General features: G+C 36.0%; 1 protein-coding gene across 1 annotated transcript; it reads right to left on the minus strand.

Annotated features, from left to right (window-relative positions):
- Positions 1-35,479: 35,479 nt before the first annotated feature.
- Positions 35,480-48,473, minus strand: LOC131065041 (actin-depolymerizing factor). Its single transcript, XM_057999410.1, has 4 exons — positions 48,432-48,473; positions 48,128-48,250; positions 47,785-48,050; positions 35,480-36,127 (listed from the first exon to the last, which is right to left on the minus strand). The coding sequence occupies exons 2-4, from the start codon at positions 48,140-48,142 to the stop codon at positions 35,977-35,979; spliced, it is 432 nt and encodes a 143-aa protein (XP_057855393.1). The 5' UTR covers positions 48,143-48,250; positions 48,432-48,473; the 3' UTR covers positions 35,480-35,976.
- Positions 48,474-72,089: the final 23,616 nt, after the last annotated feature.

The raw sequence follows: 72,089 nt of genomic DNA on the forward strand, positions 1-72,089 counted from the left end.
CACGTCATCTACCCCTCGATCTTGTTGATCAATGTTTCGGGAAGGTAGGGAACACACTAGAGGAGGAACATCCAACACAGCAGATGGAGCTATCACAAGGTCCAAACAAGGGCTATGTTCATGTTCCAAGCCATGTTGTTCTTGTCTAGGAGCTAGGATAAGTGCTTTAGAAAATTCGTTAGATAAATGGTTATCAACATCAACAGATTCATATTCACTATCAGAATGAAAATAAGTAACATTTTCATCATGAATAACACTTTTATCTATATCATCATCAAGATTTATAAAAATAGGATCTTTAACTCGCACAGGATCAAGACCATCATGCATCTTATGCTTAGGAGATTTTGGCTCAATTTCTGGCTGAGGAGAAAATGGAATAATGCTAGCTGAAGGTGTTTTTGGAGATTGCAAAGTTTGAGAAGCAGTTGCCTGAGCTCTAAGATGACGCTTTCGTAGGCGTTCACGTGCAGAACAATTTCGTCTAGTCTTAGTAGGAAGTTGAGAAGATTGAGGAGGAGTTATATTCTCATCCTTATCACTTGGGTGTTTGGGTTGTGGTCTCTTAGGTTGGATAATAGGAGAAGAAGAAGGTCTCTTCTCTCTATAAAAAGAAGGAGGAGGAACTGCTCCATATAAAGGAAGAATATTTGGTTTAGGAAGGAGACCAAGTCCATCATGACGAGGAGGTATAGGTCTACTTTTACAAAGTTTATTAGGCATAGACATAGGCATGGGTTGGGAATCTTCTTGAGGAAAGATATTAGTTTTATCTTTCAAAGGAAGAACTTCCTTCTCAAGAATGATAGGAATATCAAGTTTGGGTGTTCTAGGTTCACTGAGAGATAGGATCATATCTTTTTTCCACTTTTGATAAGATTTGACAAGATGATCACTTCGCGGTGGAAGAGATTGGAATTGTTTAGGCCAAAAATAATCAATAGGAATGCTAGAAGTTCTTTCAGCTGGTTTAAAGAGACTATGATTGACAGTAACAACTTCACCATTATGGGGAAATTTCAAACACTTGTGAATAGGAGAAGCAATAGCTTTCATGGAAGATAGCCAAGGATAGCCTAGCTTCACACGAAATTGTTCGGACGATGGAATAATAGCAAAGTTCACATCAAGGGATTTATTATGGACCTCAATAGGTAATGTAATAGAACCAATTGCAGGAGAAGAAAATGCATCAAATAATTTCATAACCACATTTGTTTCGTCATAGATTACTTGACTCAATTGCAAAGTAAAAAGAAATTCTTCAGTAATGACATTAACCATGCAAGAAGGATCAATAAGCACTCCACGGCAAGGTGTATTCTTGACTTTTGCAACTATATATAAAGGACCATCAGGTGCCCTGATAGTTTCACTAGAATCAAAGGTGATGGAAGGTTCTTTAGGGATTCTCTGCTGCTCTACAAAGTTAATCACATTCAGAGTCATAGACACAAGATCATCAGGTGAGACAGAGGAATCATTAGTATCAATCGCATTAGAGGTATGAGAAGGTAACGGATCAGTAAAAATCTTGAGATTTTGATTAGGAGGAGCTACAGATATGTTGCCTTTATCATTCACACCAGAAACAGAGATAGTATTATTATCAATCAAATCTTGAATTTTACCCTTTAAAGAAAAACATTTTTCAGTATCATGCCTAGGTTGACGATGAAATTGACAAAAAGATTTGTTATCAAAATAGGGTGAATTAATCTTTGTAGGATCTATTTGCCTTATAGGAGGAAGCGTAAGCACATTTTGTTCCAATAACTTGTTCATAATACTATGCAATGATTCATTCAAAGGAGTAAACTTTCTTTCTTTCTTGAAATATTTAGAAATAGGAGGCACACCTGATGCTGCATTCACATTGTTGTTGATGATGTTTTCATTGAATTTAATGGACTCTCTGTTCGGTTTAAACTTCCCAAATGGTTGTTGACTACTATCACCCTTATCACTCGGAGCCATAGGATTTGCTTGTTCCATTTGACTCACAGTCAACTGATAATTGTGAAGAGTTGCACACAACTGTTGGAAAGAAGTAAACTCAGAAAACAGAAGTTTTTCTCTAATAGCTTTTTGTAAATTAGATATAAAGATTCTTTGAATATCATTGTCAGGCACTGGAAAAGAAATTTGAGCATACAAATGCTTATATCTACCAATGAAATCAGTCACTTTTTCTTTAACACCTTGTTTACAATGCATTAAATCAATCAAAGTAACTTTAGGACTTATATTGTTTTGAAATTGTTGAATAAAAGCATTTGCAAGTTGTTGGAAAGAATTAATAGAATAGGAAGGCAACGAGCAATACCATTGTAGAGCCTTGTCTCTTAATGTTCTAGTAAACAGTTTTGCAAGCAACCTTTGGTCATGAGCAAAATCGGTACATATTGTTTGAAAAGTCTTAACATGTGTTAGAGGTTCACCTTTACCATTATAAAGCTCCAAATGCGGAATTTCAACATGTTTAGGGGGAATATCTCGAACAATGTCAAGAGAAACTGGGCTCGCAACATCAAATGTGGGCACACTAAACTTAGATTGATTCATAGAGGCAATTTGTTGCTGTAAAGAAGAGACAGTTTGTGCAAGATTGTTAATGGTCGCTTCAGTTGAAGAGTTCATATTAGACGTGTTAGATTGTGATGGAGGTATTATGTTATTGAAAGAAGGTATTGATTGAGAGTAAGGTGGCGGGACACTATGATAGTTAGTCATAGGAGATGATTGGAAAGGAGGAACACTACAAGGAGGAATGGAATGGTTAAATGAATTGCCCCCTTGAGCCAGGTTCATTTGTGGAGATGTAATAGGAACACTTATTGAAGGAATGAATGAAGAAGTTGGATTAAATGAAGGAAGAGGGTTGATTGAAGAAGAAGGGTTGCCCCCATGACTGGTGATCATAGGAGGAATGTCTTGTATTGAAGTAGTCATTATGTTTGATGTAAAAGTAGGTATACTAGCAATAGAAGTTGTCAAAGGGATAGAATGATTGTCTTGGGTAGGAGGTTGTGTATAACCCAAAGTTTCAGCACAACTCTTCATAGGCATCACATTTGAATCCACAATGTGTGCAATACCATGCAAAATATCAATTCCATTCTTATCACTTTGAAGCATACGTTTTAGACCCTCAATTAAAGGAAGAGCTTGACTATCGGGGTATTCTTGAGACATCCATTGTCGAAAATCGTCAAATTGGTTATCCTATTTCGAAAGTTGTTCTTCAGAAACCTCATGGAGAGCTTCTTCATCATCAGGAGGATTAGAGGAATTACCCGTGTCCTCGTTAAAAAGGCCATTCAAATTAGGTTCCATCTCCTCAATAATTAAACCTTGGAAAGACTTAATTCTAAGGCTTCGTCTAATGGGAATAGTGTAAGTAGGGCTTATTGTTGTAAAACTCATGCACTAGGGAGAGAGAAGATTTTGAATTTAGAGGAAGAAAATTTCAATAAAATCAGTCAATCTCCTAGATTTAAGCTGTTAAATACAATTGGGACAATCTCCCAAAATTTCGGAAAAAATGTCGGGGACCGTGGCGAACGGAGTGCACACAGTCCTCGCAACTTTTTTCGAAATTTTCAGGGATGAAAGTTATGATGATTTTAAAGCTAACCTGAAGAAATTGAGTGATTTTATGATCTGTAGATAGGCCAAATTAAAGTTGCAATCTCAAAATTGAACCCTACCAAGATTGTTGAAAAATGCAAAATTTGAATTTTGAAAAAGAGAGGGAAACTGAAATTTTGAATTTTATGATCTTAGAGGGAATACTAAAAGCAATGCAGGTTTTGAAATTTAAAAATTGACTCAATTTCATACAAAATTCAATTTTGAAAGTGGAAATCAAAGTTGGTGTAATTAAACATCTAATTTCAAAAGTCACAAAATGCAAAAATTTGAATAAAGCACTGAAATTTCGAATGAATGCCAACACACTTTTCAGATTTAGGATAGTAAGAAGCACAATTTTGACATGAATTTCAGTTTCAACAATTCTTGAATGATTAGAAGCCTTAATCCAAGCAACCACTAGACCAACTTTGACTGTAATTTTGAAAGTGTAAGAATTGATGAAATCAGCCAAAATTTCGGATTTTAGCAGAAAAATATAGTAAGATCTAGCTCCCGAAATTTCGGAAAAAATGTCGGGGACAATGGCGCCCGGGGTGCACACGGTCCTCGCAACTTTTTTCCAAATTTTCAGGGATGAGAGATATTATGATTTTGTTGCGGAATCCAAAGTTACAGCCGATTTAGAGGTGTTTACAGCAGGGTGCAAGGAGGATCAGGCCAGGGTGCTGAAAAATGCAGTTTTTGATGTTATGAACAAGTTTCGGGGTCTCCATTCAGGTTCAGTGTTGCGTCGCCATCATGAAGACCCAAATGCAGTTGAAATTGCAAGTGTCACAATTTTAGAACGCTACAGTAGCCTTGAGGGTAAAACCCCATGTGGGATCAACAACTATTGTCTTGGCCAGCCATAAGAATTGTGCTTGACTTATTTTGAACAATCAAACATGCAAGACCAAACAACAAAACATTGTGTCTTTTGTGTCTTCAAGTGTATGCAAAACATTTTTACATCAAACAACACACTTTTTTTTTTTTTTTGGAGTCATTTTGAGTCTAGACACTTGCAAACATTGCATCTTCATCAACACTGTGTCCTCTTGTCACAAAAAATAGTCAAACAGTCAAATTTGGTCACAACAAAAATGACTTCACAGATTGGAAAAAATTGCACAAATTTTGCAGAAACGCGTCTGTGTCTGATATAATAGCGTCTGTGTTGTATAACCGCGTCTGTGAAGGGTAGAAATGTGTCTGTGTCTCCAGAATCAACAGTGCACTTTACAAAAATCTCAGAAGCACGTTTGTGTTAAACAGAACCACGTCTGTGTCAGGAAATCACGTCTGTGAAGTATACAAGCGCGTCTGTGATCAGAATTGAAAAAAAAAACTGTTACAGTTCAGCAAACAAACATAGTCAGTTTCAGAATTCTTGAGCTTCCTAGGTCATTTCTCCAGGGTTCATTTAGCATTTAACCTATCTTTGGGTCTCACAAAGTCCATCATTGCTTTACACCTCACATTACATTCACATTTGTCTAAACTTGAGTCAAAAGGTCACTTGCTTGTCCTCATCATACTTTGTCAACACACTACATACAACAACACTTTGCTAAGTGGTCCTTCATCAAGATCTATCACCTTTGGGTCTCATTTGGTCTTACTTAGAGTCAAGGTCAACTTACCTCATCAAGAGAAACTATCCTCTCTTTGGAAGTCACACCTACTCTACTACATACATACTTGGTCTTACACTTTGGACATTGCAAGTACACTTCAGATTCATTTACATTCCATCCAACCCTTGGTCTTCCATACTTTTTCCATTTTCATCTAGTCTCACACATCTTGGTCAATACCTAGTTCATGGTTGAAACCCATCTCCAAAAATCTAGGAGAGAAACTAAAGAGGCTCAAGAGTCCGCAAACATGAGTTCCTATGAGTATGACAATGATATCTTTTTCAATTCTGATCATAACACATTACCTGACATGGATGCCTATAGAAACATTCCAAATGTTGAGAACATGGACACTACAAACAACAATGATACACACAATGACAATATGGACAACTTTTCAGTACATTCAGCAGATGTGGAAGAATCCATTATGGACCCCCGCTTCAATCGATTGATTGAGGAAATAATGAGGAGAGATAGATAATACTTCTAACAAATGATGGCACAAAGTGGAGCCAAGATACCTCATGATTTTGACATGTCTCAAATAATGGAAAATCGACCTTCGCAAAAAACTCACTCCAACATGGATCAAAGGAGACCTAATAGTGGAGGCAATAGAGGACCACATATGGTACCTGAATCACCATCATCTTTGTTTCAAAAACCAAAGGTCCCATACACACATGGTTAAGCATATGATACTCACCTTCGCAGACCCTTATGGAAGTCTTATGCAGAGAAATATGCTCAATCACATATCAACGCTAAGGATCAACCATCAAAGCAATTGGATATTCAAAGGCATGCTCAAAATTTGGACACAAGGAAACCCCATGTCAAATTTGGGGGTAACACATTAGAACATGACATACCTATAGAGTATGGTATACATGGACAAAATAGATATGGAATTCCTCAACATGAATCTATACCAAGTGGTCCAACCCATCGAGGTAAATTTACTTTGCAAGGTGCTCCAGCTAAAAACACCGCTTCCTCATCAACTAAACCTAAGTATGACCTTGTAGAACAATTAGGGAAGACACCCATGCTCATCTCCATTCTTGAACTCTTGCACATATTCCCCGCACATAAATCCATTCTTGACAAAATCTTAAGAGAAACTACTGTTCCTACTGATCTGAGCGTGGACCAGTTTCAAGCCATGGTGGGATACCTTTCCATTCCACACTCCCTTACATTCATAGAAGCCGATGATGCCTCTGTAAGTCAGCCACATAATGCACCATTACACATTGAAGCCTTCATACACAAACATAGAATCAAACGAGTCCTGATAGATGGAGGAGCAGGTCTAAACATTTGTACATTGAGCACTATTAAACAATTGGGATATTCTGACAAAGCTGTGAATTCTACAAACAAAATTACTATCAAAGCATATGATGATGAAGAGCGTTCATCCAAGGGTACAGTCACCTTACCTCTCAGAGTTGGGCTAGTTACCAAGGATGTGGTTTGTCAAGTCCTAGACTTGGATCTCACATACAATATTTTACTAGGACGACCATGGATTCATGAGATGGGAGCAGTCCCATCTACATATCATCGATGTATCAAGTTCCCACACAATGGAGTTGAAGTAACCATCAAAGCTGACCCTAATCCATTCATATATTGCAACAATTTGCAACCTAGATCAGAAATAACAATCCCAGTCAATCGAGAAGCTATTCCTTCATCAACATATGTGGATCTAGAATCATTGAAAGCTTCTACATCCAAACAATCAAAGCTGAAAGAAAAAAATCAAGATTAAAGATTTGGGATGTGGTGAGTATATCTTTCATATTGATCAACTCCCACTATCTCCTAAGGTATTTAGTCTACACGAACAATCTATAAACAATTTGCAAGGAATTGGGTGTGAACCACCTAGTGTTGTGGCTACTAAGTCTGAATGCAAATCTCCTTTAGTGGTGCAAGAAACTCTTGATATCAATAGTCCTAAGAGTGGTTCCAATGAAGAATCTATTGAGTGTATCACCAGCCCTCTTGAGAACTCACATAGCTCTACCTTTTCATCCACTCATTCCATTTCCAGTCTGCTCCTAGACTTGGATCAACAAGAATCAGAAAAGCCCTTACTCATTGGGGATCAAAAATCAAGCTTTGAAAAGAAAAATCTAAAAGTCAAAAATAGAGAGAAGTCCTATAGTTCAAATCAAAATCAAAAGCTACTGGACTCTGCAAAAATCAAAGTCAAGGATAAAAATCCTATGAAGCAAAAAGAACAAGAGTTGATCTCCCCTAATACCAAAATAACTGGGGGCAAAAGTTCTACAATTTCAAGTAAAAAAGAACACTTGTTGATCCTAAGTCTCCATCATGTTATCCTACTTTCACTTCTTTTCACAATCATAAGCCTTCATAACTCATCCACTTGTTCCATACATCTATTCCCTTCTGGTGATACATCATGGACCTTTAATGGAGCTTCCTCGAAGGACTTTGTTATTAGGGATGCCCAAACTTCTTTAGGTGACATGCATACGGGCCTGTGTAGTCCACACACTAGTAATTCTATCTCAATTCCTTTATTAAGGAAGACAGTCACTCAAGCTACACATCATTCAGTCAAGGAACAATGCAGCTACAATCACAAGGTAAAGCCTCACACATTTGAGGTAGGTGATTTGGTTCTCAGAGAAAATCCTAAAAATCAGCAAGACAAAGAGAAGAAAGGCAAGTTCGAACCAAACTGGCTTGGTCCTTACATCGTTACAGCAACATATAGATCTGGGGCATATCAGCTCTCAACCACAGAGGGTAAACCTTTGGAGGATCCTATCAACAGCATGCACCTTCACAGGTTTTACACATAGCTCTTCAGAATATCCTAATTCAAAAATACAAAAAAATCAAAAATTTCAAAAAATACAAAAAAATTCAAAAAATTCAAAAATACAAAAAAAAAATTATAAAACAAAAAAATCATTACTTGGTGAAAACCTGGCAAATAGGTGCCTTGTGACACTAAAAAACATTGAAAAAATCAAAAAAAGTAAAGAGAAATAATTTTGTCCAACGGTGAAAACCACTTCAGTGGCGCCCTGGGCAAGTACCATGGTGAAAACTAGGTCACTAGCGCCATGTGTAGAGACATTGCTCCTCCCTCCTTTAGGATTCACTTTCATCCTTTCACTTTGCACACACTCACAACCTATTTCGTTCATAATAAACTTACCCATTCCCATCATGGCTTGTTATTGATCTACCCAAGATTGGTTATCCATTCATAATAAACATTCCTTTTCGCCCCTTTTCCATCCATAATAAATCAGCTCCTATCTGTGGCTAAGGCAGATCCTATGTCTCGTAATGGGTGTGGAACTGAGAGAATCACATGTTTCAAGGAGTACAGTTTCTTCCAGCTTCCTTCAGTCTATCCGCGCACAATCTGCAATAAAGCAGCATTTGCATCATAGATCCGCAATAAAGTTTCATCTTCTTCACAATAAAGTATCAGTTTCATAGATTCAGTCAGTTTCAGATGAGACACAGCAGCAACAATGGGCTTCAACAAAATCAAATCTTTCAACAGACTCAGACAACATTATGGTTCAGTGCTATCTATCCTTTTTGTGAAAGTAAACATTGTGACCACAATCAAATAAGACTTATACAAGTGACAAGAGACACTAAACTTGAGGGCTACAGTGGATGTTGGTGTCGAGTCTTGGTTTTCTTTTGATTTCTTCTTTTTTGGTGACATGTCTTTTAGCTTTTATGGGATGTCTCTGACTAGAGATTCTATCTCTAGGATGTCTTTGACTAGAAAGGCGAGGATGGGGTATCGTCACCTATTTTCTTTTGTTGTCTGTGGATTGTCTTCTAGTAATGTTATGACTTGTCCAAGGATGTGAGGACACTATGAGTCTAGTGTGAACTGGGGCATTCCTTGTTTGTGACTGTCTTATCTCCATGCAAACAGGTACAATGACTTTCTGGGTCAAACATATGCCTCGATTGTCACAACCTACTTGCCATAATAAAGCTCAATGATGATAACGCACAAGAAGCTCTTTCACTTTCATATCTTCTATCTTCCATCCCCCTTTCTTGATTGACTTCCATCGTCCTTCTCGAGTCCATGTAGCCTACTATCACATGACTGAGTATAATGACACACCAAAAACATTTGCATTTCATGTAGTTGCACCTGCATTACCACATATAAGCATTTCATACATACATATAGATATCACAACTGCATCACATCCTACACACAACACCTATTAGCACAATTTACATTTGCATTATCATATTCATCTACATTACATACATTCACATTTACATTTGCATACACATATAAAACATAAAAGAACACAAAAATATTGTATTTCATCATATACATATTTGCATCCATATCATAAGCTTCACATAAGAACATCTCATCACATAGGTACACATGCATATAGCTGCCACAAAGATGAATCATCTCATATATATATATAAAGTGTCATGATACAATGATGTCAAAATCATATGGCTACAATCACCCGCAGGTGTCTACATCATCATACAAAAAAGGTACAATACTGATACATAGGGAGCCCTCTACGGCTATGATGAACTCCCTCCCTCAGAGCCGGCTGGCCTCGACGGAGTTTGAGCCCTAGAAGGACCCACCCCAAGATCATCTCTCCTGGCCCTTATGTCCTCTGCAGCCACCCCTTATGTCGCCCTATCCGGATAGAGGAACCCACTAATAACTCCTACCAACACTGTTGGTAGTGCTAATCCTATCCATGTCATGGTATCTCATGCCACATGTCCCACCCTCATCTCCAATCTCAGATCCTAGAACACTCATCTCAGGGCATCCCTGTCTCTATCTCAATCATATGGAATCAGCTCCCCATCAATCGGTATCCTCAGTATCCTGTATACATCCTCTAGGGTGACTGTCATCTCCCCCATCGGCAAATGAAAAGTGCAAGTCTCAGAGTGCCACCTCTCTGCCAGTGCAGTCAGCAATCCCATGTTTGCTCGAAACTTAGGCACATATAGAATATGTCTCAATCCCATAGCCTCAATCGCAGCTCGGTCCTCGGCTGTCAACTCAGGTCACAACCTCTGAGTCGATGGGAATCTCTCCCGTGACTCCAGCATAGGCAAATACTCCTGCAGTCACACAAATCAATCATCTCAGTCCTAGTGACAATCACTATTCATCACAAAGTGTTTCTTCTATCCTAGTGGTACTCCTTGTTGATCACAAAGTACTACATGTTTGGCACTCCCTGTTCATCACAAAGTGCTGCTCACATTTGCACTCACTGTTCATCACAAAGTGCTGCTCATATTTTAGTACTCCTTGTTCATCACAAAGTACTATATCTTGGTACTCACTGTTCATCACAAAGTGCCTTGATCTATCCTATCCTAGGGCCTCTGCTTGAGTGAATCCTCTTGAGAAGTTTCCTAATTGGCAACGTATGTTCTATCACAGAATTATCAATCCTGGCCCTATTTGCTATCCTAGTCTTCCCTAGAGGACCTGCTTGAGTGTATCCTCTCAACAGCTTATCCAATCGACAGCGTATGTTCATCACAAAACTGCCGATTTGAACTAGAAGACACAAATTCACATTTTTGGACACAAACGTGCTTTCATGACATAAATGCTCTTTTAGACTGCATAAACGCGTCTGGCACCAATGCAGACGCGCCTACACGTTTTTGACATTTTTTGGACCCTATTCTAAAATGCATTTATTACTCTACCTAGCATGCATTTATGACAACATTTATTGCAACAAAGTACAAGGAGGTTTTGTGGTACTTATTGGCTCTCCTGCCTTTGCTGGCCTCTGGAATCGATGAATGCGGTCGAATCTGTGAGCCATTGCCATCGCTGCTGACTGCTGCTGCTCTTTTCTCTCTCTGCACTCTAATCTCTTGGAGGTGTAGATGACAATGAGGATGTATTTCCCTCGTGGTCTATCTTATAGACTGCCCTAGCCCTCGTTTCCAGAGTCAGTCTTCATTATCCCGTGACTCTGTCACTTTATCCGGTCAGTCCATTCTAGCCTCTCTTTCTTATCGAGAGATTCTTTCTTATCGAGAGATTGTCTGCAATCTTTTCAGACATTTTCATCCAATCTCTCGAGGGGGCATATCATTCCCATCTTGGGGCAACTCTGTATCAGTTCATCTTATCTTCTTTGAAACAACGCGACAAGCCGCATTGTCTCAAAGAGGGGCAAAATGTAGACACCCAAAATTGTCCAGTCTAATTAAATAAATATTTTATTTATTTAATTATCTAAGCTTAATTCTTCTATTAATTATAAAAATCTTTATTTATTTAATTAATTCATTTATCCTCTTCTAGCCTTATTTCTCATTTAAATAAATACATTTATTTATTTAAATTATCCTTTTCTTAAATTAAATAAATATTTTATTTATTTAATTGATCCCACTTCTTCTATTAATTAAATCTTTATTTATTTAATTAATTCATTAGCCTTTTCTACCCATGACACATGTCATTCATCTCTTAATTCCTACACTACCTACCCCTTTCATTATTATTTCTTTTACCTACCCTCTAATCATAGCCGACCTCCTTTTACACCTCTCAATCTTATCCCTCCATTTCATATTGTGTCTTCTATATAAGGAGATGCTTCCTTCATTATCAAAGCCTGGCTAATCAATCTATGCATCCTCACTATGCATTAAGCCCCCGTTGAATACTTGACTACACTACGCTTTTGAACATAGGTGATCCTACTTGCAACCACATTCCATTCTTTGTTGAGCTCTTGTGCACATAAAATCTGAGAGCAAATATATCAAGCAAGATCAATGGAGATAGGAAGAATGGAGATCCAAACCCTATTGGACATGTGATGGTATAATCTTTGTGATTTCATTTGATTTGCATTGTCTTAGGTAATCTTCATATGTTATGGTGGATCTTTGTTGTTGTTAGGCTAGGGTTTTGTGGTTGAATTCATTTAGCCTTTCAATATCGTTATTATTGTTATCCATTTTCACCATATACAATAGGCATCAAAATGGCCGTAGAATGGAAAATCACAGAATTGAAAGTCTACGGAGATTCACAACTAGTCATCAATCAAATCAACAATGACTATTAGACAAAGGACGACAAGCTGCTACCATAAAAGTGAATGGTGGATTATTTTAAACAATATTTTGTACACATCACCTTCGAGCAAATACCAAGGTTGGATAATAGAGCAACTGATGCAATGGCTACTATCGCTTCACTACTGCAAATTCCAAAGCAACAGAATCGTTACAAGTTTCTGGTAGAGCAATTGTTCTCCCTAGCCTATGACCATTCTGATTCCCATGTTATCTATGCCTTGACCGGTTTGGACTCTCCATTATATGGACCAATATATAACTATCTTAAGAGAAATATCCTACCCATTGACCTATCCTGAAACCAAAAATGCAACTTTATCCGGCAAGCCGCCCATTATACTCTTACTACTGATACTTTGTACCGTCGAGGTCTAGATGGTACTCTTTTTCGTTGCCTTGATCGTAATGAATCTAACTCCACTTTACAAGAGCTTCACATAGGTATTCAAGTGGTCCTACTCTTGCTAAAAAGCTTCTAAGAATGGGATATTACTGGCCGACAATGGAAAAATACTCTTATCACTTTGCAAAAAAGTGTCCTAAATGCCAAATCCATGGCAATCTTATACATGCACCAGCACAAGAATTGCAACCATTCACAATATCCTGGCCCTTTTGCCAGTGGGGACTGGACTTGGTTGGCAAAATTCATCCTTCATCTTCAAATGGACACGAGTTCATTATAACTGCAACAAAATACTTTACCAAGTGGATTGAAGTAGTCCCTATGACCACAATAACTGGGAAACGAATAGCCTCTTTCATCCTTAATTATCTGATCTGCAGATATGGCATTCCAAGCTCCATCATCACAAATAATGGACAACCTTTCAAAAACCAAGATGTGCAAGAACTATGTGAAAAATTTAAAATCCAACATCGTTTTTCTGTACCCTACTACCCACAGGGGAATGGTCAAGCAGAAGCATCCAACAAGACAATATTGAAAATCCTAAAGAAAACAATCAATGATGCAAGCAAAGATTGGCATGTACAACTCAATCCAGCACTTTGGGCATACAGAACTAGCATCCGCACACCAATGGGAGCTACACCATATTCATTGGTATATGGATCAGAAGCAATTTTACCCCTGGAGGTAGAAATTCCATCTCTCAGAGTCTCTTTAAAAGGCCTAATTCTAGATGAAGAGTATCGAGTTAACCAACTACAACAGCTCAAACTTCTAGATGAAAGATGCCAACATGCCTACACTCATCTCAAAGCATATCAGTAATGCATGTGTAGGAGCTACAACCATAAGGTCATTCCTAGAATTTTTAAAATTGGTGACCTAGTACTCAAGGAAAATCCTAGGAATCAACAAGATCGGGAAAAGAAAGGGAAATTTGAACCTAATTGGTTAGGTCCCTATGCCATCATATCAGCCTATGGATCAGGTGCCTATCAGCTAACAACTTCAAAAGGAGATGTGCTCGACAAACCAACTAACAACATCCATCTAAAGAAACACTACACTTGAGTAGTCTAATGCACGGAAAAGTAAAAAAATCCAAAAATATCAAAAAACCAAGAAAAAGAAAATAAAGAGGTGCATTAAAAGCAACTGGTGAAAACCTGGCAAACAGGCGCTATTGTAAGAGGACAGCTCCTCCATCTATATCCATACCATTATATCCACATTAAATCACTATCGGTCGTCGCCCGACATTTTTATCACAATATCCATCTAGGACATACTTAGCGTAGTCACTATCCTGGTTTATCATCATATCCTTTCACCGCATCTCACCATGGCTTAGTAATCCATGTACATATCTGCATTAAGAGGAACACTCAGCTAGGGGCAATATTAATCAGAACTTGCAGCGCACTCAAGACATCAAAAACTTGTCGCAAACTCAGAACATCATATCCAGCAAACAAAACTCAACAATCACAAACACCACACATTGATCACTTAACGAGATTCACAAAATATAATGGATGATTTTCTGAAGTATCAAATATTGCATCTTGCATAAAGTTTTTACTATTTTTGCACTTGAATTTTTTTGAATTATTGGATCCTCTACATATTCTCAAAAGCTTCACGCTAGAGAAAGTCGTGGGGACTCCAATATTTTTTTAGTTTTATGTCTGTGAGGCGATCATTTGTACTGTGTAAATACTTGTCTCGAGATGTGATTCACAGCATATCACTAAAGACATGATTCCACTTTACACATACAAATGGTTTAATCTTGTCTGTTTATATGCAATCCACACTCAGGTCGTCCTGGTTCAATTATACCTTGATGCTTGTACTATCTTGCAAAATCAAAAATCATGTAAATTTTTCTCAGGTCATTATGGTTCAATTATACCATTATGCTTGTATAAATTTTCAACATATCCCAAAACAAATCAATGCTCAATGATGATACCTATAAAGAAGGAAAACAACATGTGGCTATACAGGGATGACGAATGCAGAATGAGGATGCTCAAATCAATTAGTTGCATATCATTTTACAATTAGTTGCATATCATTTTACAATTAGTCACATATCATTTTAAAATCTTGCATCTCACAACATGTCATTATCATACATCTCATTTTCAAGATATATCTCACAACGTATTATTATCATACATCTCATTTTCAAGATATATCTCACAACATCATGCATTATCACATCATATTCATCACATATCACATCACATGCATCTATCTAAGCTTTGCAAACATCATTAAATAATCACAAGCATATAGAAAGCATCATCCATAACACATCACATGAGGATCAAAGAAAATGGTCATATATATATATATATATATCAAAAAATGATCAATGTACAAAATATGTCATGTCTGTGCCAATACAACAAAATACAATAGAGACCATGTCTCTTAGGTATGACTATCTCCTGAAGGAGACAGTCTTGCTGCAGATGTCCCAGCACCTGGATCTTCAGGTGGATCATGTCTAGGAGGCCCTGTCACGCCTCTACTCTCTGTCCTTGATCCATTCTCTCAAGATCGACTAGATCTCAACGCTATGAAACTCTGCACTCAACACTCCCTAGGCACCGCATCATCATAATGACACTGGTAGTACTCTGCCTCCTTGGCTCTCAAAGCCAGCTCTCTCAAGGTGTCTCTCATTGGGCCACCTATTGTCGCTCTCTGCAAACTCACTATGAGCCCCTCTACTCGACCCCGTTGCTCTATCTCAATATCACGCTTTGTGGTCAGCTAAATGATCTGACGCTGATGTGCCAACAACTGTGTCTACAACTGCTGCACTGACAACTGCAGAGATCTGATATGTGCATCCTCTAGATGCGTCGGAATCCGCATCTGCACGGGTACCTATGAAGGGGTAACCCCTGTCCCTCTGCCTACCCTCGGTGCTAGTGGAGGTAAAACATCTGACCTCCTCTGGGCTGGTTGTTTGAAGTCATCATACCCTCCCACTACCACTATCACCTCCCCAACCCTCTCCTCATCCCCAACTCTGATAGCCAAACCTCCTCTCCCTCTATCCATCGCAGCCCGTCGCACTTCTCACTCCACCCGTATCCCTCTATCACCACCATCTCCACCCCTATCTCCTCTCCTCCCCCGATCCAATCTCCCCCTATCCCCTCACCAACCTCGGCCACCTCCTCCACCATCTTCGCCATCGTCAACTCCTCCATCACCACCTCCCTCATCTACCTCCTCACCCACCTCTCCCCGTCTCCCTAACCTCTCAGGTTGATCATCCTCATCATCATTGAAAGTGGGAATCATCTCCACTAGATCCGATATCCTAGCCACTGCACGCGCTACAAAGAGTGTTGCAAACTCGTCAGTCATCCCTGCATCCACTATCTCAGGGGCATAATCCCAAATCTGGCTAGCTAAATGAAAGAACTCCTCCACGGCTATCGCGCTATCAATTGTAGGTCCCCAATCCAGAATGTCCTGTCTCCGTCAAGCATATAGGCATGCTCCCTGTGGAATCCCCTACTGTCGACCATTCTGTCGCAGCACCCAGCTATGCACAAACCTCTCAATAACAAAGGGTGTTCGCCCTATCAGATACCTGGACATATAAACATAAGGCATCTACATCCCATCCTCTACCCATACGTCGCAACATGTATATGGTCGCCAGACGACCGTATCAATATCATTCAAAACTCTCCTCTAGTGCTCTAGCTTGCCCAGCTTACGTTGGACAATTATCCCTTGATATTCGTATGCGTACGCACACCCAACAGGCCTATCTCTATCCGCCAGTGGCCTAGATGCGGGAATATGCTCCCATGCCCATACCTGTAGCAGTGTCACTCCAACTGATAAACTGCTATAACCCAGGTATACTACCTGATGCAAATCCCTGTATAAGTGGGTTAGCTATGCAAAGCGGCAACCCTACGTCACCATGTCCTCTAGAACTAACCCCCATCCCACTACCAGTCCCTTCGACCTATGGTCGGGACATAAGAAACCACCTATAAAACATGTCAGCACTGATGGTAGGGGAGCATAATCCAAATCTAGGAACTCCTACCAGGGGATCTTAATCCGCAAACTGTGTCATCCAGCAAAATCCGGTGAAGTGCCTCTGTACCACCCTCCTCAGTCTGCTCATAGGGTAATAATGCCCCTACCACAGGAATCCACAGAATCCGATAGCAATCCTTAGGCATGACTGTGATCTCACCTATCGCCAAATGAAAGGTGTTCGTATCACTGTGCCACCTCTCAGCTAATGCTGTCAATAAACCTTGATTCACAATAAACCGAGGCATCTCTAACAACAAGGACAGGCCACACCTCTCAATAATATCTCTATCAGTCTATGTCAATCGTGGTATCAATGACCACGGTCTTGGAAATCGCTCTCACGACTGCACCACCCCAATGTGCTCTTATCACACAACAAAACAAGTCTAATATCAGTTTCCTCATCAAAACATAGATATCAAAATCCGATTCATATCAAAACTTGAAACTTTGAAAATCTAATCAAGTTCCACATCATATCAATCCATTTTCATATCAAATCATATCAGCTTGTAACACAACTCAAGTTTCACATTCATTGCAGCTTGTAAAACAACTCAAGTTTCATATCCATATCAGCTTGTAGCACAACTCAAGTTCCAATCATTGTAGCTTGTAAAACAACTCAAGTTCAACATATATATCAACTTAAAACAATTCATATCAAATCAAGTTCATATCCACCATCCCTATCGAAAACCACATCACATCAAAACATCATCAAATCAATATTAACTTGAAACATTGCAAATCAAATCAAGTTATATCAGAACTCCTATTGGACAAACTTATCGAAACAACAACAGCAGGCACGCAGACTGACAATTTGCACCTATCTCGACAGAACTAGCATCAACCTACCAATTTTCTTCATCCAAAAATCACCCTTTACCAAAAATTTTCCCCATGCGCTAAACAATCTTGTCTATGCGCTAAACTGCTTACTATGTGCTACCCTATCCTCGCAAAGTGCTACCCAATCCATCCTATGCGCTAGCCAGCACCTACGCATTATCCTATCATATTTCTGCACCACCTAACCTACCCCAAGTGCTAAAACTACCCTATGTGCTATCCTACTTAGCTCTTGCACTATAACCCTTCCCCGCTGCACTAGGGTATACCTACGTGCTACCTAGGCCTACCTGTGCGACCCCCTAGAAACCCTATGCGCTAGGTATCTCCTACACGCTACCCATTTTTTCCTCTGTGCTACCCTGTGCTCTCGGTGTGCTAACTTAATCCTAAGCACTACCCTAAACTTTTCGGATGCTACCTATTTTATTGAAACCGACACACTATGAAACCTATCGTATGCGCTACGCTTTGACCCTGACATGCTAAACCGACAAATCCACGTTACAAAATTGAAAACATGATCAAAAATGACAAAATAAAAAATCCAAAAGGGGTCAAAAAGGTTGACTTACTGGTGGTCCATACGCGACAGGCCTTCGATACCTCTGAACGCGCTCGAATTGATGAGAAGCATAAGGAACCGACATGTTGACTTCTCTCCAAAAATCACTTTCTCCAAGGTCAACAAGCACAAATGAGACAAAAAGAGATCACTTTTTCCCTTTTATAGGGTAAATCGAAATTAGGGTTACATGGAGGGACGCGTAAATTGTTCACAGTGTCTCCTACAACCCTACCAAATATCAATATCGGGAGATGAATCAAATTACCGCATTCAACATAGTCAAAAAATTTCAATGCAATGAAACTTTTCAAATTTATCTAAATCAAATCAAATTTTCAAAATTTTTGATTCATCTCCCGAGGGGGCATTATCAACATCATTTATCAAATCTGGGGCATGACATGAAAATCTCAAAATGACATAAAAATTGATCATAACTAAATCATGACGACGCATCATTTTCTTTGAATCAACATGTGCACACACGTCACTTCAAAGAGGGGCAAAATGTAGACGTATAAAAATGATTGTATTCCTAAATGAATATTTAATGTTCATTTTATTCCCATTCCTCCATTTAGTTAAATTTAATTTAACTAAATCACTCACGTTCTTCTATTCAATTAAATAAATTATTCAATTTATTTAGTTAAATTCACTAAAGCCCTTTGCATCATTTAATTAAATAAATTATTTTATTAAATCCCTTCTTATTACTTTTAATTAAATTTACATTTAATTAATAGTTTATCCCAAATTGAATAAATCTAATTTATTTCAATTTCTCAAATTGCAACCAAATTGAAATAAAGCAATTTATTTTAATTAATTCTATTTTCCCTCACCCACTTACATTTTCCTACATCTCCCACTTGCATCCTAAACCCTATTCCTAATTTCTTCTAGAATCCATCTAATCCTAATCAATTAACCCAAACCCATTCATTATCCCCTTTCCCTAAATTTGAGGAGGTCACTTCTCAAATTTGGAGTAAAGTCTTCAAAAGGCATTAAAGCCTTCATCCATTCAACAAGCTAACTTGTTGAATACCCCCAAATTTGGAAGGACTCTTACAAATTTGTCCCCAAAGTCTTCAAACCATTAATGGTTAACTAACCCTTAGTGGCATGGTTAGAGACATTTTGACTAACTCAACCCTCTTCTAACCCAGGGGTCTCATCAAGCATTGATTGCTTTGACCATGGTTATCCCTTTAAACTTTGCACAAGATTTTACCCCTTGGATAAAAGCTTTATCCATTGGATAACCCTAACCTAACCTTAACCCTTACCTCCTAAGGTAACCATAAGGTCTTCTCAAGCATTTAATGCTTCTTTCATCTCCTCTCAACCAGTCTTATGTTGACAATTGTCACCATTTCATTGGTAAAAATTGTCAACACGAATTGATAACTTTCAATCCTGACCCTTGATTAACTCCTTCAATCTTGACCATCTGTTGCCCTATTTTCACTATAAATAGAGCTTTCATTCCTCCATTTTAGGATCCATGCAAGCTTTTAGTATCTCATTTATGCTCAAATTTATCAATACATCTAGCTTCTCTTTGTAATAGGAACTAATCTAATAAGCATTTTAGACTATTTCCTTTATCATTAGCTTAAATCATTAACTAGTATATCATGTTAAGGATAGTATTGCTACTAATCTTGTCATCTTATAATCTAGTTTATTGCATTTGTAGAATCATGCATAGATGTTGATTTTCCCAGGTTTTATTGGATGTATTTTAATGTATATATCTAATTCAATCCGATACTTGCATTCTTGGAATTCTATGTGTTCTCAAATTGAATAACATTATAATATATATATTCCTTTGGAGAGGCATGTCCTTGAACGAACATGTCTCTCCTTTAACTATAATAATTTAATCAATATTATAATGTTTCATCAATCAATTATTAATTTAGAATAATATAATAGATTAATATTGAATATTAAATTTTATATGATTAATAATAATATAATAATATTACATAATAATATATTATTATTAATCAACATATATTATATGTATTCTAAATGATCATTCGACTGAAGCTACAAACATTAACACTCCCTCTTAGCTAGGGAGGATGATCAGACAGAATGTGTAGTGATCTCCCATGTCAACACTTATGGCCCTCACCATAGCTACACAAAACATAATTAACACTCCCTCTTAGCTAGGGAAGATAAAATTAATGCAAATGCATTAAGTCTAGATTAATTGTGGAATAGAGAAAATATTATCTCACTATGATATCAGGAAGTATGGTATAAACAAGAATATCAAGGCACATGATATTCACCATAACTCAAAAATATCATCTCATGATATTGGAGTATTTGTATCAACCATATGATGCTCATCACAGGGGAGTATTTGCATCAACCATAGTCTCAAGGTGTGAATTTGCCTCCATTAGTGATTCTATTCACAAGCTCTTGTGTGGATTGCCTCAGTCGGCGATTCTATCCATGAGCTCTTACGTGGATTGCATTAGTCAGCGATTCTATCCATGAGCTCTCATGTGGATTGCCTTAGTTAGCAATTCTATCCACAAGCTCTTATGTGGATTGCCTCAGCCGGCGATTCTATCCATGAGCTCTCACATGGATTGCCTCAGTCGGTAATTCTATCCACAAGCTCTTAAGTGGATTGCCTCAGTCGGCGATTCTATCCATGAGCTCTCACGTGGATTGCCTCAATTGGCTAGTCTATCCACAAGCTCTTACGTGAATTGCCTCAGTCGGCGATTCTATCCACGAGCTCTCATGTGGATTGCCTCTATCGGCGATTCTATCCACTAGCTCAAGTTATTGTAAGATCGTCACCTTCCAATAACCTCAAAAATACAAGTGGAAATCATTTGGAAGTTGTCACTTCCTTATGATTTACACAGGGCCCATAAGGCATTAAATGATTTCATTAGTATAATAATCAATTGAATCAAGTTTTACCTCATAAGTGTTTCACCTTCAATAGTGAAAATCTCTCTCAATCACTATGATCGAAATTGTCACAAGTTGATTGAACCATCTACTCCCTCTGAAGCTCAAGTTCTTGTATCAACCTCTTGTCCTCTTTTGAAATGTCAAACTCCCTCTACATCTGGTCGCAATCATCAATTCATTTATAAGCATCAATTTATTTCTCCCTTTAATTCAATTTTATTATTCTTTCATCCTGAAGGTATATCAGAGAGAGATTACAAATAGCTCATAAACTAAATTATCTCGAACAGAAATACCAATGATAGAAGCATACAAGATTTTACTAGCCAATATTATAGCATAAATTACAAACTCAATAATTCATGTGCCTTAATAAAACATGGAATACTTATCTTAAGTTTAAAACATTTCCTTTCATAAGGTGAGCCCATATAAGAAATATCACGCATGAATCATCTCTCATCATAATTCCCTTTGAATGATGTAGAACATTTTCATAATTTTGATCAACACTTTCATTATGATCTGTCACACACAGTCGTTAATAACTTTTGCAATTTACCAAATTTATCCAATCTCTTCAGTAAGATGTTATAAAATCTAATTACAAACATTTCCTCCAAGTTATAGCCAGATCCAACAGTTAAAACAAAAGTTATGACATTTTTCCCAAAACTGCTAACCTAGGTAGGGTTTCAAGTGACTTGCACCAAATTCGTCATATCTTGCACAAAACTGAATCAAATTTTATGAGATAAATATATTTGAAAACTATAAACACAAATCTTTCCATCCATATATTATAGTCCTCATTTTGAGGCCAACCAAGGGTCGTACAATGGCATATTTCAGACTGAAAATTCTAGAAAAAACTGAATTTTCCAACCCTCTCCAACCTCCAAATAAAACTTCACAGGCCTGAGCTCTGATACCATGTTGATTTTCCTAGGTTTTATTGGATGTATTTTAATGTATATATCTGATTCAATCTAATACTTGCATTCTTGGAATTCTATGTGTTCACAAATTGAATAACATTATACTATATATATTCCTTTGGAGAGGCATGTCCTTGAACGGACGTGTCTCTCCTTTAACTATAATAATTTAATCAATATTATAATGTTTCATCAATCAATTATTAATTTAGAATAATATAATAGATTAATATTGAATATTAAATTTTATATGATTAATAATAACATAATAATATATTATTATTAATCAACATATATTATATGTATTCTAAATGATCATTCGACTAAAGCTACAAACATTAACACTCCCTCTTAGCTAGGGAGGATGATCAGACAGAATGTGTAGTGATCTCCCATGTCAACACTTATGGCCCTCACCATAGCTACACAAAACATAATTAACAATAGATAGGATGAATTTTATAACTAAATCAATCATAAGCATCCCTCGTTCTTGCATTTGTCATCCCTAAGCCACTTTGCTCGGTGATCTGAGAGCAAAGGCATTGGCTTGAGGGACCTTGTGAGATAGAGAACCATGGAACCAACCTTGGGAAGTTGAGTCATTCCTCATGGCTCCATAACTTGCACCAAGAAGTCTCGTGGGTGTGTGAACAAGCCTCTTTGAGACTGCATTTTTGCATTTTGAGTTTCATCACCCTGCTTTTCCCGCACACACCAATGAACTTTCCCTTTGTCATATCTGAATACTGGCTATTGGGAATATCAGCATTGTTGTATCTACAAGTACTAGAATTTTTTTGATCCTCCCCTTGCTTGTTTTAGGTGAAAATGATGAAGGTGGTGAATATAGTGCCTCAGAAAATATGTCCATAAAATTATGTGGATCTTGTGGATGTTGTTGCCATCGAAATATAGCATCTACCTTGGCATCTGTATTGCTTCCAAATGAACCTCGCAATGTAGCAGTGAAAACCACATTTAAATATTCTGAAATTCTTTTAATGAACAAAGTCGCCAATAAAATCAATGCACGGGCATGAGCCAGGTCGGGCTTTGAAGTGGGTCCGACTAAAAAAAATTCATTTCCATTCAACTGACCTTCGAAATGCCTCATGAACCTTAAACATACCTCTGGAATCGATCGACACCATTTTCAGATCATTAAACTGAGTTTTGCAACTTTCAGGTACTTGCAAAGTCAATGCGCAGGGAACTCATGATGCCTTTCTTAAAAATATCAAACGATCTTCGTAGACCCTCAAATCTGAGGCATAGGTACCTTGAAGTACAGATCAAATCTTAGAATTCTCAGTTCGACCGGGAAGCTAACTGGGTACAAATGGTGTGCTCATGAAAATAGCAACTTTAACTGATGTAGCAATGAAAATATGGAACACTGAATAAGGTGGCTCAAGAAACCCTTTTGAAAACTGATCAAATGGAATGGCAGGAGCTTGAAATTTGAGACATAGCTTGTCATTTATACCAGCAGTAGCTCGGGACAAACATTCTGACATGATATTCACCAGGGCAACTTTTACAAATGTGCAAAGCGAGGCTCTGACTAGCTGTCGAAACAGGGACTTGCCAAACAACACAAATTGCAAACGGATTGAGCCTGCTAAACTGAGCAAATGGATTCATAAAGACTTGAAATTTTGCACAGAGGCACACTTTTATGCATAAAATTCAATCCATTTTGAATTTCACCATGAAAATCAACAGGGCAAAAGTTATAGGAGCTCAAAGTAGGCCACTTAATAAAATCTGCATTTGCACCTAAAATACACTTTCAGCTCACCCCTTGAAATGGGTACCTGCTAAATTGACCCAAACTGAAATCTGAAAGTTGCAACACACTACATAGGCCAAATGAAAGGTGTAGGACACATTTCCCAAGCCTTACACTTTGAAAATCAACTGGCTCCATTTTACCCTCTCTCTACATAGGCCATTCAAACTGACACATTTTATGATCATTTGAAAATGCAGAGCAAAATTTTGAAATGGACCTCTCAAATTCACTCAAATTTAATGAGTCTCAACACTATGGACTTGCAAACCAAGGCTAACTTCTCTTGGTCCAAGATAAAAAAAAAAGAGGACTTGCAAAACCTGAAGCTAACTACAACAAGGTAAGATACAAAAATGATCATAAAAGAAGGATCTCCTGAACATGAAGTTGTCCTTGAACTTTGCATCAAGTGACAAACATCAGCACACACAACTCGGACCTCAACTATCAACACTTTGTCTCTTACATCTGCCACAATCTCAAAACAGCTTGCATATCATTCAAACACAACTCTTTTTCTTTTCCCTTGACTAAATTTCACACACTTCCTTTCTCATTCTCTACACTATTCTTCCCAATCTCTCTACACTCAACACCTCATTGCATAGTTAACTTAATCACATTCATTCCTTATATACAAGATAGATCATTAAAGCTTGAACTAAGTCAGCCTAAATCAAAATATACCTTCCGGACCAAAAACACATACATTGATCCACTTTATGAGAAAGAGGGGACAAAAACACATCTTCCAAAGATTAATTCACCTATTCGCAATCACCAAAACATAACTATCAACATATCAACACAATGCATCTAAATAAGCAATTAATAGTCAAAACATATTCTCCAATGCATATAACTCTAATCTGGATCTCCACATGCTATGGCGAGACCCATAACACTTCAAATTACCTTCCACAAATCATATTCAGACCCAAAGATAGGTCTAACATAGAATATCACAACCTGCTATGAAATATACCACTACTTCCGGAGAACACAAAGATATTTCCGGACCACAAAACTAACATAGCCATGATACCAAAACTCTATCCAAGAAATATAACACTATCAAACAATCATCAACAACACTTTCCAGGACCGGACACTTTTAGAGAAACTAATAGAACAACTACAACATCAACACAACAAGATATCTATGCACCATAGAGTTTCCAGACCAACACCTATCTGAAACAACAAGTTTGATGTCAATGACAACCACAATAACACATTCTTCTAACAAACATGCTAATGCAATGGCACAAAAGGTAGTGTAAAATTGTATAGGGTTACAATTTATGACACTATAGTGCAAATGATTAATTATTTGATAAACTTGATTTATTTATTCAACTAATGATTAGAGTGGTTTTAGATGAATCAATTAAATACTATGTATTTATTTTAATTTGGGAATGTTGGGAGAGATTGATTTAATTTCATAATTATGTTTTATTCAATTTAAGTAAGAACATTAGGAGAACGAGATATAAATGGTTAAATTACTTGAATAAATTAAATTAAATTTATTCAACTAATAGTTAGAGGAGCAATTAGACAAATAAGAAAAATTAATGATAGAAGAACAATAAGACAAGTGTGTAGGCTAGATTTGGTGTTGAAAGTGGTGATGCTAGATGTTAGGGTGTGGTCAATTTTAGGTGTCTACATCTTTTCCCTATTTGCAATGATTTGACAACTAAAGAAGCCATGCCATTTCAAAGAAGAATAAAGTGTAATGAATTTTGAAAGGGGTAGAATTAGTAATAGGATGCTCCAATCATTTGGATGAATGAGTTAGGAAATGGGTTAGGGTTGCCCCCTTGAAAGAGTAGGCAAGTTTATAGGACTCAATCTTTCTCTTGAAAGGATAACAAGATCCAGAGAGATAAGGAATGGATAGAAGGGGGATTTGGTTAGAGATATGAATATTGGAATGGGGATGAGATAAAATAGTGGGAAAGGGATATGATAAGGATGAGAATAATGATATAAGAGATTTTAAGGATGATGGATTTTTATGATGAATGGATGTAATGAAAAATTGGATATAGGTATGCTAAACTTATGATGAGAAAAATTTATTTTCTATAACACTTGACATTATGCACCATGGTATAAGGAACAAGGTGGAAATGTGTAAAGTACATGAGGGACTGATATCCAAGGAGACATATAGCTTGATTTGTCACAAAAGTTTGCACCCTTGCCTAATCTATTAACTCAGACAACCTTGTGAAACATGGAGACAACCTCCAAGTGTGGAACCTTGTGCATGTGAGGTTGAATCTCCAAAGAAGGCCAACTTCCTTTCCAATCATGGTGTAATGTTGAATCAATCCAACACTTGTAAAACCTATTCCTAAACCTACTTTACTAATTTAGAAGGTAAAAGGGAGAAAGAGTGAAGAAAAATAAAAGAGGTGATGCACCAAGATTGAAACTGGTCTTCCCTTGCCTATGATTGCACAAAACATCAAAGAAAGATACCCAACATACAGAGATCTCTAACTTAGCCAGTTTCTTGAAGATTCATACGAAGGTTACAAATCTTGAAGTATTAAAATGAAACAACATTCACAATATAACACCTATGAGCTAAATTAGCACAATCATACAATCTGGAAACAAAGAAAAGTGTTCAGATATAGAAGCAGATCAATCTTGCACAAGATATATGAAAGAGACAAGGTAAAATGGGTGGATTTATTAAAATAAAGGCAATGTCAGTTTTATAGTTATAGAAGTGATTTCCATAAGAGAAAAAAGTGGAAGAACCCTAAAAATGTTACAAAATTGCCTTTATAGTGCATGAATAACTTAGGTTGGTTGTTGAATTAACCGACTAGGGTTAGGTTACAACAAGAACATAATACATGGATCAAGTCAAAGATCTAACTGCTTGAATGTTGGAACAAATTTACTCCATTAGAGAAGGACGAAAAGAGGAGTCGTTGCAGTCGATACAGGTAGGAGAAATCAAAATTTGGACAACTCTATCATAAGGATGGCATCTGATTGTGCTTTGTCGGGTCGAGAAAGGATTTTGTATGAAATAAAGAGGCATGGGTGGCCTTGAGAAAAAAATTTAGAGTCTAGACAAAGTAATTGAAGTTGTCATGCATTGGCTAGAAGTAGTTGGAACGGGATCAAATCAGATTGAGTAGTCAACAAGGTCAAAAAATAAAATGTCAACTTGCTAGTCGGCAACTACCCTGTCTAATTGTTTGATTTTAAATGTCATGTCTCATATTTGAATGTTAGTCATCGAATTTGATCCTCACACGTAAATGAACAGTTGAGATCGAGCGAACAATCTTCACAACGAGAAATTAAAATACCATCGTCAATCTGCATCTGCTCTACAAAATGAACAACTGGGATTTCAATAAAAGAGCCCACATAGCACCCCTTTGCCCCCCTTTGCCCCATGTCACCTTTCTCTATCATAAATTATCGTCACGGGGTAGAGTTAAACACTTATTACCTTATTGTTTTACCCCTCTAGCCCATGGGGTCTATTCTTCTTCCTTGTCTCCCCTGGGGGGTAGAGTAGAGCGGAATAACTTCCTTTTATCTAAGTTCCCCCTTATCCCTCATCGCTATTTGCTCTTTGACTCTTCTCTTGCGGGGTAGAGGGATAACTTCATTCAACACTATGTTTTCTCCCCTCCATCCCTCGGTGGTTTCTTGACTTCCAATTTCATCGCGTGGAGATGAGGGGTATACACTTTACAGCACAAAATGTTTTCCCCGCTACACTCTGCCAAAATCTCTACCATTGTGACATCCTTGTGAGGCCGCGAGATACCAAGAATGGCAACCATCAAATGTTACCCCTCCACCCCACAACATATTTGTGGTCTTGGAGAAGACCGTGCAGGGGTGAGGGGTAAGATGAAACTTAAGCCATCTAGTCACCCCTCCATCCAGGCCTGGAATTTGACGGCCACCCCTACCTGTCATATAATTTTTTATGACGGATTAGTAATTTTAATGCCTTTCATTTTACGTTTTTAAAAAAATGTTAAGTGTCAATTTTTTTTTAATTTGTGAATAGTTTAATATAAATTCTTTAAGCTTCATAGAATTGAAGTTCCAATAAAATTCAATTGAGGTGAAAAGAAATAATTCCATAAAAAAAAAGTAAAACTTTGAAAAACAATGATAAATTAGTAATGCACTTAAAAAAATTTAAATTTACTTGTAAGTTTCTAAATTCAACCCAAAAATCTTGTTTATTATAAAAATAGAAACCATTTAGATTTTTTTATTACAATATTTAAAAAAATTAGAAATGATTATATCTTATCATTTCAATTGTTAGAAGTTTCTATATTGATATTTAAGACAATCTTTAAAAAATATTAAAAACTAAATTGACAAAGTTTCTAAATTTATATAAGAAAAACATACTAAAAATTCATATAAAAATAATATAAAATTAGAAATAATTATATCTTAATCATACCATTTTAAAATATTCTAAATAAATTCATATATTTATAATAAACATTGTAAAATAATATATATCAATATATATTACCTATTATAATATTTTACGGCTTATTAATAATTTTAAGTGTCATATATACGGTTTGTGGAAAAAATAGCATGTCGATACTTACGGTCCACTAATTTTATTAGTTGTAATATACGGTCTAAAAGTGCAAAAACGACCATATAGCCTGTCAAATTCCAGGCCTGCCTCCATCCCATGGTCAAGCCTAGTTGACCGATTGATGTGCGCGAGTAGAGGGAAAGATAAGACTAACCCCTCCATCCCGCAGAATAAAGCTTGATGATGTCATCATGCCCGCGGGGAAGTGGGGTTAGGAAAGAGCTGAGGCATCAAGGTCAAATTGGTGAGTGAATAGCTTGGAGCCAATTCTGGAAATGATTAAGGGGCCTTTGGCTGATGACCTTAAGTGGTACAACCGGTTGAGCAATTCAACGAAAGATTAGAACCGGGTCGAAAGGTTGAGGCATAAAGACTTGGGGTTTAGGGATTAAGGCCTTAGAACAACTATAGAAAGGTTTAACCCGTTTTGACATCACAGATTGACTATAACTGATGGCTTTAAGGGTGACATGGAAATGTTAACAGTACCCTAATATGGAAGACCATGATGTGCCCCAAGGGTTGTCTCACAAACACATGCAACAAAAGAAATACATACAAAGTAAGCATGTACAAATGATTAAAGAAACAAGCAAATAAGAAATTGTCCCTAATGATATGAAACTTAACAAGATTGATACAACTTTTATATATATATATATATATAGCTTCTTCTCTCTCCATCTTCTCATAGATATTTATGTTTTCTTAAACTCTATAATGCAAGCTTGTTAGAAAGTGTGCTTTTGTTACAAAGCACACGCATTTTATAACACAAAGATGTTATATGAACTTTAGCATAACACACTGGTGTCTTTTTCAATTTTTTTGATTTGGGCAAATTTTGTCTATTAATTCAATGTACTAACCCATGTGTTGAGAATGATTGCGGTTCATATAATAAAAGAAGACTTGAAACAATAATATATACATTCTGTGCATGGTGGTTATAGGTAAATATAGAAGAGAGAGCTCATAGATATTAGAGGTGAATCTTATGCACTAGAATATTCAATGTTTATTGCATTCAACTTGTCTTCTATAGCATAATCTCCAAGGGGAAACTTGTAAATCCAATTATGAAGGAAAAATATCATGAATTTCTAGTTTCAAAAACAGAATCAAGAAGCCTATAATATAAATAACCCAAAAGGAATAATTGATCTCTTTTTCTTCAATTCTCTATAAGGGCACAAGTATGGCTACAGAAGCAATTTTCAAACTTCTCAAATCCCTAAATGAACATCTAACATGGATGCAATACAAGAATAAAAACTATAATACAACTCAAACATGTATGACACAATTCATGACCCATAATCTTAGTGATGCAAACATAACAAAAAAGTTCTATTTAAGTGCACCCAACAAGTAGAGAGCCGCAATACCAATCTTGAATAAGATGTGCTATACCCACAATAGAAGACATGTTCAAGGTTCAAAGGTGTCTATGGCTTATAAGGATGAATAGCAACCCCTCAACTAAACCCTAGTTGATGAGCCAAGCTAAAAATCCCAAGGCAAAATAGGTGGTAGACTAGAACAACTCTTAAATATAATTGCAATGAGTAATGTAAAAGTTCTATTAAGAAATGTGTAATAGCTTAAGCATGACATGTGAGCTATAAGATTGTGTGATAATGATATGAGATAATCATGCCATTATGTGTAAACAATTTTAGTAATTGTGTATGTGCATATATGTATACGTTATAAATTTATTACATAACATATACATATATACACCCCCATTCATGGAGTACTCGAAGGATGCTTAGAAGAAATGGAAATGGATAAAACCTCTTAACAAGTTTCTCAAGCTTAATTTAAGTGAAGCTTCATACGAGATCCATAATCTAATTAATGTAGGTTGTGTTTTGAGGGATTCCCAAGGGTGAGAGGGTGAGTGGTATAAGGAGGGTGGAGGATGGTTTCTCTTCCAAAACTAATAATAAGGCAAATTGGATGGTGGTGGTTATTGGTCTCCTCTTGTCTACCTCAAACCCTCCCAAAAAAAATCAATAACCAAATACCATTCTTCAATTGTGATTTTAAGATTAAATAAAATATTTTTTCTAGACTGAAAATATAATTTTTTCATAAACTATTGTTAAGGCTTTTGATAATATCTTCTTCACTCATTACGTAAAAAATTGTAACGAAGTTGTTGACCTTGTTAATGTTAGAGTTGACCTTGTCAATGTTAGAGTTGACCATGACTCTACCATTGTAAGGAACCATGTCAATGTTTTAAGTGGCCTTAAGCCTTTTTTTTGGTGTTTATACAAACCCTCTTAATTCTAGTTACTCACCTCTCCCCTGACCCGCCTCTTTTAGGCTTTTCATAATTTTAAAATATTTTCCAAATATTTTGGCAAAAAAGATTCTATTTTTTGTTTGAAGTCGACAATAATATCCTGCTTCTCTACATTGGGTAGGTGGGTGGATAATAATGTCGTTGAAGCGTGCAAATGAATTGGCAATATTTTCATGTTTTATTGCCTTGTGGGCCTATTACTGGTGTTGGTTATCTTTGCTTGGACGCATGAGTATAGTTGGCACTTTGTTGTTGGTTTGTTTGCCAATATAGCTTCGAGATCCTTTCCACCATGGAGCAATTTCAAATATTATGAAATCGGAGTGTTTTCTCCTGTCGTGATATTGAGACAATGAGGTTCGTGCAATTTGTTCTAGGACCTGGTGGGCTTGGACAACTCAAGCATATTTTGTTCTACTACAATTGCCACATATTTAAAGCAAAAAATAGAGGAAATGTTGCCGCTCAAACTAGCTAGGGACATTCATGTGTTGCTTCCGGATGTCCATTGCCATTGTCTCCAAGTAAAGAGAGGTGCAGCAGGCCGCCAACAGTACTGAAGAACCCAAGTTGCAAGAGTCGAAGGTAAGTTACTATTCATAGCAAGAATAACTAAATATGTTCCCAATCAGTAATACGAAAGCTCTATTGATAGTTGTGAAATATTAATCATTCTCCTCTTCCTAATGTTGGATCACTCAATGTGATCCAAAACATCAAATAAAATATAAAACACAATTAAAAAACCAAAAACAATCACATACTATTTAATGGCTGATAAAAATTCACACCAACGATTGTGAAATAGCTTAAACATGAAGTGATAGACAATAGATTGTGTGATCATAATAGTGGATAATCATTTGTAAAATAATTTTGGAGACACCCACGCATAGAAATATATATTTACATAAAAACACATGTAATATAACAAGCAAGTATATATGAATAGCAAGCAAACATTCATATATGTATATACAAATATCAGCAAACAAACATATGTATATGAATATCAAGCAAGCATTTATATATGAATATCAAACAAACAAGCACCTATATGAACATCAAGCAAGCACATGAGCATGCATGCACCTGTTTGCATCTACACCAACCCACATGAACACCCATGGACACACAAATAGTTTTGTACGTATAAGTCTTTATGAATATTACACACTCACATGCCCACGCACCCCTACTCCCACCCTACTCCAGTGCACACACACATTTATTTGTAAAATAGCTTTGTTAATATATATATATATATATACCACTTCACAAATGATTATCTATCATCATGACTACGAAATCTATTATTGGCTACCATTTCATACTTGAGCTATTTCACAATTACATTGATATTGGACACCTCACTCAATGAATACCTAACATACCTTGGGATATCTTGGCTCTTCAAATCTATATATGGTGCTCTAAACATAGACAGGTACATGTTAACATATCACAAGGCCTAAAATATAGACCAAGACGTCAATCTCACGATTACTAGCTGCTAAACCCAACACAAGACCTAAAAGTAAACAGCAATAGCACCATTGATTCCATGAGATAGTCATGTCAGGTAATAAGTCGTGTACAACTTCTCTCAAAGGATGCAGTGACATAATGAAAAGATGCTTTATGGAACCCATAATGAGTTAACGGAGAGAAAAAGGGAATAAAACACAATATACATTAAAGGTTTCTGTAGTGGAAATATATCACTAGCACGCATATTGTGTTCTTGCTACATACTAATCACAGTCTATATTGGTCTAATGCAGAATCAGCACAGTGGAATTCAAGATACAATGGTCCTGCGCACTGTGAGTGCCATCATTGATGTTACAATTGACATTTTGCTCTATATTGATTTTTTTAAATAGAGAACAAAAAAGTTTCAGAAAAAATTACTCAAAGCAAAAAACAAAAACCCTATAGAAACCCACCAATTGTCAAAAGTCTAACAAACAAGCGCAAAATCTTAACAAATATGACAAATATAGCTATTTAGATTTTATAGAATGAGAAAAACATGAAATTTTGATCAGAGACTGAGAAAGTACAAAATAACTGCTATTTTTCAAGATACACCATCTCTGAATAAAATACAAAAGAATACTTTTATACAATCATTTTGGAAAAAAAATTAGTGCAAGAAAAGCATCTTACGTGTGGCTTAATGGTTTACTTGTTTGATGTCTCACCCATCTAGAAGTAATCCATAATTATGATATTAATAATTGCTAATGGTTAGGGGCACAAAGTGGGAAAAGGATAATATCTTTGCCATTCTAGATGAAAAGAATTTCTTTGAAAGACTGACATCGATCTTGTAAGGCACAATTTCAAAATATAAGTTACAAGCAAGCAAGCAAAATGTTGTTATTAACAAAAATAACAACAAACAGGGCATGGAATAAATATTTTAGAAATTGTTAAAGTAATTGTGCCATTCAATCAAATCGTTTCATAACTCTGCCTTCTAAGGACTGACCCCCACATAAAATATGGCAAATAAACGTGCTCCTATATACAAGGGATATCCTTCTAGCATAAAAAGTTGATATCCAGAATCACAAATTCCAAATACAGATCCTAATTTTCTTTACTTGAATACTTGCTAGGAAATAAGATTAACTTTAACAATCATGTTAATTTTCAACAAATAAATTTGATTAGCATTCCATCAAAAAACTTGGTAAACATAGATAACGTGAATACCCATCAACATTGACAGCATTTCCATTAATTGTATTATTCATGTCAGTATATGATAAAACTAAAACAAGAACATGAATAAATTAATATAAGAACATTATCAAAGTTCAAAAAACTATTGCTCATCACTGAATCTACATGAAGAATATAGTTGAAGCCAAAGCAAAAACTGAGAAAGATGGGAAAAAAATCATGAATTTTGTTCAAGGAATGCTGCAAAGAGCCATTTGATTATATGTTCAGCAAGGATGCACCCTTGCAAATCTCCAGCAGGTGTCACTGTCCCCATGCTATTATCCTATTCAAGTACCATTTCTAGGATTATGGGAGTAATTCTAGTCATCCCCTTTTAACAATCATATGTTTCCTTATCCATTTTTTGCAATCCCATGTTCCCTTGTTCCCCAATAAAAGAACTCAAGGAACACACATGCACGCACATAAATCTATAAGGTAAAGGTTCCCTTTTAGGTCACAAGGTCACAGCCAAGCCCGACTCTATGTTTCTTTATGAGAATCTCTGAATCCCTTGTGGAAGCCAATAAGGCGATTCCTTTTCCTATGTCCTTATATATTGTTCAAACTCTGTACCCATCAGTTTTGACATCATGACCATGCTTACAAATAGACATAACTTTGCCAATCCACATGAAGATCAATTTCTCCCTTTACTAGAAATTATTGGTAAGGGGGCATGAAGTTTTGGAGATTTGTACAAGCCACCTGTCACTGGTACCAGTGCCCAGAAAATCTGTAGGAGGACTGCAGATCTGGAGTTACCACCTAACAATAATACTGTAGTTGTAAGCAAAACAAACCATGGGTCCATGGTAATAAGTAGGACTAGTTTAGACTCTTGAAAAGACTGGAAAGCGAACTTGACAAACAACCTTAATGGATTTTGGTATGACAGAAAAATCTAAAAGTTTGAAAGTTCATCTCATTTTCCTTGATAAATACAGATCAACAGAATTATATGGCTTTATCTTGTATGATGATTTGCCGCTTGCAAAATAAACTGTATACAGCTTTTCAATTGAAGACATTCCATTACCTGCCAACCCAAAAGATGTTTTGGAAACTGGCAAAAAAATTGTGCAACAACTCTGAGAAAGCAAAATATCAAAGCAGGTGATTGCCCCTTGATCTGTGCTAAAAAAGATTTTTAATAGCACCCTCTACCTCGATCAAAATCTTTGGGACATCTCAAGGTGTTCAGTAATCTCCTCCAAACTACCCTCACGGAATTCTTTTCTTAAAATCAAATAGCATGATATAGGGGTCAACAACTAGGCAATGATCTAATAGTTGAAAGACATCTTGAAAGAAGGAATCCCAGTTAATAAGACACCTAATTTCTTCTTTAAAATGCAAATTTGCCGTGAAGGTTGTGCAGTTTTCTTTAGAGGTAGTCTGACCAACAATTCTGAACTTGTGACTGGTACGGATGCCCCATTTTCTGAAAATAATATTAAGTCTACATTCTCAAAATAAGCTGAGAATCATATAATAACATAAACGAGAAACAGGAGGTATCTTCAGTGAGGTTAACCATAAAAAAAGTAATTCCAGATAACAGACTAAATATATTCATATTTGGGATCATGGGATATTGTAAGTATAATCATTTATTCAGAACAAAAACTGCTGTCTTACTGATCCTAAAGATGTGGTAAAAAAATAGTAATAATAGGATAAAGCAATGCACTTCAATTTGACTTTTTTAAAGCAAAAAAACTGGTATTTGGTGTTCATCTAGATCTTCATCCAACAGTAGTTCAATCAAAATTCTGAAAAATAACATTTACATGGTAGTAAACCTGGTTTTGGGGTTTTACCCCTAGCAGTGCACAGCATTACCAGTCTAAACAGCAATGACCTTTAATAAAAAAAATACATATACTTTAGTAGCCAATAAAAAACACAGTAACCCTTGTAACAAGATTAAAACTTTGGGCTCAGATCTTTGCTTCTGAATCACATTAGATATTTGGATTTGCTATTCTTCGCAAATTCCAGACATTCATATAAAGGATAATATTGAGCACCAAATTTGTTCCAACATTTCCAGCTATTCCCAAAATAAGAATACTGCAAATATAAGTGTTTACTTTGCATCATATAAGAAGTCACACAGTCTAATAAATGCAAACTGCAGTTAGTACTCTGGTCATACTGCAAACAGAGGACACTGCAATAGACAACAGTCATAATCTTCACACCTGTTGCTATCTTAAGGTATAAATAAATGGTTCCAATCTAATTTGCACGGTCTTTGATAACATCAATATCAATTTCAGTAGCATCAGTGGCCTGAACCTCGTAATGAACACCATCAAGTTCCCTTCGCAACCTGTCTTTAGTGGTAGCATAAAGCATCTTTGCTCTGATTCGGGATACGTCAGGGGACCTAAACCCACAACAAAATTGTCAGCCATATAGTAAGACAATAATATTATAATTACAACATTTTTTCTGCACAATCAAAGTTGATGAACCGAATTTTTGGCAAGCAGAGAAGAGCAATCAGAAAAGTTTAAGAAGTGTAAGTGTAGCAAACAAACCCAAAAGACATAAAAGCAACTACACTCGGAAAAATTAAAATCCATGTCTCATCCATTTCCTAAACCCACAAACAAAAATATATATTACTTCAACTACAATATATACTTAGTTCAAGGATGGCAAATATATCATATGTGTGTATTTATGTATGTATGTATGGCATCCTTGAACTGAGAAAAATAATTTTCAGTTCCAAGAACTTTGCTCCCCTGTTTATGCCTGATCTCCCAGGTCCACCTACCAAAAACTCATATATATATAATTTTCTCAATTCAAGTATGGCATATCCGTGAACAGAGAAAATTATTTTCAGTCCCCAAAACTTTTCTCCCCTGTTTGCACCTGATCTTCCTTGCCCTCCTACCAGAAACTCATATATATATATATATAATTTTCTCAGTTCTTCCCATATTTTGGGAATGGTAAATTTAGTGATGATGATGACAAATTTTGACACCCTCTATACCAAACTGATCTACAAGATACGAGTTTCCCATATTTTGTGAATGGTGAATTTGGTGATGATGATGGCAATTTTGACATCCTCTATACCAATTGATCTATGACCTTCTTGAAATGCATAATAGAATTATATAATTTCATTTGTATTTTAACTTCATTTTACAATGTATAATTCGAGTTCCTCTTGTTATTGTTTTCATCCCTCTAAATTATATACATCTTATAACACTTCACAGGTGGAGCATCCTCTTTGTAATTGGTCTTGAAATTGCAATCCTTATCTTTCTGCTTGCTCCTCCATGCAATCAATCGTGTAGAATTTCCTATAAAGAAAAAAGGGATAAAATAGTCCCATTCATATTCATATGGATAAAAAAAGATTCTTGTATGTATAAACATGGTGGGAATTGTTAGTGAACAGATTTTGCCTTTCTTAAAAATGATCAATTTCAAACTCTGTCGCCTTTTTTAAAAGACAAGTGTTCAACTAAACAGTTGGGCAAGTGTTATATAAACCACTTCCCTCTGAATTTTCCATAGATACAGCTCCCTATCTTAATTATTCGAGGAATAATCTAATTAATTTTATTTGAGTAATATGCTTTTAACCAGAAAGCATGCAAGTCTGCCTACTTCATTCTTGTATGAGAGGCCAATATTTCACACATATTTTAGAGAAAAATTAACTTTCCAACCGTTTCAACACAAGAGATGGAAGTAACTGAAACAAAGTTCAGAACACCATTCCAACAATTCAGATAAAAAAAGAACAAATAAGAGAAAACAAATCTATTCTCAAGCACAAATCTTTTTCTAAAAACAAACACTCATAGGAAGGAGTCCCAAAAAAATAATAATTTTCTGCACTAGAAAGGTGATTACTGTTGTTTGATTAGCTCAACATATGCAAAGATATGTGACTACACAAATCCAAAACCCATAGATTTTCCTTCTCCCAAAAAAAAACAGTATGATCTTTTATATATATATTTTATGTGACAAAGGCACGACAATACATCTATAAATCCTTTCCAAATCCAAATTTGAAAATTTGATCCTTCCTTCCACAAAACAGGACTTTTACAAAACAGAGGAAAATAAAACTAAAAACTAACTAAAATTCTTTACACCATCTAACCCCTATTCCATCTATCTTCCTTTAATTTATAGTTTTTAGGACAGGGGAGGTCTCCCTGAAAACTCGACCTCCCCCAAAACAGTTATGAAACTAACAAGATGTAATTGGGACAGATGTCCCGAAGTCTTTGCATAAACATGAAAATCACATAAACAAAGATCAGGGCCTGGATCAACGCATTATGCCGTTTTCCCATCATCATCTTCTTCTCCACTTTCCTGGGCGTCGTGGGCGGTTGTGAGTTCCTGGATTATAGATTGGTGAACGCAGAGGAACCTCATTACTTCTCGCAGAATCAGACTTGACGCCTAATTTCACCACTTTCTTCCTAGCAACCCACGCCACGGTTCTCTCCAAAACTCCTTTGGTTCTTAGTTGTATATCATCTTCCTCTTCCTCGTCCCAACTGATTGAAGGCACCTCAGTTTCTGCTCGAGCTAAGTATCCAGGATTAAACAGTTCTAGATAATCCTCTTCGAGCCCTTTAATGTCCAGCTTTACCTGTAGTGAAATAACTTGTTCTAATACCATCCTCATGTTGCCCCTTTTGAACACCTCGAGTTCATCAATACAATCTTCCCAGAAGTCCTCTAATTGCGGCATTGGGAGATATGGCATTAGACCAACACTTCGGGAAAAACCCTTATTATCAAAACCTTTTCTTTCAGGATACAGGGGAAAATTAAAGTTCTTGAGGTCTACTCCAATGCTCAAAGCGTCCGACATTGAACTGCAGGACAACACACCTAATTGGATGGGAAAATGACCCTCCCATTTATCCCTGGGTTGCGCTTTTTTAATCACAGAGGTCAACTGCCTACATATCTCCACTAAAACAAAGCAATCTGAACAAAAATGAGGGAGCTTGAACGGTTCCTCTTCAAAGCCACCAATTCTTATATAGCAGAAACGAGGAAACTGGATAAAGAAACTGCCAAACCTCTTTATCAACGTATGTGCATCCTCAGAGATCCTTTTGGTTTTCACATTTTTCAATTCATAGCACAAATTACCCAGAAAAGCATTGTGTACCCTTCTGAAATCCTGCAAGGCATTATCCTTTTGCAGCATGGGGTAGAAATCGTACACGAGAACATCCTCCTCAGTGAGCTGTCTTGGTATTCCAACTAACTCCTTAACACACGCCAAACAGTATACAAGATACGAAGACATGAAGAAATTCTGCTTAAACTGTTTAGCCATTCTCAGTTGCTCCCTCATTGAATCGGAAATCAGTTCTGCCCAATCAAGGTATTGCTTCCCCTCTAGTACTAGCTGCACATAGTAATAAATCCAGTCGTCGAAACTATAGGCTTCTGCAGAGCCTCTGACTCGGTGCAACAAAAGCATGACATCGTGAATGTGAGGCAGCATGTGATTCTTACTGGGATTCTTGGGCAACCTGGAACCACCCCTTTGAGGAACCTTCAGCCAGTATTTTGCTACATTATTTCGGTGTCCGGTTCTGTCTGCGTTGAACTCGGTGATTGACTAAGCAGGGGAAAAATTGGAGAACTGTCTCTAAGACTGGATCATACCTAGAGATACATTCCCTAACCAATTTTGGGCAAGGGATAGCTGGGGAAAAGCTGCTGCCTCTATGAGACCGCTACTCAAAATCTCCACACCAAAAGAGCCATCAATCCCCTTGAATACCCTTTCTTTTAAAACTTCAAGATTTTCCCCTTTAAGGTCGGTATCGCTAACTATGGGCTCTGTACATGCAAGGCTAAAAACATTCCCGAACAAGTGCAATGTGGACTTCATAATTCAAAGTGATAAGCCTTAATTTGTTGCAGCAACCCTACTACGAGAGAAGAAATATAGGTAAAAATTATTGGAGAGAACAAGAAATGGACTCACCTTCACAGTTGAGCAACCAGACGACTATCGGCGATTAATACTTCTATCCAGGAAAAATAACACCGCAGCAGAGAGGAACAAATTTTCAGAGAGTTAATCCTTCATACCTTATAGCGAGGGCAATGATACGGAACTATTAAGTGCAATAATTCCAATTGTCAGTTTGAGTGTGTTAAGTTTGTGGATTGGACATCGCATGCATGCATTAAATGCATGGCGGCGTTTTTTAAGTAACCACCAATTCCCGAAATGATTACTTACTTCGAAAAGCCAACAATTGACGTCACTTAAGATATGGTTCACCCTCCTCATATTTGGCAATCAATGCACCATCAAATCATTTAACCCGCGGGACCCACCAACTTTGAACACATATGAACATCCTGAACAGACTTCATAGGGGTTCAAGTAGTTCAAGGCATACACTACGCTCAAGGGAAATCCTTTCTGAGAGTATTAATTACGTCAACCTGCTGACCATTTGTGTTGTGTTGAACATGTTGAACACGTTTGAACCTTTTGAACTTGGTTCAATGAGTTCAACGCCTGGAGATAGATGGCATAACACGTCACCGAACAAAAACCCATAAAGAGCCGCTGCAAAACACTTAAAGAAAATGTTAGTATGAAAAATCCCCTGAACACCTAGGAACCTGTGGAACCTAAATGAACCTATTGAACCCGGTTCAAGATGGTTCAAAGTGTTCACAGAGTTCAACCAATTACTAAAACTCGGCATTTTTGACTGAAAGACGATTTACAAACGGACTAAGGGCTTGACCCGAGGTATTACAAGAAAGACTAGGACTCCGAAAGGAATTCTAAAAAGGAATTTGTTCTTATTACGAAGGAAGAATGACGCGGTAACAGGAATCAATGCCCATGTCATTTTGATTCTTATAAGCGACTTGAATATTTTATTTGAGTTATTAAGTCAGGTGAATTTGCTTCTCACATTCTTAAGCGTAGGACAAGTTTGTGTCACAAATTTTACAAATTTGATATCTCCAACATGATTTTGGGTTAATCCTACGACCAGTTTCACCATGTAGATTGTGAGTATAAGTCCTTGTGTTAGCTATATTCTTTAGTTTTTAAAGATCATAACGTGGGAACGCAGTTTTGATCAATCAAAATATGATTAATAATTTCATTTTCATTTCATGTTGTTGGTTTAAACTTTATAGGGATGTAAGAATTAATTTCATCAAAATAGTTGAATAGATAGTTATCTTCAATATTCTAGAATCTATGCCAAGCCTTAGCATCTCGAGCCTACCCTAATTTCAGGCTATGGAGGCTAATACTCATATAAAAAAAGATAACAAGGAGCCTATTGCTAATTAAGTTTAGTAGAGTGTATTTATATTCTATGATCTAATCATGGCAGACTCCGTGGAAGTACAGCCCGATTCAATCAAAAGAATATAATATAATTTATTACATTTTATTTGCCTAGACTTTCAATGACCTATAATAACTGGGGCGCTTCAAAATTGGGAGACTTATAGAGTTTTCATTGATATATAGTTATTAATATTAATTACATTAGGTTTTCCTAAAATGCAGATATGTGGTTGACAAAAACTAAAAGAACTAAAGAAATACACTAACAGACTTGTAATTTTCTATTATTTGCATTGCAAATTACAGGATTTTTTGTAGCAGAAAATTTTCTTATCGAGTCCTAAAGAAGTAATTGTACGAAGAGAAACAATAAATTATAAAAAGGCTCATTGCGTGTATGTGCATTGAAGTTTTATCAATTGATTGAAAATATTATAATCTCCAATGAATCACGTACCATGTTTTTAAAACAATGGCAGTCCCTTCCCAATCTATGTCTGCCATCTCCAGGTGATTATGGTTAATAACTTAATGTTTTATTTCAAAGCACTAATTAAAAGATATCAATGATTCAATATAATTATCTTTTCTTTTGTTGGCACCTACTTTAATACTGTAAAATGTTAATTTTTCATTTCAAGCATTTTAATATTTTACATTCTTTCAAGTTGCATAGCCACTGTACGCTTATTTTTTTCCTAAATTTAAATTTTGTTTTTTGGTTTTTGTTGCAGTCTCCAAGCACCCATCTCTGTTGTTTTTTGAAAATGTCATACCGGTACAGAGTACCTGCCTTTGTCTTCTGTAGAAATACCAATCCCCATCTCTTAGTAACTATAATGTTCATTAATCAAACCATGTAATTTTGCCAAAAGAGGACCAATCTTGATGATTTGGAAATTGGTTGGCTCTTTTTATTCCAGGTTTCAAAAACAATCAAATGTTCAGTCTATTGTTTGGGGAGCGCTTCCTAACGACTTGACTGATGATGATGGGGGTGAGGCATAAGGATCAGACTACCAAGCTTTAGATTTTGACTCCATATTTTTCAATGCCCTTGGCTTTGCCTTTTGCAAGGCACTTAATACCAAACTTTGTGTATGTGTGTGTGCATGATATATGCATATGTATATGTTTGACATTGCATATACATACATTTTTTTAAAAGACAGTTATAATGATTGGTATTCAGTATTTAATAATAAAAGAACCCTAGTTGTATTGCCCTGGCTCAGACACTAGGAGATATATAAAGCAAGTGAAAAAAGAAACTACATGAGTTGATAAAGTTCAGAAAGCGTGCAAAAAGTAGCACTAAATTTTTTTATTAAAAAAAAAGCATTTATCATCGGCATTCCCTTTGAGAGCAAAGGGCTTCTATCTCTGTGGGTTAGGCAAGCATGCAGGCATTGGCATTTGAAAGCAAGATAAGTTGTTGCAGGCTGCAGCAGTGGCTCTTCCTTGAAAGACATCCACCTTGGAGAAAGCAATATCATCGAAGGCTCTTTTTGCTGAAATTGTTTGTATTGGATGACTTCAGACAACCATCTTCTTGCCTTGTCGGTAGAGAGCAGTTGTTCTATTGCTTCAGTTATATTCTGAAGGCTTTAAAAGCTTTACCTCAAAGTTGAATGTGTTTTTCTTGTTTCTTTAGAAAATTTTAAGGTCATACTGAATCATTTTAGTACTGGGAGTGGGAAACAAGATGATTAATATTTTTCTTCAAAATTTTTTGGTTTTCCTCCTTTCACTTCCATCACATGTATGAATCTCAAAAGGTGTCATTAATGTTTGCCAAGGCAAAATGCATCGAAAATTCCTTATTTTGAGACATATTGCCAATATGGGGAACACAGACTTGAGTAGGATGAGTGAGTTGTATAGTGTTGCTGTTTTCAATATTATACTTGTCTTAGAAAAGATGAAGTGGCATGATAGCTCTTTGCAGGAGGTTCTATGTGAGATAAGTCAGTAACGTGGAGAGGATGCATTGGCATCAGACTTTAGGAGTGATTTTGAGACTTAGTCTCAGGGATGTAACTTTGGAAAGATTTGCAACACAGATGACCTTAATGGGCTGATCAGAATGGGTAGAAAGCTCTACAGTTCACAAGTGAGACCCGAGTGGTTACTACAGCCATATTGTTGCTGTGTTTTATTGCATTGACTTTCTTCCTCAAGATTAATGGTCTGATTTGTGATTATTTCAAGTTTCAACTACTTCAGAGCCGTTGCTTGCTGTTGTCTTCTATAAGCACTTACATATGACATTTACAATAGATTATGTCTCCTTCAATAGATCTAGAAATAAGTATGGTATTTCTTTTAGTGTTCATAGATATAATGATTTGAGTACCCAGCGCCAAGAAATTAGCATGAAGAGACCTTTTCAACTGACGGCATCAAGTCACTAGTATAAGCATAAGCAATGATCCAATGACGTTAGAATGGATTTAATATCAAGAATGCCCTCCTCTGACTGATTCCATTTAAGGTCCTGATTGGGGTGACTGCGAGAGGCTCGACCCTTGATAGCTTGTTCTTTTAGCCTTGGTGGACAATATAGATAAGAATATCTTCATTTTTGTTAATAGGAACCTAGGTAGCTTTTATGTCAGTCTAATGTGAGCAGCTTTGGTATGGATATACCACTATTTGCTTACATATGTGAACCAATTTAAATTTTGTGTGAGTGATAGAAAATTAATGTCTTTACAACTAAATCTAAGAGCAGTGTTTTATTTATCAAGAACAATTAGTGTTACAAAGTAGAAGGCATGCATGGTTGGAGTAGCCACTGGTATTCAAACCAATATGTCATTTGAAAGGGTAAAATCAAATGTCTAGTGATGCAAAATTGTTTGCTTATATCACATGTCTTTTAGAGCATTGGAATGAGCTTATCAACGGCCAAAAATCCCATGTGAGATGTGGAATTGATGACTTGGGGCACCATACAGCTTCTTCTTTTTGTGTGTGTGTGCGTGTGCACTCGTGTGTGTGTGATGTGTGTGTAGTGTGTTGGTGTGATTTTCACTAGCCAATAACTCATAGATTTTGGCCAACGTCAACTTTGAAGAGTTGGAATGGCTGATGTGGAGTCGATGACTTGGGGCACCATACAGCTTTATTTTGTGTTTGTGTGTGTAGCTGTTCAACTCTGTAATTAAACTGTTAAACATTCTAGAGAGTTGAAACTCATTAACTACAAATTAAACAATAAACAGTCAACATTGACCATTGAAAATTGAAATGAAAATATTGAATGAATCTCTGAAATATGTCCACAAAGTTGTAAATATAATATTTAATCATATCATCAATGATCACAAAAACAACTATTCACCAATGCCTCACTTTTAAATGTTAACTAATATGTTTTCCTTTTAGCATTTTTTTATGTGGGGGATAGTAATTTTAGGCATCCCAAAGCAGACTACTACTATTGCCCCCTTGAAGAGGCTAAGGAAAAGACGGGGATGTAAAAATACCATGATAAACCTGCAGTAGAGAACAACAGGCCAATTATGCTCTTATGAATACAAAGTTTGATATATTTGTCAAATTCAAGAACAAAGAGGAATGGAAGAAGGTGCAGAGGACATCTTATTGCAGTTTGTGCGATACATCATTTTGCTAAATTGCAGGAGCTGCTCAAGTTATCAAAAGTTGGCATTTGGAAGGATGTTAAGGGCTCAATTTTTTCAGAAAATTTGGCTTTGTCAACATCGTCTTTCTTAAGGCCTCCAATTGTGTTTCAGAGGGTGTTAAGAGTACAAAACCTGTGGTGCCGGGTCTGTTTGAGTTACTAATAATTGTGGTGTACTATCGAGTTATGTGTACCTTGTAGGTCTAACTTGCATATGTAAATGTGTGCCTGAAAGGAAGGTGTAGAAATAGCACCAATATTTCCACCTTTTTCAACCAGTCCATTCAAGCGAATTATTCTACATTATAGAGATATCCTTCTTGGTGTCTTTTGAAACCACCACGTATTGATGGTCTCTTTCCACATAAAATAGAACAGAATACCAATGTGAGATTATGTTAAAAGGCACCACAAGAACAATTTCATTATAATGTAGAACAGCTTCAATGTTGCCGGATCTGGTTTGTGGAATCAGCAAAAAAAAAAATGGGTTGGATTTTTAAACCATAAAAACTAATTTTTAATCCATTAATATAGACACTTCTCCCTAAAAGTCCTCTAAATATTTATATTCCTTCTTATTAAATATACATAAATATTTATTATAAATTTACTCTAAATATTTTTAAAAAGATTTTTAACGAATATTCAATCAAAATTCCCATGATATAGATGGTAAACATTTTAATAAATGATAGGCTTTCCACCCAAACTGATTGAAATAAAAATGTGGCACTGGGCATTTATTTCACAGGAAAAACTTGAATGATCCACTACACTGACTGAAGTTTTACATGGTCAAATATCAGACGTCCTCCATTGATAACAGGTTGAAGCAGATTTATTTCAGTTAATAGAAAAGCAGAACCGATTGATCAATTAATGGCAGTGGTGTTTTTCTACCATGCCATTAGAGACCTAACTGTAGGGAAGATGAAATTGGAGGTATTTCCTGGGAATACAAGCAGAACAAAGGCTTTGTCACCATCCACAATTGCACAGAATGCCAAAAATTATTCGAAAAAGCAAAAAGAAAATTAAAAAAGGGTTCAAAACCAAAGGTTCTATCTGAGTTTTGTTGGAACTGCTTGGGTTCATTCTGCGTTCACTCCTCAGTCCTCACAAACTTCATGCCACTTCCTGGTACGATTCCCTAGCCATGCCAAACCAGATCCTAGGCCAGATTTGAATTGGACTCAGATCAAGTAGCTCTGTTGGAGGAACTAGCAATATCGAGTGAATAGATTGGGAATGGTTGGAGAGATTGCCTCTATTTATACACCACTTAAACAAGTTACAAAAGAGTAGACTAGCCCATTAATGCTCTAGCCCCACTGTAATTATAAGTGCAAGTTACAAATGCAAATAAAAAATTTACATATTCAAGTTGCAACTACAAGTTACAAATAACCCGATGGTAGGCCAGAAGTATCAATGACTCAAAGGGTCCCAGCAAGATCAATTTCCACTATAACAATCAAGATGTCCGCAGCAGATTTTGGGTGTCACAAAAACATTAAGACAGCCCCAAGTAATCTCCCTAAAATAGGCTGCATCCCTGGGATTTAAAAAAAAAGGGTCTGAAACATCCCAACAAAAAGATAGAAAGGGCAGGGGAAAAAGGGTATGCAACAGGCACAGGGGGTAAGGGGGAGTATGTCCCTGAAATGTCTGGGTCAAACCCAGAGAGCAGAGGATGTATCAGCGAGGAACAGTTGCATATGCTTATGAGGAAACAAACTAGTTTTTGGCAATTCTTCAATACAAGCTTTTACCAGTTCTAAAATCTAAAGTAGCATCTTAAGATACTGTTGCCTAGTTGATTTCCTATGAGAGAACATCCCTCTATCTGAAATATAGTTTATTGTTGCTGATGCAAATACGGTAATATGAATTGTGCAAGCATAAAAAAATTGCAATAGACGACAGATGAACTACAGGTAAGAAAAGGAGTAAAGGATTCCTTGCCCGATATGGCATTCACAAAGAAAGAAAAAATTTGAAGCTGGGAAAAGCTTCTTCTTCTGCCTTCTTAAATACAGCTGCAGACTAATAGAATAGGGCTTAGGTGATACCGTGGACTTCAAACACAAAACAATTTAAGCACATATAATTTCTGCGAGGTGGTTGCTATGTGCTCAAGGCCAAGGCATAGCAAGTGATTTAATCAAAAAAGCTTATAATCCATTGATTTCACAATTTAAAAGGTAAAATAAAGGCAGGGTTCAGCAGCTATCAGGTTGGTTATTTTGTCCTACACCTCTTTTAAAAAGGTGCTAGTTTAGACACATAATTAATGAATATTTGCAACTGAACAAACCGATCTAAAACCCAACAGACAATACAAAAGTTAACACTTATAGAAGAGAAATTTAAACCAATCTCACTAGAGGATTATCTTTATGAAAATTCAGGTTTATAATAATCAGGGCCTCGGTTCACTTTTCAGTTCAACAGATTTCCGGGCCATCCATCCTAAACAATATGTGAAACATAAGGCTAAGGCCGGGTTGAAATCCCAGACATGGATAATCTAAACCTGGAATCGAGATCCAAGGATGCCCATACTATGCACTGTAGCCGTTTGGGTGTGTATGTCTTGAAGCATTCAGGAAAAGATTTATTTTATTTGTCCCAATCCCACAATTACAAGGGAGCTGCCCTCCCATACCCACAACGTTGAAACAAGAATCGCAACCACATGAAGATCATAAACTATCCATACAAAAACATTGGGATATAACATAAGAGAGCAAGCCTTCTAATGGGTTTTTGGTGATATCCGTCAAATTCAACAATGAAACTGAAATTGTTAATACAGATGAAGATCATAAACTATCCATTAAAAAGGACCAGGGATATGATATATGAGAGCAAACCTTCTAATGGACTCTTAGTGATATATATCAAATTCAACAAAAATTGTTAATTACAGATGCAGATCATAAACTATCCACACAAAAACATCGGGATATGACAAAAAAAGCCTTTTAATGGGTTTCTAGTGGTAAACATCAAATTCAAATGAAGAAAGGTAACTTGCCATGCAATGAAGAAGATCTTGCTCTTCTGGCAATTCTCATTGGTGACGAAATCAAAGTCATAGACAGCATAGCGGCAATCATTGTCAGGGAGAGCAGCGGTGAAATCATCATAGCTCTCAGCAGGGCCGCCAGTCTTCTCTACCACCACCTGCTTGGTTTTCTCATCGATCTTAAAGACCACGTATCGATGCACCTTCTTCCTCTTGAGCTCCAGGAATGCATGTTTGCATTCATCCGCCACACCCATTCCGGATGATGCGCTCGACTGCCACAGAACCCGCCATTAACACACCTTCAAAAACAAAACACAATACAAACGCATAAGATCGCCTCTTCACTTACCATTCGGAACGACATGGCTGTAGCAGCTGTTTACGAAAGAGATCGGATACCACCCACACAACCCAACTCGACACAAATCACCTCTGCTCTCAATCAATCCGCTGTGGATATCATCGCAATGCTCTGTGTTCAATAAAATAGGCGCAAAAAAATTAAAAAGAGAAAGTAAAAAGATAGGCGACGGTCTTTTGGGTCCCCTTAAGATTCCTCCATAAACCTTTAGTTAAGACCGAAAGTAACAACAATCATCTTCTGTTTGTCAAAAAGATTCCAAATTCTATTTCTTTTCCAATTTTAACCTTACCTTCTGTTACCAAACAAACAGCTTGGTGTTTGCGGTTGCTGTTTTTCAAAGCAATTGTTTAGGAAGGATAAGTATTATCAGACCCCGAACCCACGACCTTGTCAAAACCGTGTGATTTGGGATGTTTATTTTAATGTTAATAATTAATGCATTTAGTTGAAAGTAACGATGCATTTCCAATTCGCCGCTTTTATGGTGTAAATGTGAAACGTGTCGTGTATCTTTACTATTTGATATTATTATTTTTTAATCTTTTGTTTTCAGAGGTAAAGTTAATTTGTTTTTAGACGTAAACAATTTTTATTCACCTCATATGTTCAATAGTAACACTCCAAAGTTGTAATCTTAGTGTCATTAACCACAACATTACAATTTAACATAGCAACTTAACTTATTTTCAATTAGTTATTGTTTATTGGTTTTAGTTATAAAATATATAAATTATAGTTCTAGGAAGTTGCACAAATAGATTGTTTGAGTTTATTTTAGAGATCTATTAATTAGAAATTTGAGCATTATCTAATTCCATCAATTAAGCATCTAAGATCTTTATATTAGCTTATGAGCTCATAAGGATAGATACATACATTTACATTTATATTTGGCATATCTTTCAATTCATAAGGATAGATACATGCATTTACATTTATATTTGGCATATCTTTCAGCCTGTTGAATCAATCTAAAGATGTGGCACAACACATTCCATTAATGTTCTTGAGTATCACCTTTTTAGATAGCACAAGTGGATATTTTGAAGATGACTGTAGAGATTAAGGTCACATAATAAGATCAATGCCGCAAAAATATGGTAAAAAGTTTATGTGTGCAATTCAAAACCACAAGTGTGGGAATGAATGTGAATAAGGAGTATACCATTTAATATGGTAAAAAGTTTATGTGTGCAATTCAAAACCACAAGTGTGGGAATGAATGTGAATAAGGAGCATACCATTTATTAGTCTATCGGACCTCAATGTGTCATGTCTAATTATAGAAATCATAATTGAATCATTGAGTACAAATCATGAATATCCTCTTATTTCATCTAAAGCCAAGTAGTCTTATCTTTTTTTATCAATTTTCATAATATAAATATGTATTAATGCAAGGATCCATTAATTAGGTTAGAGTAGACAAATTTTTATTGCTAGTTGTATTTATTTACCCTAGCTTAAAATTAAAGAATTTCTTAATTATTATTTTCATGCAAGTGTTAAGTTGGTCAAACAATGGATTTTTTATTTTTTTTAATTTAAAATTTAGGAAATCGACCATATTATATAAGAAAGCTTGTGGAGGGGGTGGCTATACATTTCTTATATCTCTTGTAAGGGATACAATTGCATACTCTATTGCTTTGTTCTTTTATTTTTTTCAATTTGTATTGATGTTGTAGATGCATTGGTCTTTGCACTCAATATGGTGCAAATTTTGACACCATACCCATTAGTCAATCATCACTCCAATTCTCGACAATCTAGATGAATTATTTAAATTTTGTAAATGTTATATATAGCATGTCTATATTGAAAATGACACCCCACTTGGAAGTAACCCTGAGATTCTTTAGTTGACAATCCGCTATGTGTTATATAAGTTATGATGGTTATAATATATCATTAAATAGGGGGTTACTATGTGGACTATGACTCACCTCTTTGACTTCTATTTTTAGCCAACTATGAGAGGTGTGTAAGATCAATTGTTACACCTAGATCAAGAGCTTGTGAGTTACATGGGCACTTCTTGTTTGGGGTTCAAATGGTCAACTAATTACTTACACTCAATTCTAGTGTGACTTACTTTTGGAGGAGGGCACATAGGTCCAACTATAGCCGATTCGATCATATTTTAGATTTTAGTTTTGGCCCATGGTTTTGGTAAACCATAGATGGTTTCCTATGTCTACTTATCGTATATTAAGAACTTGGAATGGATATGATAATGCCTATATAACTGAACATGGAGAAAACACAACAATGTACTTTTTAATATAAAAGAGCTACATATAACAATAGGGCAACATGCCCAAGCATGCATCATCACCACATGTTATCTCCCCTGAAGTTGTGCACACATGGAAAATAAGTATTGGTGACATAGGAGGGAAAGGAAGAAGGAATAAAATGCAAGACTGGTACACACATCCTTATGCAACACACTCAATGTTGTGGAAGTTTATTAATAGGTGTGAGCCATCGATGCACGTTATGCTTAAGGAAGTTGTAATCCTTATAGTGGCCACTCCTTTACGTACTTTATATGAGGGTGATATGGACATACATCGAAGGTGTTAACCCAAGGGAAAAGAATGCAAATAGCTACTCAACCCAACAAATTAAATATTAGTGTAATTATGATAACTTACTAACAATTATAATTAATGAATCAAATAGTTTCCTTTAAATGCATTCTAGTAAGAGGAGGCAAGGTAAATGGATGGCATCATCTTGAGGAATTAAACTTAATTTTGATGAGGCTTTTAAATGGGACCTAGGCACAACTAGAACATGTTATATTGTAAGAGATTAAATCTTAGGAGAATTTGTATTAGAAATCATGACACATTTGAGTCAAAAGATGAACGTTAAAGTGGAATAAGAAGCCCATACCCTATATCTCTTGTAAGGGATAAAATTCCATACCCTATACCTTTGTTCTTTTACTTTTTTCACTTTGTATTGATGTTGTATTTTGTATTGGTCTTTGCACACAATATGGTGCAAATTTTGACACCATGCCCATTAGTCAATTAATTCACTCTGATTTCCAACAATCTAGTTGAATTATTTTAAAATTGTAAATATTATATATAGCATGTCTAAATGATACCCCACTTGGATGTAACCTTGAGACTCCCTAGTTGAAAATCTACTATGTGTTATAAAAGCTATAATGGTTGTAATATATCATTAAATAGGGGGGATTGTGTGGACTATGACTTGCCTCTTTGACTAGCTATTTTTACCCAGCTATGAGAGGTGTATAAGATCAATTATTACACCTAGATCAAGAGCTTGTGAGTTAAATGGGCACTTCTTGTTTGGGGTTCAAATGGTAAACCATAGATGGTTTCCTATGTCTACTTATCCTATATTAAGAACTTAGTATGGATATGATAATGTCCAATTGACCCAACATGGAAAAAACACATCAATATACTTTTAATATAAAAGAAGCACATAACAATAAGGCAACATGCCCACACATGCAATCTCACATGAAGTTGAGCACACATGGAATATAGCTATTGGTGACATATAAGGGAAAGGAAGAAAGAACAAAATGCAAGATTGGTGACACACATCCTTATACAACACACTCTATGTTGTGGAAGTTTATTAAGAGGTGTGGGCCATCGATGCACATTATGCTTAAGGGAGTTGTAATCCTTATGATGTCCACTCCTCTACATACTCTATATGAGGGTGATAGAGACAAACACTAAAAGGTGTTAACCTAAGGGAAAAGAATTCAAATAACTACTCAACCCAACTAATTAAATATTAGTGTAAATATGTTAACTTACTAACAAATATAAGTAATGAATCAAATATTTTCCTTTAAAATGCATTCTAGTAAGAGGAGGGAAGGTAAATGGATGGCATCATCTTGAGGAATTAAACTTAATTTTGATGAGGCTTCTAAATGGGACCTAGGCACAACTAGAACATCTTATATTGCAATATATTCAACCTTAGGAGAATTTGTATTTGAAAGCATGACACATCTAGGTCAAAATATGAACATTAGTGGAATAAGAAGCCCTAAGAGTAGGTATCCAACCAATATACTTGGTAGGTCATAGAGTGGTAGAAATATAAGGGGACTCTTAAATAGCAATGGATGTTGTAGCGAGATTATTTTTCTCCAACTAGAAACATAAGGTGATGTTGGAGGAAATCTCATCCTAGTTTTAAAAAAATGACAATGTGTAGGCATTTTGTTGTTATAGAGAGAAAAAAAATGGCATAATTGGTTTTATGGTAAATCAAGATACAAAACTAATAAGATGTTTTTCTATAGAAAGCTCTAATATATTCTATTGTCCAAATTTATTGAAACTTATTAATGGTGAATGCCCTTCATGAATAAAGAAGATGTAATGTGTGTAATGGCTAGAGGGTACTAGGGAGATAGTGCATACCTTTTGCACACATAGTAAGAGGTTGAAAAGTAATGGATGCTAGAATTTTTCATATACAAAAAATTTAACTAGGACATATTCCTTGTAAGTTAATCACAAACCAATAAATACAATAAATATATTCAAGATTGAAGTAATTTTAAAAAATAAAAGTAACATAAAAATATATAGGCCTCTTAGATCCATAAATCAAGGAAATGACATCTCTAAGAGGTAAGAATTTAAGTCTCAATCACTCCCAATCAAGAGGTGAATTAACTCACTCTTACTAACATGATAGATGTTGACCGTATAAATCAAGGCACATGATTGATTGACACAACTAGCTAAGTCTACTTAAATGGAGTGAATAGGTAAAATATAAATAATAAGTATTCTAGCTTAGTGAGCTAACATGAACCTAGCTCAGTGATGATATTTTATTAATTTAATACCTCCTTAAGTAGAATTTGTGGAGAGTGAAAAAACAATGAGTCTAATTCTCAAAGATGGTTCTTAGCAAGAAGTTTCGACTAGGTAGCCATGTACAATGTGTTCCATCATTAAAGAAGAGAAGGATAATTTACCTACACGAAAATACTCCTTCCCAAAGAGAGGAAATATGCAATAGTGTTATGAAATCCCTACAAGATAAGGTTCATGTGTTCATCCATGCAAAAGAGAGAAAAACAGATAGAGAATGTTGGTGCAGATCGTTGCACGGTGAATGTTATAGAAGGTCCCTCCACAATAATCAATGGAGCGTTGCACGGTGAATGTTATAGAAGAATGAAACCTTGAGCTTTCAAGCTATTGAATTACCACTTAATGGTTGACCATAGAGAGGCATCTAACACATGCTCCTAGGAGTTGTTCATTTGTATTGATGTTGATATTAAACTTTGATTAAATTTAATAGATGTGAGCAAGTGCCACACAAGATTCAGGAACATTATCCATGAATGTATGGCTCTCAATGTAAGACTTGAATTAGCATGAATTAATATGTGTCACGATAAAAACATGATTTGGTGAAGATAAAATAGGAGGGTTAAAATGTACCCTCATATCATCTAGAATAGTAGATGCAACTCCATAGGATTTGTCTATAAGTAGAAGACATTTGTCCTCAATGGTGTCATCAAGATCCCATTGAGTGGATATTTTAACATACTTGAAAATAAGTGAGGTAAATTCAAAATACCTCACCTCTCATAAAGGTGGATAACCTTGAAAAAATAATTTACCCCAAGCTCTACATTATAATAAGTTAGGTAAATTTACAAGATCACCTCACCTCTCATAAAGGTGAGTAAATTTAAAAAATATATATATTATTAAGTTAAAGGAAACCACTAAACCGGAAATCGAATAGAAAAGTCCAATCATAACACAATGAAGGAATACTAAACAAAATCAACAAAACAAAACAACAATGTAATAAGAAAAATTAATGTTGATTCCCAAGCACTTGGCCTCCATTGTTTTAAATTTCCTTGTGATGGATGATGGCTCTCATAGTCACAATTTACAAAAACTTGCAAGATAAAAGAACAAGAATTATGAAGATAGTGGTTATTGAAAATGGAGGATTGAGCTTGAATTTATAGATTTTATGGTTTTTCTTTTTTTTTTAAAGGGGTAAAAATTAATTGAATCATGAAAAACAATAAAAAAACAAAGGCTCACAAGCCCAATAGAAAGAATAGACCAAAAAATACTCTAGATCTTGAGTATACCTTGGGGACAAATGACCCCAATTTCCAACATTCCAACCATCTAACCCTTCTAAAACCCACTTGGTCGAACAATCTGCAACCCGATTCCACTCACATGGAACATAACAAAAGGAAATAGACTCCAAGGAATCCTTCAAACGAAGGATTTGATGTCCCACCACAACCAAATGCTAATCGACATCATCCATCCTCTTCCTATTCAACATCTCCACAACAACTTGGGAATCAGACTCACAAATAATCTTGCTCCATCTCAAAGCGCATCCTCTCTCAAGAGCCCAAAAAACAACAAGAGTTTCCATGTAGTTATTAGTTTGATGGCCCTTATACATTGAAAAGAAAAAAATAACACTACCAGAACTATGTTGACCAACCCCTCCAACTCGTGCATGCCCCAGATTTCCTCTAGAAGACCCATCAATATTAATTTTAAGGGTCCCCATAGGAGGAGGAGACCACTTACCAATTCATTGAGCCTTTTTCTTAGCATGACGACATCTAACCTATTATCTCCTAGAAAGGTCATCTCTATAATGCTCACCAAAAATATTCAATTTTCTGAACAATGTGCAAGTCTCCAGGGTCAACCTCCTTATAAATATCACATTTAGCCATCAAAGTTTCTTGTATCATGTATGCAACCCACAGGCTCACTTGCTCCACCAACATTCAAATGATGAAACAGGTCCCAATATCCCATGCCACTTGAAGGAAGGAAGTCTTAGCAAGAGGACAACCCAAACTATTCCAATTCTCAACCAAAGAGTTGGCATGAACACATACATACTTCCAAACTCCCCACCATCAATGCCATGTATCCTTGGAAAAAGAACACTGGAAAAAGAGATGAGAGCAAGTCTCCTCACTTTTTCTACATAAAATACAAATAGAAGGCCCCTGAAATCCTCTCTTTCAAAGGTTCTCCCAGGTGAGACATCTGTTCTGAGCAACTAACCACAAGAAAAAATTACACTTAGGCCAAGCCATTGTGTTCCAAACTTGCTTCCCCCAAGACACATTTGTCCTACCAAAAGCCAACCTATCCAGTTCCTGATACCCCAAAGCCACTATGAACTTACCCTTTGGGTTGGGGTTCCAAGAAAGGATGCTCGATCCATTGAGTGAATTACACATTCTATTAGCCAAGATTCCAGCAATCTCCTATCGATCTTCAACTGAGCCACCGGGAGGCCACTCATGTGGTTATTTCCATCTAGCCACTTCTCCGTACCCCAAACTCATGGCCACTTTAAAATCCTCAACTCTACTCCATCCAGCTTCAAGAAATCTATTGCAAACAGTTTGCATATGACGAAATTCAGAAAGAATAGGAGGAAATTCATCCCAAGAATCCTTCCAAAACAAAGCTTCAACACCCTTGTTATAGATCTAGAACAAGCGTTGCTCAACTAACCGTGCTTCTCTCTTAAGAGTATGCCAAATCATAGATCCACTTCCCTTCATATCATACCGAGGAACTTTCTTTCCCTCCACTCCCCCCAAATATTTTATATTGAGGATTTTAACCCATCTTTAAGTATCTAAGATATGTATATTAGCATATGAGCTCATAAGGATAGATACATGCACTTACATTTATATTTGGCATATCTTTCAGTTCATAAGGATAGATACATGCATTTACATTTATATTTGGCATATCTTTCAGCTTGTTGAATCAATCTAAAGATGTAGTTAAGGCAAAAGGTGGGAAGTTATTTGTCTTCCTCTCATAGCACAACACATTCCATTAATGATCTTGAGTATCACCATTTTTAGATAACACAAGTGGATATTTTGAAGATGATTGTAGAGATTAAGGTCACATAATAGATCAATGCCACAAAAATATGGTAGAAAGTTTATGTGTGCAATTCAAAACCATGAGTGTGGGATTGAATGTGAATAAGGAGCGTGCCATTTATTAGTCTATTAGACCTCAATGTGTCATGTCTAATTATAGAAATCATAATTGAATCATTGAGTACAAATCATGAATATCCTCTTATTTCATCTAAAGCCAAGTAGTCTTATCTTTTTTTATCAATTTTTTATAATATAAATATGTATTATTGCAACGATCCACTAATTAGGTTAGATACACTAATTTTTATTTCTAATTGTATTTATTTACCCTAGCTTTAAATTAAACAATTTGTTAATTATTTTTTTCATACAAGTGTTAAGTTGGTCAAACAATGGATTTTTTTTTTAATTTAAATTTCAGGAAATTGACCATATTACATAAGAAAGCTTGTGCAACGGGTGGCTATACATTTCTTATATCTCTTGTAAGGGATACAAATGCATACTCTATAGCTTTGTTCTTTTATCTTTTCCAATTTATATTGATTTTGTAGATGTATTGGTCTTTGCGCGCAATATGGTGCAAATTTTGACACCATACCCATTAGTCAATCATCACTCCAATTCTTGACAATCTAGATGAATTATTTATATTTTGTAAATGTTATATATAGCATGTCTATATTGAAAATGAAACCTCACTTGGAAGTAACCCTGTGATTCTTTAGTTGACAATCCATTGTATTATATAAGTTATGATGGTTATAATATATCATTAAATAGGGGGTTACTATGTGGACTATGACTCACCTCTTTGACTAGCTATTTTTAGCCAACTATGAGAGGTGTGAGATCAATTGTTACACCTAGATCAAGAGCTTGTGAGTTACATGGGCACTTCTTGTTTGGGGTTCAAATGGTCAACTACTTACACTCAATTCTAGTGTCACTTACTTTTGAAGGAGGGCACATAGATCCAACTATAGTTGATTCAATCATATTTTTAGATCTTAGTTTTGGCCCATGGTTTTGGTAAACCATAAATGGTTTCTTATGTCTACTTATCATATATAAAGAACTTAGGATAGATCTGATAATACCTATATAACCAAACATGTACAGAACACAACAATGTTTTTTTTAATATAAAAGAACTACATAACAATAAGGCAACATGCCCGGGCATGCATCATCACCACATGCTATCTCACCTGAAGTTGAGCACACATGGAAAATAAGTATTGATGACATACAAGGGAAAGGAACAAGGAATAAAATGCAAGACTGGTGCACATGTCCTTATGCAACACACTCAATGTTGTGGAAGTTTATTAAGAGGTGTCAGCCATCGATGCGCATTATGCTTAAGGAAGTTGTAATCCTTACAGTGGCCACTCCTTTACATACTTTATATGAGGGTGATATGGACACACATCGAAGGTGTTAACCCAAGGGAAAAGAATACAAATAGCTACTCAATCCAACCAATTAAATATTAGTGTAATTATTCTAACTTATTGACAATTATAATTAATGAATAAAATAGTTTCCTTTAAAATGCATTCTAGTAAGAGGAGGCAAGGTAAATGGATGGCATCATCTAGAGGAATTAAACTTAATTTTGATGAGGGTTTTAAATGGGACCTAGGCACAACTAGAACATGTTATATTGTAAGAGATTCAATCTTAGGAGAATTTGTATTAGAAAGCATGACACATTTGAGTCAAAAGATGAACATTAAAGTGGAATACGAAGCCCTAAGAGTAGGTATCCAACCAATATACTTGGTAGGTCATAAAGTGCTAGAAATATAAGGGGACTCTTAAATAGAAATAGATGTTGTAGAAAAAGTATTTTTTTCCAACTAGAAACATAAGGTGATGTTGGTGGAATTCTTGTCTTGGTTTTAAAAAATTGACAATGTGTAGGTGTTTTGTTGTTATATAGAAAAAATGGAATAGTTGATTTCTTTGTAAATCAAGATATAAAATTGATAAAATGTTCTTCTATAGAAATCTCTAATATATTATATCGGCCAAGTTTATTTAAACTTATTAATGGTGAATGTCCTTCATGAATAAAGATGTGTAATGCGAGTAATGGCAAAAGGGTACTAGGGAGATAGTGCATACCTTTTGCACACATAGCAAGAGGTTGCAAAGTAATGAGTGCTAGAATTTTTCATATACAACAAATCTAATTGTGAGTTAAAGTTAATTTGTTTTTAGAGGTAAATATTTTTTATTCACAAATGGGGGTCTCATCCTGAACATAAATGTTCAATGATAACACTCCAAAGTAGTTTGAATCTTACTGTCACGAACCACAACACTACAATTTAATGATAATACTATGCCAATACTAGCTTAACTTGTTTTCAATTAGTTATTGTTTATTAATTTTAAGTATAAAATATATAAACTATTGTTTTAGGAAGTTGTACAATGAGATAGTTTGAGTTTATTTAAGAGATCTATTAATTATAAATTTGAGCATTATCTGATTCCATCAATTAAGCATCTAAGATCTTTGTATTTATATTTATGTTTGGCATACCTTTCAGCTTGTTCCAAGTTGTTGAATCAATATAAGGACATGATTAAGAAAAAAGGTGGGATGCTAATCTTCTTCTTCTCATAGCATGACATGTTCCATCAATGATTTTGAGCATCACCATTTTTAGATAGCACAAGTGGATATTTTGAATATGAAGAATGTGGAGATTAAGGTCACATATTAGGATCAATGCCATAAAAATATGTCAAAAAATTTATGTGTGCAATTCAAACCCACAGGTTTTGGATTGGATGTGAATAACAAGCATGCCATTTATTGGTCTATTAGATCTCAATGTGTCATGTGTAATTATAAAAATCGTAATTGAATATCCTCTTATTTCATCTAAAGCCACACAGTCTTGTCCTTTTTATCAATTTTCATAATACAAATATCTATTATTGCAAGGATCCATTAATTGTTAGAGTAGACAATTTTTTAATTCTAATTTGATTTATTTACACTAGCTTAAAATTAAAGAATTTGTTAACTATTTTTTTTCATGGAAGTGTTAAGTTGGTCAAACAATGGAAAATTTTATTTTTTATTTAAAATTTAGGAAATCAACCATATAATTTAAGAAAGCTTGTGGAGGGGGGTGGCTGTACATTTATTATATCTCTTGTAAGGGATAAAATTGCATACCCTATACCTTTTTTCTTTTACTTTTTTCACTTTGTACTGATGTTGTATCTTGTATTGGTCTTTGCACTCAATATGGTGCAAATTTTGACACCATGCCCATTAGTCAATTATCACTCCAATTTCCAACAGTCTAGTTGAATTATTTTAAATTTGTAAATATTATATAACATGTCTAAATGATACCCCACTTGGACGTAACCTTGAGATTCCCTAGTTGACAATCTACTATGTGTTATAAAAGTTATAATGGTTGTAATATCATTAAATAGGGGAGACTGTGTGGACTATGACTTGCCTCTTTGACTAGCTATTTTTACCCAACTATGAGAGGTGTATAAGATAAATTATTACACCTAGATCAAGAGCTTGTGAGTTAAATGGGCACTTCTTGTTTGGGGTTCAAATGGTAAACCATAGATGGTTTCCTATGTCTACTTATCCTATATTAAGGACTTAGTATGTATATGATAATGTCCAATTAACCCAACATGGAAAAAACACATCAATGTACTTTTTAATATAAAAGAAGTACATAACAATAAGGCAACATGCCCACACATGCATCATCACCACGTGCAATCTCACATGAAATATAACTATTGGTGACATATAAGGGAAAGGAAGAAGGAACAAAATGTAAGATTGGTGACACACATCCCTATACAACACACTCTATGTTGTGGAAGTTTATCAAGAGGTGTGGGCCATCGATGCACATTATGCTTAAGGGAGTTGTAATCCTTATGATGTCCACTCCTCTACATAATCTACATAAGGGTGATAGAGACACAGACAAGAAGGTGTTAACCTAACTGAAAATAATGCAAATAACTACTCAACCCAACTAATTAAATATTAGTGTAAATATGTTAACTTACTAACAATTAAAAGTAATGAATCATATAGTTTCCTTTAAAGTGCATTCTAGTAAGAGGAGGGAAGGTAAATGGATGGCATCATCTTGAGGAATTAAACCTTAATTTTAATGAGGCTTCTAAATGGGACCTAGGCACAACTAGAATATGTTATATTGCAATATATTCAACCTTGGGAGAATTTGTATTCGAAAGCATGACACATTTGGGTCAAAATATGAACATTAGTGGAATAAGAAGCCCTAAGGGTAGGTATCCAACCAATATACTTGGTAGGTCATAGAGTGGTAGAAATATAAGGGGACTCTTAAATAGCAATGGATGTTGTAGTGAGAGTATTTTTCTTCAACTCCATAAGATGATGTTGGAGGAAATCTCATTCTAGTTTTAAAAAATTGACAATGTGTAGGCATTTTGTTGTTATAGAGAAAAATATGGCATAGTTCATTTTATGGGATATAAAACTAATAAAATGTTTTTCTATAGAAAGTTCTAATATATTTTGTTGTCCAAGTTTATTGAAACTTATTAATGGTGAATGCTGAAGAGGGGAAAATGGAACAAAGGGTTAAATGATAAAAAACACAATGAAATGAGCAAGAAAACACTAAAACATCAAAAGATCATTTATACCTTGCTATTTTACCTTCTCCTTCAGATTGAGCTTGATGAAGTGGATGATGAGGATGCACCCTTTATGAACCACTTGATGTGATCCTTGTTTGATTTAAATGTGGATTGATCTCCTTTGATCAACAAGATTAATGGATTATTGGATTGGATTTGGATGATGGATAGAAGGATTTGATAATGGAGGATTATGAGGACATGATAGAGGGATGATTAGAAGAGGATGAGAGGAGAAAAGAGCAGCATAAGAATGCCATAGAAGATGTTGATTTTATTTGAGGAGAAGAGGCTCCAATTTATAGATTGGAGGAGGCCAATGGAGGGCCAAGATTGATTTGATCATGAAGGGTTGAGATTGATTTTAGATAGAAGGCATGGATCAAGGGTGCCTTGGGAAAATATATAGGAATATAAAATTCATTGAGAAGAGGGGGGAAAGGATATTTGAATTTCAAACATGAGTAATTAAAAATTCCAAAATAAGGATGCATTGAGGGATTCAAAGAAATTTGAATTTCTTTGAGAGACTCAATGTTGATGTGACATGAGTGGGAATTAAAAATTGAGGGACAAAGATAATTATGATTATGAGAGATTCTAGAAGGATTGATTAGGTTGAGTGGGATTAGGAAAAGTGATTTGTAGGAATCACATGACTAGGTTAATTAATTAAAATTAATTAGCTAAGTGGGTTTAGAGGAAATAATTATTGGAGGGGACTTTAATAGAATAGGGGAATAATTAATTTATTTGATAAATTAATTATTGGACAATAGTGATAGAATTAATTAAATTAGATTTAATTAACATTGAGAAGAATAAGGACAACATAATTCAGTCAATTAATTATGTTGACAGGCTTAAATTAATTAAATATTAATTTTAGGTGTCTACATTTTGCCCCTCTTTGATATAGCATCGTGAAATGATGTTATATCAAAGAAGAATAAAACATAGTGGAAGAAAAGGATAAGGACTAGTAGCATGATGCCCCAAACATGAGATGATGAAGAATGATGAGGAGGAAGAATGACGAGGAAGTAGTGGTATGCCTCCTCGAGAGGACATGCAAGTTTGAAGAACAAGGGTGTTCTCTCGAAAGGAATTAGAAGAATAGGTGATGAAATGATGAAGATAATGAAAGAGGGAACTAGGATGGGTTGGAGTTGTGTGTGTGAAAAGTGGATAAGGATCTATAAGTTGTGAGACACAACACTTCAATTAAGTCATTGCATGCATGGTTAGACAGATATAATCATGAATATGAAGACCATAACAAATCGACCTATTTCCTTCTAAAAGATGTGAGTATAGACTTGCTCTCAGATTTATATAAGCAATACTAGTGACTAGACTACACCAAGACGAAGGATTTAATCTACATGAGCATAAGAATAAGTTAAATGGATGCAAGATGGATGCAAGATTAAGCTAGATGGATGAAAGATTATGCTAGATGAATGAATATTAAGCTATATGAATTCAAGCAATCATAATTTAACTAAATATGTAAAAAGATAAACTAAGATGCAATAATCTCAAAAACACAATATCTTCAATGACTCCAGAGCAAAAACTGCATAATAACAATAAATTTCCAGGGTGTTTTGAATGAGAGATGAAGGCTGAATTTATAGAAACTCAAAAGAGAGACCAATGGTCAAGATTGATTAGCAATGAGCAGTTGAGATTCCTCAAGAAAAAGCACATTTTAGGATAATTGAAATAATTAAGAGACCAGATTCAGTTAACCTTGAGATAGATTCCAATTATAGCTTGATTGAAATGCATTCAGATTATAAGTTTGAGTTTGCATTGGAGATAAAATTTAGTTGATTCCATGCACTTGAGATAAAAATAGGTGATTCCATGTACTTTTCTTTAATTTATTCAATATTTTTATTTAGAAAAAGGCTTTTCAATGCAACTGAACTTCTTTTCTCAAAAGCTTTGAGTTTTATTTTAGAAAATGATTAATTCAATTTAATTGCTTTTCTGATTTTCAAGTTATCTCAATTTAGAAAAAGAATAATTGATCAAAATCATTTACTTGGAATGATTTAATTAATTAATTAAATATTTAATTAATATAGAGTGATTAACTTGCCTTTTAACATTAATGATTAAAGAATTAATTAAGTGATGCTCAAGGTTGATTTAATTGCCTTTTGGTTAGGACCTTGGTGATGTTGTCAAGATTAGGGGCCCATGGTTTAGGTGACCATTTTTAGGGTATTATATTTGCCCCTCTTTGAATTAATGTGTGAGCAATGCGTTGGTTCAAAGAATAGTTGATGTCTAGGAGATACCAGTTCTGAACTTGATTGATCACGAACTGATGAAGAGTGAGATGTTTAGCTTGATTTGAAGTGATGAAAATGAACAGATTTGATTAAAGTGATACCAATCCTGAACTTGATTGAAGTAGGACCGATGAAGAACAAAGATATCAAACTTGAACTTGATGGATCAAGAAGCGGATCTTACTGATCTAGGACTTGATTGAACTAGATGCAACGAGCGAAGATAAAACCGATCTTGAACTTGATGGATCAAGACACGATGAGTGAAGATAAATTGTCCAGCTTGATTTGATGCGATGAAACTGAACACCTACTTAGATTGAGCGTGTGATCAAAGATACTCTTTAAACCCTTGATCGAGTTTAAACAAATAATCAACTTGATGAAAAGTGATGAAACTGATTAATGTTAAGAGATTGATTCAAATGAAGATGATATCAGCTCAATTTGATTCAAATGAAACCAATATTCCCCTAGAGATTGATTTGATTTAGATGATCAAGAAATCTCAACTTGATATGAAGCGATGAAGCTGAGATGCCCCTAGTGATAAGGTCTTGTTTGATGTTCTGTAAAGATTAGCTGCTCAACTTGTAATGAAGATTTTGAAAGAAATTCTCAACTTTGAGGATGATAATCACTGAAAAGACAATGAGGTCATAAGTATGCCCCCTCGGGAGCGAAATCAAAAGATAGCGAGGGTACAATGATTTTAGGCAATTTGATAAAAATATTAAGCAATTAATGATTTGAGTGCCAAGAATTATTCTAAGGATCATTTGAAGATTTAGCGTTGAGCGATGAGAATATGAGTGCAAATTGAAGAAAGAATGAGCATTTGATGAAAATGCTAAGTGGTCTTAGTTGTGTGAAAATGACTAGGAGGATGATCTCAGATTTTTATTTCAATATCGAAAATAGAATTAGGATGGGCAAATTAGCTTAGGGTACAATTTTCACATCCATCGGAGCAAGTTTGAAAATTAGGGTTTAGGCTATATAAGGGGTTCATGTGTCATTTTCAATTCATTTTCACCTCTCCAAGTTTGAAATTTGAAAAAGCCCTCTGTGAAGAAAAATGGCCATTCCGATCCAGGAGCATCATTTCAAGCGCTAGAGACGACATAATCGACCGTGAAACTATGACCCAGCGGTAAGTGATCAATCTTAAGCCTTTGCATTTCATAAATTTTTAATTTTTGTTGAATTTTTTGCATTTTTATTTCGTCCAAAAGTCGGTTTATATCATTTTGTCGTGCAGTAAGACACTGTAATTGTCTTCATTTTGTTTTGTCGTTTGAGCAAATATGTTTTGTCATTCTCTATTGTCCCATTGTTCGTACGAAATTATTCTTCACAGGCCATTGTATCGTGCGAGAGGATATCATTTATCGTATGGGAATGTTTTATTGTGCGGCATGTAATCCTTACTCGTATGAGTTTCTACTAGTCTGTGGAAACTCGTATGAAAAACAACAAGCATTTTTAAGAGTCAAGACATGAATTTTTAATTTGGAATTTTGTATATTTGGATTCACAAGCATGTTTAACATATGTTTAGCGCAATTTGGATGACTTGCTGATAATTTGTATGTTTGATTTTTCAGCTTTGGTTGCCAGATGATATCCACCGATGATGAGGCTAGTCTGTGGTTTATCAGATGCAGATAAAGCACATATTGATTTGTGCAGTTTTGGGTACCTTTTACAGATGTCGGATATTTGTGTGAATCACAGGATGCTGACTATACTAGTTGAGAGTTTCCATTCATAGCATTACACTTTCCATTTACCAGTTGGAGAGATGACGATTACACTAGAGGATGTGTACAGGATTTTGAGGATTCCATTTGCTGGGGACAAGGTTGACTATGATTCTACTCAACGTCCGGGTGTCTTAGCACTGAGACAAATATTTCATGATGAGACCATTCTGGAGCATGCCATCACCTCGGATGATATGACGAGAAGATACGGTGATCAACATCCTTTGGCATGCATTCTAACAGGTATTATTGGTTGCTTTGTTATGCTTGATAGAGGACAACAGGGTTTTCATTGTAGCTGGGCTAGGATGCTTGAGAGGTTGTTGACTCAGCTTGAGAGATTAGGGTGGGGATCATCTTTACTCACCCACATGTATCATGAGATGCACAAGATCACCTATAGAGGGGCGAAGAGTATGGGGGCAAGAGTTATTGTTCTGTAGATTTGGGCCTGGGAGCATATCCCAGTTTGTAGGCCGATAGCAGATGATTCACGAGAGGAGGGTCAACCCATTGTTTATAGATATTCAAGATATGTTACTCAGCCCCACCTGGGAAAGATAGATTATTGGAGGAGACAACTTGATGATTTGATTGTGGTAGTGTGGAGACAGTATAGGGGTCTGGAGCTATGGCATGACTGGAGAGCTTAGAGGAGGGACATGTTCATGACTCGACCTCTCATTGGTCGATTAGTATCTATCATTGAGCGATTTGTGATATCCAGAGTGATGAGGCAGTATGGGAGACCACATGGTATATCCCAGGAGTTTACAACTTATGCCCGGTATGGGGATGAGGAGAGATGAGGATGGGCCCTGAGATTATCATATGCGTTGAGCATGTAGGAGCTAGTGGGGTTACAACAACAGAGATGAGATTACTTGGAGGATGTCTCAGATGTGGGGGTATTGCCCCAGTACAAAGATTGGTTCCAGAGGCATCCTTTTCCTCTGTTCACAGATCCTGGAGAGCACGCACCTCTTATAGAGGAGGCTGAGGATGAGGCCCCTGCATAGGCACATGTATAGGGATAGGTACAAGGATGGAGAGCAAAGGTTCCTAGGCGAGTAGGAGGTGATCCTGGTGCTAGTAGAAGCAGGGTAACAACGAGAGTGAGACAATGGAAGAGAGGGGAGGGTGGATCTCTAGGGGCTATTGGGGTTGAGGCCAGTGGTGCCAGGGTAGTAGAGGGTGGAGGTGAGGAGGAGAGAGCAGCTCCTAGGCAGGTGAGACAATGGAGAGATGAGAAGGGAGGCAGAGAGGGAGGCATAGAGCCTGTGAGAGAGCAGGGTGCACCAAATGTAGTACGGTCTTTGAGGGCTAGATTGGCAGGTTTGCAGTCGTAGTTGACAGTGGCACAGGCACAACTTGCAGAGTGGGATCGACAACTTGTTGAGGTCAAAGCAGTGTGAGATACTCTCTAGTGAGAGGTTTTACATCAGACGAGCCGAGCGGCCTATTATGTTGCTTCGTATAGTGTAGCAGTCTCAGTGGCACAATAGGTTGTTCCATATTCTCAGTATATGGTTTGATCGGAACAAGCTAGGGCACCCAGACAGGACGTCGATCAGCAAGCACCACCTCCTCCACTTGGCGATGAGGGAGAGGCAAACAGATAGCTTGTTATATCTCTTAAATTTTGTTATATATCCCATTTTTGTAGTGTATATGATTCTTGCTCCGATGAGACATTGTATATGCTAGTTGATTTCATTTGTACTCTGAGACTTTTATATTGATATATACAAGATCTTGGTTTGATTTCACCGTACTTATGTTGATTGATTATGAGATGTCTTTCTATATGCTTTATTCTATATGTATGCAATCTTTTAGTATGAATGAATGCAATGGATGTAATATGGATGTTCATTTTTGTTTGTTTTTCATATGCAAATGGATGATGAAAATGAGTAACTAGTAATGCAAATGTTTAGTTTTCTTCATGCAATAATATGAATGCAAATAAGTATATAATGAAATGTATGGATCTATATAAGATGCTCATGTATGCAACTAACATCTCAATACACAAGTACTTGATCGTAGAAATGATGATGAAAAAGAGACCACTTAGCTGAGAAATGATGATGCTTCAAACACTCATTCAGAAGATAAAGAGATCATTGTTGCCGAAATCACTCGAAATGCATAAAATTTAAAATGAATTCAACCTAAACCTAGTCACTAGATTTGGAGTGCTTAATTTTCATCACCGAGCATTTACAAACAGAACAGGCAAAATAGAGTTCCTTCCTTTATATATGCAATATTAATTATCTTGTCCACAATGACCCTTTTTTTGTTCATATCCTTGGACAGATTACACATGCATCCAGATTTCACATTAAAGAGATTCCCTCAAAATAGTCAAAGAAATGATGCCAACCTCCCTATAGCATACAAATAAGAAGAGTTGAGGAATGTGTGGCGATTTCACCTTAATGTGAAGGCACTTATCATAGACACCTAGTTGATTAGATGTTTCCAGATCATCAGAATCATTCCTACAAGCAGAAAACAAAGAAAAATATTATGCCCCCAATCCTTGCTCCTCTTAGTCAAGATAGACTTCCTCGAGTTACTCAGGGGGAATAATAATTGAAAACCAATATAAAAGACGACACACAAAGAAAATTTCATGCATATCTCAAATTATTTAGTGATTGTTTTTAGTAATCTTGTTTTTCTTGTTTAATCAGTAATAAAACTCTTTCGTAGTTAGGAGATAGATGACTAACTCAGAGTGGATGACCGGGTACCATTGATAGAAAGATGACTTGGTTGATACTACTTAGGACATATAAATTGATCATTCGATTACCCTAAGACTAGGACATTGATCAGTTTCAAGCCATGAGGGTTCCAAAAGAACTAGGATGTCACAAAAGTGATTAAAAGATATGTACAAGCGAAAGTAGAGATGCAACACTTCAATACAGGAGATAAAACGAACCTGGATAAAATCCAGCAACCATACTGATCTATGTCATTGTTTTGATTTGTGTGATCATTGATAGGAATGTCTGGTTTTAAAGAGTAAGTACCCCATATAAGACCGATCTGTCTGGTTTTGAGTGTACCCTTCCCTGTATAAGACATGTTGATGTTTGATAGAGTTTGATAGATAGATTAACAAGACATGAGATAAGTTTGATTGCAGACTTTGAGAGTTTGTCTATGGTTGATTTGGTTTGAACGATGGTCTATGCTTTCTTGCTTTGATTTTTTCAGTTTTTTTATTTTGTGAGTTTTTTATTTTTTAGGATTTTGTTTAGGACATTTTATGATTTTTAGGATTTTTTCAGTTATGCCCCCAATATGCAGACCTATATGACATGATGATTTGCAAAATGCATGTGGAGACAATGAATTTTTGATATGACCTATGTTAATGCAATATGCATGATGAAGATGCATTTCCTATTTGAATAAGGATGATCATGTTTGTTTAGCACTTTGTAATACACCAATTGAATTGGAGGTACAAAACATTTCATAGATAAGCGGTCAATCGATCCTTAAGGTCCCTTGGAACATCCAAATCAACACACTTAGTGAGTAGGATTTACAAATGGAGACGATGAGAACTTCCCCATTGATTCTTGAAACTTTGATCTTATTTTGCCCATGTGAGTGTAAACGAGTTTATTCCTTCTCTTATGTTCACTAAAGATCCTTAGCATCCTATATGACTAGCTACGTGGATTATCCTAACTTCAAAAGTATCCCAAATAGAGCCTCACTGCCAACAAGCTTTTTGAGCTCTGACAAGGTTATAGACTATAATCTCATGAATATTGCTCCATTGCCAGCAAGCGTCCATAGCCTCGATGGAGTTACTCGCATGTTCTCATAGTCAATCTTTTTTGTCGCACTTTGTATGGCTGATATTTCAGTTATATATCATTTCTCTTTTGCCTTTTGATGAATATTTGGCATAGCACTTTTTCTTTTTTTATTTTCTTGCCTTGACTTGTAAGTAATGAAACCTACTTGGGTGTGACAATTACAGCGGCGTTGAAGTAAAATTTTAGATTTTCCTCTAGTCATATGATCAACTAGGTGTCTAGAATGAATTAGAGATTTTTTTAATGTGTTTGAGATATAGCAATTGATATATTTTGGGTTAACAAGTCTCAAATAGTGAAATCAGTACCCAACCATAAGTAAAGCGTCTTCACAGGGTAATGTTAAAAATGAATGACCTTATGACCTCAAAGACTTCATGTCTGAATATCTAATAAAGGAGATGACCCTTGTTTGTCTTGAATGCAAACAAATGATAAACGTGGATAGTTGCCTTGTTTTATTTATGTTGCTATATGCAAATGCAGAAATTGTATGAATGAGATGCATTTGAAAAAGAAACTATATGCAATGCAGTGCAGTGCTTTTAAGAAAATGATATGCAGTGCAGAAAGCAAATGCTAAACTAACCCAACCCTTAGATAGAATATCGTTTAAGGTGCATGTTATTCATAGGGTCAGGGAGTTTTGTGTAGGTAGTTCACTGGTCTAGCATAAAGATGTATTTCCAAAAAGGACTCAGCTAAGGGTACATGTCCAACATCTACAATGTTGATTTCCTTAGTTTTTGGATTTGGTGATGAAACTAGGGTAAAGTCTTATGCAAAGGATCAGATAAGGGGAATGGAAGGATGAAAAAGAGGTGTTGGATAATGGATCAGATATTGAAAGTTTGGTGCATGAGTGAATGGAAACATTTGTGGGATCACCATTGGCACACATCTTAAGGGATGGTGGATTGATGGAGGAAAAGTGGATCTCAAATTTTGAGATTTTGATGGAGGAACAACTAGGGATTTTGGGATATAAGGATCCAAAATGGATGAAGGAGGCGATGGAGAAATAGATTTGGAAGGGGTGGATGGAGGAACAACAATCTTGGTTGTTGATTTGGATTTTTCTTTGTACTGTTGTGCTTCAAGGAGATGCTTAGGGATCCACATGGTTTTTGATTTTTCATGCTTTTGCAGTTTCTTGGAACGCATTGCTTCTACAAGTGCCTTAGGAACCCATATAGATTTTGATTTTACTTTCTTTTTCTCAGTGAACCTTTATATCCTTCTAGATGGATGGAAGGTATGCGAAGATGTACGCCTTTGTTGATCTTGCACAAGGGATGGAGGAATATAGGGTCCTAAAATGGATGGAAGAGATGAAGGGGAAGGCGTGTATTTGTATTTTGGTTTAATAAGGATACCACCATCTTGAGGAATGTCACTGAGGCGATGACCCTTAATACTATCTTTAACATGGAGGGGTCCTTTCTTGTGAAGGTCTACCCCTTTGCGTTTATAAATATTTTGACTTGTAGGATCATGAGAGGGCTTTGTAGGCATGATGGATCCTTGCGGTGAACATATAGGATTATGACAAGGAGATGAAGAGATAATTTGATCTTGAGATGGAAGGGGATCATCTTGGAAGAAATGGAAAGGTATAAGGGGATTATCATAGGATTCTAGTGAGATATGATCTGTTTCAACCATTGGATGGGATGGCCCTTGAGATAGCCCTTGAGGGTCAACATGAGATGTTTCATCATTAGGTTCATTATTTGAGGGATATGGTATGGATTTTTGTTGAGAAGCCTTAGGAGATGGAGGCATCATGGAAGTGATGGAGGTTACATGTGGGCCATGCTAGACATAGGTTCATAATTTTGATCATGCTTGATAATGACATCTAGTTTCTCTTTAGGTGAATTATTAGGATCTTCAATTTCAATAACACCATCATCAAGGAGGTCTTGAATTTTATGTTTTAATTACATGCACATTGAAGTCTTATGTTTGTTATGCCTATGGTATGCACAGTAATTACTCAAAATTTCACATCCCCATGTGGTCTTTTTAGGCAATATGATAAGATTATGCTCAAGTAGCTCTTCCAAAGCTAACTCAATAGATTGCCCCAAAGGTGCAAATTGTCTATCTAGAAGAGAGATGTCTTTTTGTCTTGGTGAAGGTGTCTTGTTATCTTGTATGAGATTTGGCTTTTGATTTCCAATTAATTTTTGTTCCACCTTATGTAATTGTTTTAGCATTTCTTGAAGTCTAGTGTTCTTGATGTCATGAAATTTTATCTCAAGAGGTGTCATTGAATCTTTTTTTTGAGCTTGAATGTCATATGTTTCTTGCTTGAGATTTTGAAGTTTTGGGGCCAAGGTAGCCATGGGCTTCTTACTTCTGTCAGAATATTTAGAAGAGCTTCTGGTTTGAACAGACATTTACAACTGACGGAACTGAAAGCTAGATGTGATGCAGAAGTCAAGATCAAATTGAAGCTAGTTGTTCGTTCAACATAGTGATTTGAGAGAAGTGACTAAGATTCAGTCTGGTTTCGGGAACGATCTATCCTGTGTAAGATGTGGTCTAAGCAACTTAAGTTTGATAAGTAGTTGATTTAAACTAGCTGAAAGATGATTGGCAAAATTGTGCAACACAACGATAGGGGTATGATGACCAGTTTTATGATCATTGTAGACTGATTTAGTCAAGTTTGACCATTCTGACTGACAAGATCAGGAATTCGTACGACAGATTTTTCAGACCTAGATGACAATTCAGCTGTTTTCAGACGATAAACATAGTTTTTCGTACAAGTTGTTGCCTGATTTCATACGACAGTTGGGCAAACTTCAGACGATAATCTATTGACTGTGATTTATATTCGTACGATAGACTGTAAAAGGCCAGATGACAATTCTTTAGACTCATACAATAGTTTTAGCAGAGCCAGATGACAAACTATTTAGAGCAATGAAGTCTCGTATGACAATAGGTATAGACTCATACTACAAAGGATTGGACAGAGACAAGATTCTGATAGACATAGTTTTAATGACTGACGAAGACAAGTTTTTGAGATGGACTGAGTTTTGATGACTAAGGTAGACTAGTTTTTGATATGGACAAAGTTTTGATCACTGAGTTGTTGATTGTATTCTCCAGTTTTAGGGATGAAAACACAATAAACACACAAGATGTATAATGACTTCAATGACAACATGCTAACCCTACAAAATTTGGCTTAGAGAAGAAAATCTTTGCTTGCTGACTTAAGTACACACCCAATAGCTAATCAGAATATGGCCTCTGAGTCTCATGCAATGGATTCTCAACGCTGTATTAGCCAACTCCAAACGCTAATGGGGGCACGATATGACAAGTTTCTTG

Source organism: Cryptomeria japonica, chromosome 11 (assembly GCF_030272615.1).
Source record: "Cryptomeria japonica chromosome 11, Sugi_1.0, whole genome shotgun sequence".
Lineage (NCBI taxonomy): Eukaryota > Viridiplantae > Streptophyta > Pinopsida > Cupressales > Cupressaceae > Cryptomeria > Cryptomeria japonica.

Bases quoted from the DNA above. Each gene is read 5' to 3' on its own strand.
- LOC131065041 (XM_057999410.1), bottom strand. The intron at 36,128-47,784 runs GCAAGTTACCTT...TTGTGGGTTTAG, and splicing joins AAGATCTTCTTCATTGCATG to GTCCCCTGACGTATCCCGAA.